The 72,089-nt window shown below is 40.8% G+C and overlaps 1 protein-coding gene across 1 annotated transcript; it reads left to right on the forward strand.

Annotated features, from left to right (window-relative positions):
* Nucleotides 1-16,895: 16,895 nt before the first annotated feature.
* TXLNB (taxilin beta) lies at nt 16,896-60,453 on the forward strand. The gene is made up of 10 exons (XM_037045622.1): nt 16,896-16,994; nt 21,029-21,481; nt 30,028-30,119; nt 35,738-35,908; nt 41,989-42,183; nt 43,935-44,054; nt 47,830-47,904; nt 53,915-54,007; nt 57,878-57,973; nt 59,192-60,453. The coding sequence occupies exons 2-10, from the start codon at nt 21,043-21,045 to the stop codon at nt 59,987-59,989; spliced, it is 2,079 nt and encodes a 692-aa protein (XP_036901517.1). The 5' UTR covers nt 16,896-16,994; nt 21,029-21,042; the 3' UTR covers nt 59,990-60,453.
* Nucleotides 60,454-72,089: the final 11,636 nt, after the last annotated feature.

The raw sequence follows: 72,089 nt of genomic DNA on the forward strand, positions 1-72,089 counted from the left end.
CTTCTCTTTTTTTTTTACAAAAATAATACACATTCAGTAAAGTTTTCTAACAATAGAGATTTTCTCTAAAGATAATTATAAGGAAACAGAAATCACAGGGCGTAGTATACTAAATCCTAAAAGTGCTGTAAATATTTGTGTTTGCGGTGATTCTTGCGCATATTCATGCGCCCCAATAGATCTTACTTCCTGGTATCCACCCTTGGGGACATCCTTTCCGCACTGACTTTAGGTGTGGCCATGTAACCTGTTTTGATCCTAGGATATCAGCACGCATGATGCAAACAGCGGCTCTCTTCAGTCTGCCGTATAGGGCTCTCTCCTACTGAAACATGGCCACTTCCAGGTGAAGAAGCCTGAACCGGCCTCCATGAAGATGACAGACCACACGAAGGGAGAAATGCAACCACTCGAGTCGCCCTAGCTGAGCCAAGCTCTCCGATGATCCATCAGCCGCGCGCCACCACTGGAGTGAGTCCACACGACTCCAGCAGGAGGCTAGTCTGCCCACAGAACTCTGACAAATGAACTGTCACTGTTTTAGATCCCACAGTGCTGGGTTGACCCCTTATGCTGCACTATGCATCTGATATAGTATGCTACAAATATCATGTTATTAATATTGAATCCTGTTGCACAAGAGTGAATGGGAGAGGAAAAGAAGGAATAGGAATAATAAGATTGTCTCAGAAACTTCTAGAAAAGAAAACTGTTCCTTGGAAAAGTATGTTTCACTCTTTTATGAGAATAATTGAAAGGACACAGTCTCTCCTGAAAGGGGTACTAGAGACAGTAACTACAACCTAGTTCCTTCCCCTCTGTGAAATTCATGATTTAACTCACAAATATTGGTTGAATGATAATGCTGTGCTATGTACTCTTCCCTCAATCTGTCTTACTCAATATTTTTATCAGTGACTTGGATGAAGATGTGGCAGTAAGTTTATCAATGGTACAAATGGCAAAACCTTGAAATTTAAAATATTTAATGGTGGGGTCGTCATTCCAAAATGTCTAAGTCAGCACTGGCTGGTGTGGCTCCATGGACTGAGTGTCAGTCTGCTAGCCAAAGGATCATCAGTTGATTCCCAGTCAGGTCACATGCCTGGGTTGAGGGCCAGGTCCCCAGTAGGGGGTGCTCAAGAGGCAACCACACATTGATGTTTCTCTCTTCTTTCTCCCTTTCCCTCTGCCTAAAAATACATAAACAAAATCTTTTTAAAATGTCCACATTGGAATAATGAGGCAAATCTATCAGTTTAATATAGATTCAAGTTAAATCCTTAGATTCAAAATAGCAATTTAGCTCAAAATATACAAGTACAGAATTGGAGAATCATACTTAAAACATATCACAATAAAAAAAAACACAGAACAAAACAGAGACCTGAGTCAGTGGCAAGTATGATGAGTCAAGAACACTATAAGGTTGCCAAGCACAGGTATCTTAGCTACAGGGGATGTGCAGTGCCCAGAAGAGGGGCGGGCAGTGGTCCCCTGCTCTCTTCTTCAGTCAAGCTACAACCTGCATATTGTGCTCATTTCTGCACTTCCAGACAATATGTAGGAGAAACGTGGAAAAACTAGAAGAGGGAAACCTGGCGGAGGAAAACAACTGAAGAAAGCAGGAATCATTAGGTAAAAGAAATATGGTTTTCAAACATTTGAAGGATTGTCATAAGGAAGTGTTCTGAAATGTATCATCTCTGTCCTGATAACAAATATTCAGTTGGGGTCTGAGAGGAAAACTGTCTCCCTGTCTCAGCCACGTGGTAGGCAGCCCTCTCGCATCTCTTCACAGAGAATGCAAGGGCTGGGTCCCTGGAGCAACCCTGAAGTTTGACCTTCATGTTTGTAAACATGCTCTGGACTAAACATCAGAAAACATCAGAGGGACCATTTCCCTTGTATCTACTGCATTTGGACGTGGCTGCAGGAGGGGGCCTTCGAAATGGCAGCTCAGTGTGACTGGGATGATACAGACCGTCCCTGATCTCTCCAGAAGAAGGTACTGCTGAGGACCGAATCACCTACAGCCTCGAGGACCTCATTTATGCAGTCGTGGAAGTTTAGCGGGTACTGACTCTGGGCCAGGTCCTGTGTTGGGAATGCTCAGATAAAAGACATCATCTTCCTCCCAAGGAACTCACTGTCTATTGGGTATATAGGCGAATAGCTAGTTGTAATAAAACTTGATGAAATGCTACAATCATGACTAATTTCCTTGGTAGATCTTATAGTTCCCTATTTGTCACTAGTACTAATAAATCATTTTTATTCTTTTAAAAATTTTTAGACTTAACTCTAAATCTTCTGAGGATTAAATGTTGCATACTTATTAGGAAAGACAGTTCCCTTCCTAATTAATTGAGGTTATTTACTATTATAGACAGATGGAGGACCTGGATACTTTCCAAGACCCGAGGATACATGCAAAACTCTACTTGTAGTTATTATGTTAATAATTCCACATCTCTGGTAGAAGTTATCATCCAGCCTGTTTTCCTGTATTTACATTATATACAAGATCTAATTCTTTCATCTACTTATAGAAATCTACACTTCCCATCCAGGAGAATGCACGTGATATTTTTTGGGATTTTTAAACTATGTAAATATATCTTTGATTCTAAAGACTTATAAACTGATAACACCATAAAATACATAGATACCTTTTTATTTAATTCTTTTCAAAACTGAACTTTTTGTTCCATGATCAGTCCACAGATGTTATGACATTTTGTAAACAATTCTTAATACAGATGCTAAAAATTTAAAAATTCATGAGGTATAATCCATAGCAACCTTTCCAGTGGCTTTCTATCATAAAATTTGTAGGCAAATTGTTCTTTAACAGAGGATCTCAAATACTAGTTTTAATAAATATTGATAAGCTGTCAGGCCTAATTTTCCTCCAATTTATAATTTAGAACATAACACCACATGCTCAACATTTTCCAGTGTTCATAACACATTAACCAAATAATAAGGAAAACTGGACAACTACCACTACCAAAAAGGTCACAGTTCTAATAGAAGAGCTAAGAACATGGAGCAGACATTTGCGGGAATAATTCTACTTAGAAAATAGGTTTTAAAAGGTTAGTCATTTAAGAGATTTGGCAGGTGGAATGCATGATTCTGACTTCGAATTGCTACTCAGTTACACATCAGACCACAGGCTGTTAAAACCACCCTTCAGTTTACAGAAGGTTCAGTTGACACAAAACACAGTATTCACTTTTTTCAAAGCATTTGTACTAAAAAAAAGAGGCAGTCACCTAAATATGGAAAAAACAGAATGGAGGGTGGAGTTACTGTCTTTCAAATATCCTCCTAGAGCTACTGACAATTTGCATTTATAAAAGAATCCACACAAATACCTCTGATTAGCTAGAAGAGACAGGCAAGGACCACTGGTGAGACTTGGTATGTGACACTAACTGGACTTGACTCTGTTTGGTTTTAGTTTCTCCGGCTTCTGCAGGGGAATCTCCTGTAGTTGCTTAGCTGGCTCCCTCGACCTTTCCTCTTTTGTTTGTGTCTATTTTTGTCTGAAGATGTGTTCTGTCCTGCTGTGTTTTGTGGTTTTGTGTCAACATGCACAAATAGGCTTGACTGACAGCCCAGCCGTCACCTCTTGAACTCTTGTTTTCCTGGATCTTCACTTGACTTGACCTCCTTTTGTGCCTCGTGATAGTGTTTGCCTTTTCCATTTACCTTTAAAGACATTTGTATGTGATGCATTTTTCCTCATCCTTGGCACATTGAAAAACTGATACAAATAAATTTGTACACTTCTCTTGACTTTTGTCTGACTTGTAGTTACATGTTATGGAGTCTTTCTACTGACATTCCCACCTTGTGTCAGAAAATGCCCTCTAACTGATATATGTCACATTAGCTAATTTCTGTATTTTTTATAAGCACAATAAATGAGCCAGTAATGCCAAATAAATAACAAGGCTCAGCAGTAATAAATTCTAGTCCCTTCATCTTCTTTTCAAAGACATCATCTAATTTTTTTCCTTTTGTTCATCTTTAGGAAATCATGGCATTTTTTAATTGAATTGGTAGGGGTGATATTGGTAACAGAATTCTACATTTCAGGGGTACAATTCTATAGCACACCATCTGCGCATCGTACTGTGTGTCCACCACCCTCAGTCAAGTCTCCTTCCATCAGCATCTATCCCCTCTATACCATCTTCTACCTCCTCCCACCCCCTTCCCTTCTGGCCATTGCCATGCTGTTGCCTGTAACTATGAAGGTTTTTTTCTTAATCTGTTCACCTTTTTTAATAGATTAAATGTGTTTCATTTGACTGGAGGATTCATTACAATTTTTTATGTCACAGCTTTGGCCAGTGGTAGCCTGCATTTCTTTAATGCAGGTTTCTACCACTTCTCTGTTAGGAATTTATTAATCCTTGAAAACTTTCTTGCTTTCAGGCACAAAATGATCCAAGCTATCTTATATACTAGGCCAAGCATAGACTGAGATGTTTCTCCAAGAATCCAATGTTCTTTTAGTGAAAAAAATATAGAGAACAAGACACATGGGGTAACATTGTTCCTAGGTTACTTCACTATCAAAGTTACAAAAGTTTTCTTTTAGCCCTGGCTGGTGTAGCTCAGTGGATTGAGCACGAGCCTGCGAACCAGAAGATCGCAGTTCAATTCCCAGCCAGGGCACATTCCTGGGCTGCAGGCCAGTTCCCAGCAGGGGACACATGAGAGGAAACTATACATTGATATCTCTCTCCCTCTCTCCTTCCCTTCCCCTCTAAAGATAAATAAATTTTAAAAATCTTTAAAATACTTTTCTTTTAAAGTTTACATTGAAATTTCTAATTCTGTGCTAATAAAATTACAATGTCCCTACTTAATCTGAGGAATTCTGTAGTGTAGTACCTTTCTTTTCTGAAAGCAAGAATAATTTCTTATTTTGTTTACTTGACTCAGAGTTCCCGGAAACCCACTCCAATACCACTATGTACAATAAAGTACGGTGCAGAATGAAGCTCCACGTTTTCTATGCAGTTACTTCTGTGTTGAGCAGTGATCCCAGAAAAGGGTGTGGATTCCAGCTCCTCGGCCCCGGGTTCATTCGCCAGCCCCCATTCTGTACGGCTATGTAAGTGCCTGCCAGACCGACCATCGGTTCCACTTGTGTCCATTGGCTTGGAGCCGGAGGTCCTGGTCACAGCTGCCAGTTCTGCATTTTTGGAAGTGGAAGCTTTGGGTCACTCGTCCTTTCTTGGTGCTAATATTCAGTTTTGGAAGAGAGGTCAAGAGCCCTCTTTTACAGAGAGGGGAAGGGAAGGAGAAAGAGTGGGAGAGAAACATCAATGTGTGGTTGCCTCTCATGTGCCCCCCCACTGGGAACTGGCCTGCAACCCAGGCATGTGCCCTGACTGGAAATGGAACCAGCAACCCTTTGCTTCACAGGCCCGTGCTCAATCCACTGAGCTACACCAGCCAGGGCAGGACAGATTTTAAATGGCCCATTTTTATCCCTCTCAGAACTTTACTCAGGGCCAAGCCTCCTATTTCTTCCTTGGCCTTACTTTTTTTCTTACTAATACAAAACTAAATTTCTCTTTTTGAACTAAAATCTTTGCTATAAAAAAAGTATTCATTTAAAACAGCTTAATTCGTATAATATTTAACTCTGTACATTGCCATACATTTGACTCTATATATTATCATCCTATTTTTTGAGCTAAATATACATCAATACATTCCAACAAAGTATACAAATACAAATTTTTCATATATGCTTTTAGCCAATAAAACTTCATTGTTTCAATTAAGTGTTTTTTGAAATTGTTTGCTTGTTGTTGCCTCCCCAAAAGGGCACTTACTCTTTAGATACTAACATCTCTGATTTTCAATACGTTAGTAGCCTATCATGGGTCCTTTCTTTTGTTTTGCTTTTTTGTTTTGTTTTAAGGGAGGAAACTTTTTTTTTTTGGTTAATGCATACAAAGCTTAGACTATTATAGACTTGTGCTTAAATATATGCTTGAGCGGAAAAAAGTTCATCATCCACTGATTTGAACCTAAGGTTCAGGCGTTGAAGCATAAATTCTGTGAATAGACTTGTCCTGGTGAGGGCCCTTGTCCCCAGTCAGTGTGGGACACCCAGCACTTCTTAAGTGAGGGCCCGAACCTATTCCTTCTAGGCTACATCTTCTAATCCATGGGGACGCAGTGATCATATGTCACAGCCTCAACCACATTTGCAGATAATCTTCTTGGCATCTCTAGAGAAGGAATATATGGTAGCTTATGGAGACCTTAGAGGAAGGTAGGTTTGGGGCTAAGAGCAAAAGTGTACTCAGGTACTCATGTCCCCAACAGCCAGGGTATCATTACTTTTTAGTAACGTACTTTTTCCCCACAGCAAAGTCCAGGAAGATGTCATCTTTTGCATTTGGTGGCACTATGCAGATGCCTGAGAGCATTTCCCTGTATTTTTCCTTCATGTTTTTAATGATTTTGCAACCTCTCTTGGCTATCTCTGAGGAAGGCAGTTACGAATTTGTCCTTCTCACGCACACCGTGACCCCACCTGGCCAGAGCACCAGGCTGAGGCTAGGACAGCCATGTTACTCGAAGCCAGAGGCCTCACATTTGCTTCATTAGCCTGGTGACCCTGGAATTAAGCAACAGGGCAGCCCTGTCAAAATCCAACTGCAATTTGGGGATCATTACTAATTAACAAGATTAAGTGAAAAACAAAATCAATTCCAAATTGCTACAAAATAGGGCCCATACGATGGTCTGAAGATGAATAGAAGTGAGGAGGTGCTTCTTTCCCAGTCCTTGAACTTAAACTACGGAGCACACATGGTAAATTACTCTAGTCAAGGGACAAACTAGTCACATAAGAGATATTTGGAGCAGGAAAGGCACTGAAAGCCTCAACAGCCAGACAGGCAAACTCAGTGAATGGTCTTCCTCCAAACAACACAGCCCAGGCACCTGCGCCCCACAGAAGAGAGGTAAAACGGGAACATAAGGAAGATTTAAAAATAAGGTATCAGATGTTGTGGCATTTATTCACTCAGTCCTCTTCTGCTGACCTATTCTCTGTCATTCTCAGGGTCTGTGTTATTTCAGAGCCTATCAAAACCACATCAAGTCATTGTGGAGAAAAAGACCTCACACTTAGAATTTAAAAATATCTTGGGTACAAACTGCATTGCAAGAAGACAGGACAAGAGTACGCATCAGATCGTAACTAGGCAAGCACCACACCCTGTTTTTCAACACATCCAAATGACAGGCTTTCCTCCAAACAAGTTCAACCTTGGCCCCTTCCGAGAACTACGTCGTGATCAACGGGGGAAGGAGGCCCCACGACACTCGGAGAGGGAAAGAACTCATGACCCTGAGGGAGGAGAACCAAAAGAACTTCTGATACCAATCAGAGAAGAGAAAGATGAGGCTTGTGGGCATTGCTGAGCAAACCTCAGAAAGTCTATTTGAAGAAAAACTGCCTTTGTCAAACCTTTGAAAGGACACACAAGCTTGTGTAGTAAAACACATGGATCTACCATGTCAGTAGAATTTTTTTTATTTAACTCTTGGCAAGAAGTGCTAGCTTATTAGGAAGGGCTTATATATTTTTTTCATCCAATGTCATCTATTTGAGATCAAGTGAGGGTGGCTCCAGATAGGACCCCTGGGAGTAGGAAGGTGAGGAGAGGATCTGGGAGGCCCCTCCCGCACCAAGATTCTCTGGATCCCACTGTACCCACCACACAAGGAGGACTGAGAAGAAGGAAGGGAGGGAAAATATACCTGATGGGGGGTCCCAGTCCAAAGCCCTGGGTGGCTTGACCATCTCAACGTGGGGACCACCAGCGATGGACACTTCAGTTGATCCATATCATCACCTTCTGGTTGTCATTAATTTTGGTATCTTGTTACCATAGCTTTGTTTGTTTGTTTGTTTGTTTTCTAAATGAGACATATTTCCCAAGTTTCCTGGAGGAAACATGAGACAGAGGAGGAGGTCACTTTGCGGTGTCTATGACACCGCAAAGTGACTATGGCCCTGGAATTCAGGAGCTTCTGCCCCTGAGGTTGTGTTACGATTATTCAAATGCCATCAGGATTTTCCTGCCATTCTGCAGCTACAAGCAGACCCTCCCCCAAAGGACATCCTAGAACTCCGCCGGGAAAACCACTGATGACACAAGATTCAGATAGGAACAAGGGGAGGAACCTCACCATGCTTCAGCCCTGTGGCCTTCAAGCCCACCTGCTGAAACTCGGAGGCTACGAGAATGAAGCTTGCTCCAGGGGGATGTCCTTGCTGAAGCCATGAAAACTCAGCTCTAGCCCTGACCGGTGTGGCTCAGTGGGTTGGGTGTCATCCCGAAGGGCGAGGGGTTGCTGGTTCAATTCCCGGTCAGGGCACATGCCTGGATTGTGGGTTTAGTCCCTGGTTGGGGGCCTGCCAGAGGCAAATGATTGATGTTTATCCCTCACATCGAAGTTTCTCTCCCTCTCTTTCTTCTTCCCTTTCCCCCTCTCTAACAATAAAAATAAAATAAAACCTTTAAAAAAATATCTAAAGAAAGTGTTTAAAAATGAACTAAGCTCTATCCTCAGTGGACACATTCTAAATAAACAAGGCAACACAGTCCCATGGTCCTGGGTCTCTACTACATTCAACAGGGTGGCAGGAATCATGAGGAGTCTGGTATAACTACGATACAATAGACCTTATTCTGACCTTTCTTGAAGATAATATTGACATGAACTATATCTCCCTTGTGGAATGCATGTGGCCAAATTCTGTGTACTCTAATGAAACAGAGAATCAGGGTAAAAGAGCTTACCCTAAAATCTGTCTGCATTATTTATAAGAAATTCATGATTCTACTGTTATCATGCAAAAAGTATTTATGTGTAATCAAATAAGGCCACTTAAGATGTGGAGCTCTTTTCAAGCACACGTGTACCACCAAATATTTATGCAAATTTCAAATGAGTTTATGCTGGAAAGCTAGTCCACATTGTCCTTTACTGAAGACCATCTTTGTTTGCCCAATTCTTGCTTAAAAGGAAGAAAACCAAATTCTTTGCATAGGATGTGAATCATACTTTTCACTTCTGGAGACCAACTGCACACAGCTGGCACAAATTAAAGAGGTGCCAGTTAGGAATCAAACAGTACAACTTGCCGCCCGGTTCTGTATTTAGACTAATTGAAAATAATCTCTGCTCAACCACAAGCCCACATTTTCCTTTATTCTACAAACACAGAGGTGATTGCTGAGTAGGAACAGAGTGTACAAAGATTTTTCCTCCTCACCCCAAGCCAGATCTAACCCAGATCAAGTGCATGTATACCACAACTAGGAGATGATAACAATAGATTCTCAGACTTGAACTTGGTTCTAGAGAGCAACAATTTGAAAACATTATTAGTGTAGAAAATATTAATTCCCATTTCACAGGCTTCACATAAACACATCATTATTGGAATTGGAACATATTATGTGTTTGTTATAGAGACCATGTTTCCTGTGTTAGTCCCCTAACAACCATGAGCAACAGATAGTTTCCATTTTGCAGGGTAGAAAATTGAAGGAATTAAAATATAGCCTAAGTAAGAGACAAATCTGGAATTCACATGGAAGCTGCCTGATTTTCAAGTATATAATCTTAATTATTATAGGATTTATGTTTCTCTTAAGCCCATAGTAGAAAAGTATAGAATTCAAGAGAATTCTCTTTCAAATTCTCTTGCATTTGAAAGAGATCTTAAGTGAGTCATTTAATCCGACTCTCCACTCCACTTCCCCTTGCAGAAAGTTCTTCTCCAGTGTCATCAAGAGAAAGAACAACCAGGCTCTGTTGAGTATTTCTGAAACTGCAGCTTCTTACTTGGGGGACAGTTCATTTCAACACTGAACTGCTGTAACAGTTAAATGGGTCTTTGTGACTCCAAGGCAGCACTGTAAAGATCTTCTAACTTCCTTCTCCACTAAAATGCACCAGCATCTTCTTTGGGACTCTCGGTGCTTCCCAGACTTGCACGTCTATTTCCTTTACCAAATTAGGGAAGTTTTTATTATTTTTTCAAACAGATTTCCAATTTTTTACTCTTTCTCTTATCCTTCAGGTACCCATATGATGCAGATATTGGAATACTTGAAGTTGTCCCAGAAGCTCCTTATACTATCCTCATATTTTTGGATCCTTTTCTTTTTTTGTTATTGTGATTGGTTGTTTTTTTCTTGTTTTTTTTTTTTAATGCTCCAAATCATTGATTTGATTCTTGACTTTATCCACTCACTCTATTGTTTCCCTATAAATTGGTCTTTATCTCAATTAGTATATCCTTCCTTTCTGACTGGATTCTTTTCATGCTGCTGAGGGCCTCACTTGGTCCTTGAACATCCTTATAACCAGTGCTTTGACTCTGTACCTGACAGATGGCTTACCTCCATTTTGTTTAGTTATTTTTCTAGAGGATTGATCTGTTTTTTGATTTGGGCCATGTTTCTATGTCTCCTCATTTTAGCAGCCTCTGTGTGTTTGTTTCTACGTATTAGGTAGTGCTGCTAGACTCCCTGTCTTGGTAGTGTGGCCTAATGTGGTAGGCATCCTGCAGGGCCCAGTGGAAAGCCTCCCCATCACCCAAACTGGGTACATAAAGTGCACTCTTTGTGTGGGCTGAGTATTCCCCCCTCTTGCAGTTGAGCCTTGGTTGCTGTTGGCCGATCAATAGGAGGGATTTACCCAGCCAATCAGCTGCAAGGACTGGCTGTGACCACTGACTACCAAACTCCGCCCTCCATGGAGGATCAGCTGTGCAGGGGCAGGGAAATAGTGCTCCATCATGGTCTATTGCTGTAGGTCTAATTTGCCTGGTAGATTCTGAAAAGATTGGCAGCATAGGCCCTGGGATTTCTGGGGTGGTAGAGGCCAAGGTCAGCCCTCAACCTGTATTTTTCCTTGGGCCACTGTGCCTGAACTATAAAGCAATCTGAGATAGCTGCTACTTGCTTGGGGCTTGGAGATTCTACGAGAAGCCAAACTGTGAACCAAAGTTGACTGCTGCTCGGGCTATGCCTGAGGCCACTTAGCAGAGGTATGGGAGTTGGGAGTTCATTGAGTCTGGCTGTTGCTTGTTTGAGAGGATTTAGAAAGCTGTGAAGCATGAGGGAAGACCAGCCGTTCATATGGAAAAGGTGGTTGAGTGGGCCCAGAAGTTGGGTAGGAGGGAGAGAGATGCAAAGAGGGCCCCTCCAACACGTATCATAATTAAAATTCCAAATGTTAAAGAGAAAGAGAGAATTTTAAAAGCAGCATGAAATAAGCAGTTAGTTACCAACAGGGGAATTTCCATAAGACTGTGAGCTGAAAGTTTGCAGGCTAGAAGGGATTGGCAAAAAATATTCAAAGTCGTGAAAAGCAAGGACCTACAGCCAAGATTGTTCTACCCAGCAAAGATATTATTTAGAATCAAAGGGCAGATAAAGAGCTTCTCAGACAAGAAAAAACTTAAGGAAGTTCGTCATCACCAAACCGTTATTATATGAAATGTTAAAGGGACTTATTTAAAAAATATATAAAAGATCAAAACTATGAACAATAAAGTGGCAATAAATATGTATCTATCAACAATTGAATCTAAAAAACAAACTAAACAAACAAGAAGAACAAAGATGGAATCATGGATACAGAGAGCGTTTTGAAGGTTGTCAGACAAGAGGGGGATGTAGGAGAATGGGTGAGGAGGTGAGGAGATTAAGAAGTACAAATAGGTAGTTACAGCATAGCCACGGGGATAGAAAGTACAGTGTAGGAAATGGAGTAGCCAAAGAACCTATACGCATGAGCCATGAACATGAACAATGGTGTGGGGATTGCCTGAGGGATTTGGGGGTGGAGGGGAGCAAAGGGAGAAAAATTGGGACAACTGTAATAGCATAATCAATAAGTATAATTAAAAAAATAAAATGCTGTAGCAAACCAAAGAATGAGAAACAGAAATAAAAACTCTAATATCAGGGAATCCAGAAAAAAACGAATCCATAAATTCTATGCCACAATGACTGAGGACAAGAACACAGTATGTAATGGTAAATGACCCAACGGAAGTGTGCTTGACAGAAATGGGGCTGGGTGGTGGCAGAAAAGGAACCAAGAAATTGAGAGGCTAGCTAATTTGCCTGCTAGATTCTGAAAAGACTAAGACATTTGAGATGAATACTCACCAAGTGAAGATAATATCAAAAGTAGTAGGAAGGCACGGAAAATATAGTAGTATCATTTGACAGCTGGTTTTTTGTTTTCTAATTAGGAGAGTGAACAGTGAGACCCAAAGTTCACAAATCCCACTCACAAAGTCAAATAACCTCTCTCCATCCTTCAGGAGATCTGAGGATTGCTCTGTGGAGAAGCTTAACCGAAAAGGCTCTGGACGCAGGGATGTGAGGTCCGGTGAGAGCAAAGGTGAGAAACAATGATAAGGAGAGAAAGAAGTAAGAGACATAAATTTCCAGATTAAAAACCATTAAGCATCCAATACAATAAATAGGAAAAAACACATCAAATTTTATCATTGTGAAACTTCATAATAATAGGGTTAAAAAGACTATCCTAAAAGGTTCCAGAAAGAAAAAACATAGATCACACAAAGGATCTGGAGTAAGAATAATCTTGTACTTTTGAATGAATAATGTGGTAACATTTCTGATGGAAATGTAAGAAAAGTTTACTCAAAAACATTCCTTTACATTTTGTAAAAGTTTACATTCAGCCAAACTACTAAACAAGTAAATAAAAGGATAGTAAAAAGGCATTTGAGACATACAAAGTCTCCCATACATGCTTTCTCAGAAAGCCAAAGGACAATATGTTTCACTAAATGAGGAAGGAAACCAAGAAAGAGGAAGCATGGGAGTCAGGAAATAGGAGAGGAATAAAGGGAATTCCCAGGATGATGGAGGGAGGGGGAGGGAAGTCCCAGGACCACAGCTGTGCAGGAGGCTGAGAAAGTTACCAAGTCAAACTGGAGCAGGAAGTCGGAGTTCTGAGGGTATTTGTATGTGGGTGATAGTGCCAAGAAAATACTATAATGTGTATCCTATTGTCTAATAGATTTGATCTCAGGGAAGATTGCGTAGAGAGGCATTTTACAGAGCTCTTATACAGTTAGGGAACACAGAGTAGTATTAATACTAAGCACATAGGAAAAAAAAGAAGGTGATCATTAACTCCAGGAAAAAACAAAAAATTTCAAAAGGATGGAACTATAGTCACAGTGTTCTACCTGATTAATCAGTATGTTTTATTTCAATATTGAAAAATAGAATATGAATTAAAAGTAAGATGTAATTTTACTGAGAAGTGAGGAGAAAAAAGGGGTGTTGATAATTTGTCTTCATCTATCATTACAGGAAGACAATAGGCAACATCAGAAATTGATGAGTTAAGAAACAGCAAGATAGGTGTATTCACAAATGAGAAAGTAAATCACAGAAGAAATACTTGCAATAGTTTAATATCATTTACTATTTCTGGGGAGCATGTCAAGGAGAGGGTAGAGATTATTGTTTCTTGTGATGAGCTGTTTAGCATCTTTTGACTTTTAAACTATTTTTTGTAATAGTTGCATAAAATTGAAAATGCTATTTTTTTTAAAAAAATTGCCCTTACAGGAAAACAAAGGTTATTTCACAATAAACACTGAGCTCTGTTCATTTGTCTTCTTAAATTCTCTACTCCAGATCTCTGGGCCTCTAGCAGCCACGGATGGATTCTTAGGAGCCACGGCTAGTGCAGTGCTATTAATTTCATTTATCATTAAAATGTAGGTGGGAATGTAGACTGGCACAGCCACTTTGGAAAACAGTCTGGCAGTTCCTCAAAAAATTAAGAATAGGGTTACCATATGACCCAGCAATCCCCCTCCTAGGTATCTACCAAAAAAACTCAAAAATATTTATTCGCAAACATACACTCACCTCTATGTTCATTGCATCATTATTCATGGTAGCCAAAACATGGAAAGAGCCAAAATGTCCTGTGATAGAGGACTGGACAAAGAAGGCATGGTCTATACGTACACAATGGAATACTACTCAGCCATAAGAAAAGATGAAATACTGCCATTTGTGACCACAATGGATAGACTATGAGAATAGTATGCTAAGTAAAATAAGTCAGTGAGAAAAAGCTAAGAACCATATGATTTCATTCATATGTGGGATATAAAACAGAAACTTGTGGACACAGCAATGTGGTGACTGCCAGAGGAAAAGGTGGTGGGGAAGTGGAGGAGGCCTAATACATGGTGACGGAAGATGGTTTGACTTTGGGTGGTGAACACACAGTGCAATGTGCAGGTCTAGTATCATTGAAATGTACACTTGAAACCTACACAATCTTATTAACCAATATCACCCAAATAAACTTAATAAAATAAAATTTAATTTAAAATGTATAAGCCCATTCTGGATCATCTGGGTAGCTGTCATTCTGGTGCCTTCTCTACCTTGTGTATGTCTAATCAAGTTAGCAAGCGCCAAGTAGCACGGCTGCAGAAAATATAATTATTTCCTCATAACTGCAGGAAAGTGAGAAAGCAGAAAATGAGGCATTTGTATCACAGAAAGTCCAATTGAAATGATGGCAGGTAGCCCCAGCCAGTGGGGCTCAGTGTACTGAGTGCCAGCCTACAAACCAAAAGGTCGCAGCTTCAATTCCCTGTCGGGGCACATGCCTGGGTTGCAGGCCAGCTCCCCATTTGGGGGTGAGCAAGACACAACCAATTGATGTTTCTCTCTCTCTCTTTCACCCTACTTTCTTCTATCTCTGAAAACAAAAACAAAAAAGAAAGAAAGAAATGATGGCAGGTGGTATGAATGAAACTTAGGTAAGAATCTGAGTGAACTGAGTCTTAAAGAAAATGAATCCTTTTATAAAGCACAGTGTAGAAGAGGTCCTTGAACTCAACAAACAGTCAGTACGATATTCATATTTTAAGTTGCAGTTTGGGTTCAGCAAAATGTTATCTGTCACAGAAAAGCAATGTTGTTCATTTAAATTGCATTCATTGATTTTTTAGAGTTTTAGGTAATATGTTTTTAAAGTTTATAATATATAACAATAATAAGCATGAGAAGTTTATACCTATTTTTATATTACTACATATATATATTATACATGGCAAGGTCTTTTAGTTAAACATGGCAATGTCTTATTGTCCCTCAAAATGAACTTCAACATTAAGTTATTCTGTTAATATATACATTACTTAAATTTGAGAATCACTCATTTATTGTTTATATTTACTGAAAGATCTCACTGGTTTGGTTTGCTGCAACTCAATTGAGAATATCACCCACCCGTGGCCACACCAAGTACTCATTGCTTAAAAAGAAGTACTTTTTCTCTCACCCCTTTTAATTCACCAACTTTATTATCAAATGACACAGTAAACAGTTTGATTGTCTTTATCACTGAAAGGTCTTTATCCTGACCTCTACTTGTTGGGTACACTCATCTGTGTATAATTGATTCCTCCCTTGAACTTGGAGAAAGGGGTGGGGAAAGTCAGAGGGTAGGATATATTTAATTTCCACTTGCTATGATAGCAACTTATCACAAATCTAATGGCTTGAAAACAACACAAATGTATTATTTTACAGTTTGGGGGGTTAGACATCCCAAATGAGTTTCACCATTAACATCAGGTATCGACAGAATTGTGGTCCTCCTGGGGATCTAGAGAATAATTTTTCTTGCCTTTCCAAGCTTCTAGAGACTCCCCGCACTCCTTGGTTTGCGGCCCCGTACCCTTCTGACCTCTGCTTGAGTCCCCAAATCTGCTTTTCTGACTCTGATCCTTGTACCTCCCCCTCTCTTTTATAAGGACACTTGAGATTCCATTGGGTCCATCCAGGCAATTCTGGAAATCTCCCCACCTCGGTATCACTAAATCACATCTGCAAAGTCCCTTTCACCATGTAAAATAAGTAACGTATTCACAGGTTCCTAGGATTAGGATCTGGACATTACTCAAGTGCCATTATTCTGCCTACCACAGGGGTGTCACAACGTCCAGCCCGTCCCAAGAGCAGAAACTCGATGGAGGAATCCACTTTGGAAAGGCGTGGAAACACACTCACCTGAAACAGACAACAAAGGGGCTAGACGCATGGTTAGGAGAAGCATCTTTTGATGAATGGGGAAGGAGGAAGTTCGTCTTCTGAGGAATTAAGGAGAAGGTTGAGGGTTTAGAAAGGGTGGGAAAGACCTGCAAACACTGAGATGTCAAGGCAGCCACCTGACGAAGATGTGGCATCTGAGGTCACACCAGTGACCACGCACATGAAGATGACACTAAACCCACTGCCAGGAGAGCTGTCTGAATCATATTTTTCAAACAAAGCAAACAGTGACATCAGAATTAAAGTAGCTGCATGCCCCCCTTCCTGTTTTGCCATTGTTTTTCTACTTCCATGATTCCTGTAAGAAACCTGACACTAATTCAGCCAGCATAAGAAGGGGAAAAAGGAGATGAATCATAGGCCACACTGGAAATAAACCAAGAAATAGGAAGACTGATCTTGGCCCCAAGGAACAGCAGTGGTGAAAAATTGCACTGGCAAAGGGGCTATATACTGAGAGTTTAAATTTCTCAAAGGGCAAAACATGGAGTTTGCTAAGATCTACCAGGTGCTTCTCCTCTGTCAGATTTTTGCCCTGGGGACAACTACTGAAGCTGGGGCACATTTCTCTCTTGCTGTGTCATACGGTGTTCCTCTCCCCTCCCCCTCCCGGCGCTCCTGCTGCCTGGTGTGTGTGTGTGTGTGTGTGTGTGTGTGTATTCAGTTTCTCTCTCCCTTGTAAGAACACAGCCGCCTGCCTTCGCCTGCTGCTGCTGCTGTTCTGACTAGCTTTTTGCTGCCTCTTTGCCTCTCCTTTACTCTCTCTGCTTAGCTTCTTGTCTTCTGGTAAGTGTGACAAACACTCCCCCAGGCAGTGTGAGAAGATGTGGGGTGCGGTTTGTAGTGTTCGAAACTTGCAGCATTGAGATTGCCAGTGAACTGTTGAAGAACTTTCCATTGTTTTATTTATAATTAAAATGTGTTGCTCAGAAAGGGATGTGTGTGAGTGATAATCTGCTGGGACTGCTAGTTCAAGGGAAGAATTGTCTCCCAGAGGAGGAAAAAGCAGGCAATAAAGTTTAAAGAGGATAAAATTCAGCAATAATTTTTGTTGTAAAATTAATCTAGAATGAGAGGATTTAAAAGTCACAGTTCTTTGACTTTTTTCTCCCTTTTGTTGATTTATCTTGAGGCTACTTTTAAGAATTGAGTCATCCTGTGCTTTACAATGACTCAGTAATTACATTTTAAAGTAAATGTGGGGCATGAAACTTAAAGGCTACCCATGGGATTAACATAAAAACATCAATGATTACTGTCTCTGATCAATGAAGAATAAAGCTTATACAAACAAAATGCTTGCATTTAGACTAGCCACACTAATACTCCTACGGAGAGTCAGTTCTAAATTCATTGCTTAGAAGTTTGGTTTACTCTAGATTTTATAACATTCTAAGAAGACTTCCTAACACTTTAAAACCCATATTTGCATTTAAGCCTATAAATGTTTACTGTTTTCAATTTGTATTAAAAAGTGCTCTTTTCCCTTGATTTTCAAGGATAAAGTGCTAAATGCCACGGCTCCTTTTAGAAAAGCTTAAAATAGCTCTGGCTGAACAGCAGGTGCTGTGTCTTTCTCCAAGTTCAGGGGAGGCATAGTTATATATAGATGCGTGTGCCCAACAAGTTGTGGTTGGGATAAAGACACTTCAGTGATGAAGACAAGGCAACTGCTCACTGTATCGTTAGATAATAGAGTTGGTGGCTAAAATGAATCAGTGTGGGCTGTGGGGCTGGGTGGAAAATGTGCAGGGATTAAGCAAAACAAAAAAGTTCATAGACACAGACAACAGTATGGTGATTACCAAAAGAGGGGGTGGGAGGAGGTAGAAGGTAAAGGGGGATAAATGGTGATGAAAGGAGACTTGACTTGAGGTGGTGAACACAGAATACAATGCACACATGGCATATTATAGAATCGTACACCTGAAACCTATATAATTTTCTTAGCCAAGGTCATCCCAATAAATTCAATTTAAAAAAGTGTGAGAGAAAAAGACTATGTACTTCTAAGTTAATGAGTACTTGCTAAGGGCCACAAGTGGGTAGTGATGTCTTTAAGTTGAATTTTCTTCTTTTTTCTTTTTTTAAATTTATTTAATTGTTGTTCAAGTACAGTTTTCTGTCTTTTACTCCCATCCCAGCCCATCCCCCCAGTGCTCCCCACCTCCCTCCCATTTCCACCCCCTTAGTTATTCTCCATGTGTCCTTTATATTTATTCCTGCAAATCCTTCCCCTTTTCCCCTGAAATTCCCTCCCCTCTTCCCTCTGGTCACTGTCAGCTGTTCTGTATTTGAGCGTCATTGGTCACATTTTGCTTGCTTGTTTGTTTTGCTAGCGTCCTGTTAAAGGTGAGATCATATGGTATTTGTCTTTCACCACCCGGCTTATTTCACTCAGCATAATGCTTTCCAGTTCCATCCATGCTACCACAAAGGGTAGGAGCTCCTTCTTTCTTTCTGCTGCATAGAATTCCATCGTGTATATGTACCACAGTTTTTGGATCCATTCATTTACTGATGGGCATCTAGGTTGCTTCCAACTCTTGGCTATTGTAAATTGTGCTGCTATAAACATTGGGGTGCATAGATTCTTTTGGATTGGTGTTTCAGAGTTCTTAGGATATAAATTAAAACCTTTTGCATGGCTAAAGACAACAGTATTAAAATAAAAAGAGAACCAACTGTATGGGAAAACATATTTGCCCATGATACCACAGACAAGGATTTAATCTCCAAAATATACAAAGAACTTACATGACTCCACTCTAAGAAGACAAACAACCCAATCAAAAACTGGGCAAAGGACTTGAATAGACACTTCTCCAAGGAGGACATACAAAGGATCCTGAGTCACATGAAAAGATGCTCAATATCGCTAGCTATCAGAGAGATGCAAATTAAAACCACAATGAGATACCACTCTTTTTGCTGGTCAGAATGGCCATCATAAACAATGGCCAACAAACAACAAGTGTTGGAGAGGTTGTGGAGAAAAGGGGACCCTAGTCCACTGTTGGTGGGATTGCAACCACTGTGGAAAACAGTATAGAATTTTCTCAGAAAACTGAAAATGGATCTGCCTTTTGACCCAGCAATTCCACTGCTAGGACTATATCCTAAAAACCCTGAAACACCAACCCAAAAGAACCTATATATGTTAAATTTTCTGATCTTGCTGGAGTTCAAGTATTTGACACCTGCTGCCCTGAGAATGGGGAGGAGGGGCCAGGCACAGAGCAGTGTGTCTCTGGTTTTGCCGTCGTGTCTCCACAGCAGCAAAACCTGTGCATGATGAGCACCTGTCATTTTTTATCCTGATACTCAGCCACTTCACTGTTAAATATCATTTACAAATAGAATGCACCAGTTCTAACCCTGGCTGGTGTAGCTCAGTGGATTGAGCGCGAGCCTGTGAACCAGAGGATCGTGGTTCGATTCCCAGTCAGGGCACATGCCTGGGTTGCAGGCCAGTTCCCTGCAGGCCAACTCCCAGCAGGGGACACAGGAAAGGCAACCATACATTGATGTTTCTCTCCCTCTCTCCTTCCCTTCCCCTCTAAAGATAAATAAATAAATAAATACCACTTTCTTTAAAAAAAAAAAAAAAGAATGCACCAGTTCTTAGGCCTTAGAACTTAAAGGCCTAAGCCAAACCTATTGCAGGCCTACCCATGGTGCTAGCCAGAAACCCTGGAATCTGTGACGTGGCTCATTCTTGTCCCCCTGTTTCCCAAATTATATCTGGATTATTTCTCTAGTTAATTTCCTCCTTGTTCATTAACCATTGATGTTTCTTAAAAATTATTAAGTTACCCTAGAGCTTCTGGAGTGAAAAGAGAAAGTTGTAACCTGTTCTTATTCTCTAAAAGAAAGCCAGTTTTTATAATACAACAAAAAAGCATTCGAGAAATTGAAAGAATTTCTTAATTTACACCTTCTCTCGTTCTCTTATTCCAAAAATGATGCTAGTTTGAAGTTCAAAAAAGCATTTTCATCTCCCGGGAAAAGAAAAATACCAGAAAAAAACAAAAAAGTATGTCCTATATTCACGCTTGGCTGGTGTAGCTCAGTGGATTGAGTGCGGGACTGAGAACCAGACAATCACAGTTCCATTCCCAGTCAGGGCACATGCCTGGGTTGCAGGCCAGTTCCCGGCAGGGGACCCATGAGAGGCAACCATACATTGATATTTCTCTCCCTCTCTCCTTCCCTTCCCCTCTAAAGATAAATAAATAAAATCTTAAAAACAAAAAGAAAGTATGTCCTATATTCAGTATAAGAATTCATTTATGTCAATATACTCTTATTAATCAAATCTTCATTTACAGATTAAAATAGTTAAGAAATATTGTTGCTATAAAAGATTTTAGTAAGTTCAGGGGCTCTAATATTAAATATTTTAACTGAAAAAATAATACCGTTTAAAATGTAAATATTTTAAATGTATACATCCATGTACTTCCAATAATTGTAAATCTACATAGAATTATTTAAGAGCATGGTTATACAAATTGACTATTCTAAACAAAATGATAAATGTGGCCATGAAAAACAACATCTTGAATTACTCTGTTAATATCAATAATAGGAGATACTAGTGGGATTTAAAGACCAAAACCAAAAATCTGCTCATAGCATGACCCGATTTGGAAAAGTGGCTTCCCACTATTTCTACCTATCCAACTGCAATATCGGTTTGTGAAAGTGCACTCACTCTGTGTTAGAAACTGTAATTAGCAGGTCCTCATTTGGGGATATCCTTATCATGGACATGTAACTGGGTTAACTACAGAAAATCCGGCTGTGCTTGCCACTAGGTACCGCTCCCGGGATGGAGGCTAACCACTCTGTACAGCTCTCCGGAGAACCACAGTCTGCACCTCCCGGGGACGGCTCATCATCACCCAGTCAAAACGGCCTGGAGAGCCAAGGGCATCGAGACTCCTCATCGCCAGTCCAAGCACCACTGAAGGAGGTAGAGGTGAAACCTGAATCAGGGGCTCATGACATCTCTGAAGAGCTGAATAGACAGCTGGAAGCCATCATTAACACGTACGGGTCTGCTGCCCACACTGCAGGCAGAGAGAGCTCCACCAAGGCCAAGGAGCAGCCTGAGAACACAGAACCCGCTGACCAGGAGGACGGGGACTGTGAGGAAGCCACTGAAGAGGCCGAGAGAGAACCCATCACTTCTGGAGAGCCACCCACAGCCAAAGAGCCTGTCAGCAATAAAGAGCAAAAATTGGAAAAGAAAATCCTAAAAGGATTAGGCAAGTAGTTGTATTCTATATTATGATTTTCCTTTGAATTAGTTTAAAACAAAGGGGCTCTTCCTCCAACCTTTACTAAAAGACACAGCTCATATTTGGATTACTGCAACAGCTTCCTTCAGGGTTTCCCTACACATTCTTGCTGGACTTGTCCCCAGGTGCTTTCCCTCAACAGAGCTTAAGTGAACTTTCCACAGGTTACCCACTTCCCCTCTGCCCTCAGTGGCTTCCCATTTTCTCAGAACAAAGATCAGAACCCTCAACAGTCTTTCAGGCACGAATGGTCTATCCCAAGCCATTCTTTCTAGCTTCACCTCACACCACTCTGCCCTACCACATCCCCCTCCTGAACTCTGTCCCTATCACTACCACCGCTACTGCTGCCTAATAACTAGTCATGTTGATCTCTCTCAGTTCTTTAAACCTGCCTCGGGGCCTGCATACATCCTATTTTCTCCACCTCGATGTTCCCACCCATTCCCCCAATACAGACATTTGATTGCTTACCTCATCATTTAGCTCACAACTCAACTGTCATTTCCTTAGCCCAACTATAGATGAAGTCTTCCTGTTTTCTGTTTCTGTTGGTACTATGTATCTTTCCTTCCTAGCATATACATCAGCATTTAAGAGTGTGCGTTTATTTTGTGATTATCTGGTTACTAGGGATCTTCCCCACTAGCTCTTTTTTCGAGGGCAGGGACTGTGTGCACATTGGACACCGTCAGAGGCCTGGTGTGCAGGACAGTAGATGGCACATGGTAGGTGCTCGGTAAATATTTGTTATAAAGACAAATGGCTGAATAAAAGGAAAATGAAAGCAAAGCTAGTGGAATTCGGGTGTAACCAAAATGTGAGTGTTGGGATTGTTTTGTACATGTGAAATGTCAGTTGGATCACTTAGTAGTATGTCCCACTACTATACCAACTATTTTTTATTTAACAAAGCTCTTCAGAAATGTGTCCATTTTAGAATGTCAGTAATTTGCAGGAAATACGCTTACTCTCATTATTCCATTGGTTTGGCAAATACTGATTAATATCTCATCTTTATGAGGCCCTGTGCTAAGGGCACAAAGATAAGTAAGTGGTCAAGGCCTTTTAGTCAAGGAGCTCTCAGTATAGAGAGGAAAACATGTAAACTAATTATTACATAAGCTAAGCGCTAGAACAGGCACAGGAAAATCATTGAGAGAGACATGAGGGACAGCAAAAATGGCTGTGAGAGAATTATTGTTCTAGCTACAAATGAGAGTGTGTTACTCTGCATATGAATGTCCCTCTGCCTGTGTTCCTTGGTGGATTCCACTGAAACACCCACTACCAACACCACCTCCTAGGTGGTTCATTCCCTGACCTGCCCAGGCAGAGTCTGCATCACCTTCCTTAGTGTTTTATTAAATTTCCTGAAGCAAACATTTGCTTACATATCTGCCTCCCATGCTGGTTGGAGAATCTATCAAGGGCAGTGCTCACATCTTACTCGTTTCTGAAGACAAGGAGGCAGAGTGAAAGACTGTGAGTGTTAGAATCAGAACTGGGTTCAGACTCTAGTAACAGGTTATCTGTAAATCCAAAAGTGTATCTGTGCTGACACAGGACATCACGATGATGCTTAAAATCCATTCATTGCTGGCAGTGCTTTCAAAAAGAACTAAAAGACATATTCAAATAGTCTATTTGACCCACCCAGCAAAAAGATTAACCCAGATAATATCTAGTTGCAGCATGCAAGATTGGAATTACTCTAGTGTTTTAGCACTTTGGGAAGGCAAATGAAGTTGATCTGTGTTACAGGAGCTATTTTGCCTTCCCATTCCAAGGCACCTCCAAAGAGTCCCTTAACACAAACTTCCCATAAGACAATACAGAATCATATACAGAGATGAATGATTTCACGTGTTTCCAACCAAGAAAGTTCTTTCCCTTCACCACTCTAAAACCACATCTGCACAGGAATTTGTAGGAGTTGTACTGAGAGGATGGACATGAAGAAAGTAGAAGTAAAGTTAAAGATGGCCAAGTTTGGTTTCTATTCTGTTCATGAATTATTTCAAGATCTGTATGAACCTCTTAATTTTTAAAATTCGAGAGAAAATTCCACAACTCTAATTCTGCCACTATCCATAAATTGCCAAATTTCGATGGAACGTGTTTAGCGTCAGAACCAATATCTATGAGTCCAACTGCACGGGTGGGTCCACTCTAATGATACGCACCCACAATACTGACCTTCCTGTGCCGTCCCTCTGAATACCATCCATGTTCTTCTAACCACTGTGCTATTCCAGCCACAACAGGAGTTAAAGCAACATTTAAGGCTAATACATCTAAATATCTAACCACCATTTTAAATATTATTTCAGTTGTCTGCAAGTAATTTTAATAGGCTTCTTGGCCATTTTTTCAATTAAATGGCCCTGTACTATTATCTAAATCAGTGGTTTTCTAACTTAGCATTGGAATCAAATACACGATTTGTCAAAAATGCTGCTTCTTAGCACAGAGATTCAGAATTGGTAGGTCTGGATTAGGGCCAAGGCAGCCTGGGTAATTTTGACACAGATTGTATAAGCAATGGTCCCAGTGCTTCTAAAAAGTGTTTCCTCGACCTTTAGCAGAAAATAGAAAGTGCCAGCTGTGGTCGTCTTTTAAAATCTATCTGGACCTTCTGTAGAATGGTATTAAGTCATTCTACCCATGCCCAAAGACATATCCTTAGATTCCACATATGTATTTGATCACAGATGAGTTTCTAGTTATTGCATATTTATCAGGAATTTTCACCTTATTGGTATGTTTAAGGTGCTGAAATGTTCTGACTCTCTAACCCAGAACTTTCCAACTTTGGGATATTCGAGATTTCGGACCGAGTTACAATGATCCTACCGCCAGAATTCTCTGACCTTGAATACACAACAACAAAGGACTCCAATGGTGATGGGCACGGTTTGAACATTTCCGAAACTTACTGGACCAAAATACCCTTCTTTCACAGAACACCTCTGCGTATTTAGAAAATGTTTCTGCAGCCCTGGCACCCAGGACTTATTTTTCCTGTAGGGGCTGCAACTCCTCCCACAGCCAACACACTGTCCCTTCGGTGGGCAGAGTCACTCTCTATCTCTTCAGTGTGCGCTTCCTCCCTGGCATCTGAAGTGAGAGGAACAAAAACAGATTCCCCGTTGGAGGGCACAGTGGTGTGTCCTGTTAACATTTCAACGGCCCCCTTGCTTCCCTCACTCTGTCTTCCAGGCTCACAAGTGATTTACTAATCATTCCTCTGCTAACATTGTCTGGGCTGTACAAGATCTACATTGAAATAAGCACAAAACTGACAAAATATAATATACTTTCTGATATTTAGGTTGATAACTGATTGAGTAGGAAATCAGTTTGAAGCAAAAGCCCAAGAGAAAACAGAGCTGATCCACAGGCCCATTCTACTCTCAGGATCCATTTAGTCAAACCAACTTACTATAGATAGGGAAATTGAAGCCTAAAGAGTTGGTTTTTTTTTTTCCTAATGATATGCACCCACAATACTGACCTTCCTGTGAAGGAAGGACATTGAGTAGGACATTGGGAATCTGGAATGTCTTTAGCCATTTACTCACTTTGCCTTAGAACGGTCACTTCTTTTATTGATTCTAGAGAGAGGGAAAGAGAGGGAGAGAAATATCAATGTGAGAAAGAAACACCGATTAGCTGCCTCTTGCATGTGTCCCAACTGGGCTTGTTCCATGACTGGGAATCAAACCTATGACCTTTTGGTTTACAGGAAGACGTTCCAACTGACTGAGCCACACTGGTCAGGGTGAAGCCTAGAGGGTTTTGAGTTTTAAAGACGGAAAAAAAATGTTATTCAGTTAGTGGATATGATTGTAAGATTAGTCATAATGAAAACAAGGGGAAAACCTGAAGTCATTAATGTTGCAGAACCAAATACATACAAAAATAAAAACAATCAGTATATTAGTTGAGAAGCATTTACTTAGCTCTCTTAATGTGTTTCGTTTTTCTACTTTAAGAGAGTTTCAGTTCTACCTTCTGAAGGGCACCTTGAGCAGCACATTGGGATTCTGGAATGTCTTTAGCCATTTACTCACTTTGCCTTAGAACGGTCACTTGCCTGGTGGTCTGTTTCATCCATTTTACTTTGATTTCTGGTTTCACTGTGAGAGGGAAATAAACTGCTGCTAAACAAGTGCTAGGTTTTCTGGAAAAGATGGTAGGAGACCAGATACATTCACGGAGAAGAAGAATCAGCCAAGACTAAAAGGTTCATGAATAGATTCATAGGGATGCTAAAACACCGGCCAGATTCTGAAAGGAGGAGAAGTAGGAGAAGTAGGTGGAAAGAGAGAGAAAAATACGTCTCGAGCAAAAGAATTTGTACTCCCTTCTGAGCTGAAGTGGGAAAGGATATATTCATTTCTTATTGCTTTTTTCTAATGTGTTTCTTTTTTAATATACACTTGGCTTTATTTTATTTTTCCTGGAATAATCTCCCCAATATGACTCTTAAAGGTTTTCTTTCTTTTTAAGAAATTTTTCTTTATAGTTACAGCCAAGAAATTACTAGTAGTTTAAACACATCATCAACCAACCTAATAAGAAGTCCAGGTCCACTGTCCAAATGAGTAAGAAGCCAAAGTTCCAGTTACATATAATAAGGCCACTAAAATACAAGAGAAATAAAATGTCAGCTGAATGGAAAACTATGTGACTAGAACATACAGGGAAGGTAGTATTTTCAAAACTGGTATAGTTAATAAAACCAATGAAAGCAAACAAAAACCATGACTACGAGAGGTGACAGGGAGGGGTGAGAGAATCTTTATAAATTTTAGAAGTGGACCAAAGCATTTGAGGTAAACATATACGCCAGCCAAGCAATGTTGTTTTTGTTGTTTTTCTCTAAATCAAGCTAAAAACAGTTAAAGCTATTTCAGGAATCAAAATCTTAGAGGCTGAACTCAGAATCCATTTAGCCAACCTGCTAATTCTATACACAGGAAAAATGAGATTCAGTGAGTTTAAGAATTGGTAAAAGAAGTCCCTCAACTGGATTAACTATGCAGTTGGTTCTAGAACACAGGCCCCCAACTGGAGCCCAGTGTTAATTTTGCTCTACTGTCCTTCCTGTCTACATACATACATATTTCCCTTAAAATATATCTATAGGCTCTCAGGAATTAGTTGTATTACTCTCGTTATCTTTAAATTATGTTAGAGGGAAAACAAAGTTAATATTGAAATATGGGTCTGGGTCGAACATTGGAAAAGAACATTCAAAGTCTTTTCCTGCTCTCAGCTTTTCCCACCACTCTTCAAAATCAGGAAGCTGGAAGACAGATGCGTGTGTACACCCAAGACCATATGTTAGCCCCCAAGTTCTAAAAAATCATTTTGAAAAAAAGGCATAGTTTCAAATACTCATTAAATCTACATAATTTGTCACCAAACCTTGCAAAAATAGTCATCACTACACTAAAAGTTCAAGAAAAATCCCAGTCAACACATCTGCAGCTAATTTCACTGTCTTACTTTAAAGTTTTCCATTTCTTTGAGGTAGAAATAATACTTGTGCATTACAATACTCCTTCAGTCTACAACAGTGCTAATAGCCACAGTCACATGTGACATGGTTGTTATCACTACATGGTGGGGGGGGGGTCTACTTTCTTGTAGACTTACAACCCAAATGAGCTTTATGCGGAGTGGTGACCGTATGCCACCGTGTACCTTGCCTAGCTTTAATGAAGACTTCAGGTCTGCCCCTTGCTTTCTTCACGACCAAACTCACTTCACATTGCTTTAGAATGACACGTTAGGAATAAGGCAGATCACCCCCTCTCCATAGATGTCCCTGAGTAGAGGAATTTTTCCTTTTGTGTCCAACACTGTCACCAAATGATTATATTTTTATGGGACTATAATTACAGCCTTTCTTAGAAGATGAGCAAATCTATTTCACTGCTCTATGACAATCCAACACACCACTCTAGCAAAATTAATGGAAGTTTAGAAACTAAGTTCTTTGGTGTCACAAATTTATGAATTCTGTACATGCCTGTTTCCAATTTCTTGGATTTTTTTTGTTGACGGGAAAGGTCATTTTTGAAGGATAGTTGATGTTTCTGAGTCTTAATCTTCTATACAAAATAACAGCATATGAGAAGAGTCCTCAGTGAGTGCAATGATAAAAAAAACACCCTTCTCACAGTTAAAGAAAAAAAGTAGAAAATATACTTTATGTAGGGGAAAAGGAGAGCCATTGGACTCACTCAAGGGTTTCTCTCTCACACAAATGAGACATGTAATGGTTTTACGTGTCAGTGTTTATCCGGGGAGGTATCCCACCATACACTAAATGTTACAGGTGACAGACCTATTTTTCCTCTAACCAATTACACAGTTGTCTTCAAGACTCTCCATTTGATTGACATGATGCTAGTGTGTACTGGTTGGCTCTGTTTTGTTCCATCATTACCATCAATATCTACTGAGCACTTATCACAGACCAAACACTGTACTGGATCCTAGACCTAATCTGATAGTCGTACAGCGTCTTACCTTTAACAGTTGACACTAACGCAGGACAGCAGTCTTCACGTGGGCACCTTCCACAGACTAAAGACAAGTGTGAAGGGATGGCCTGGCCGGCACCATGCAAATTCATCCCTATGCTAGAGAAATAACTCAAGCCCAGTGCGGTGGGGGTGGAGCAGCCCTGGTTGTCACTTTAAAAGTAGCCTGTCATGCCAGGCCGCGACTGGAGAGCTAGTGGGGCACCTCTCGTGCCCACCTTCCCCCATCTGAGGCCATGTCTCTAATGCAACCTGACTCGCGGGGCAAAGACAGACAAAACCAGCTGTTAGAGATGAGGTCATTTTTTTCCAAAAACAATTTCCTTTTATTTCTTTCGGTTTCCCTGGCATCAAAATTCCACATGGGAGTGAAGTGATTTAGAGCAAGTAGACAGACTTTGGATCCAAGCCTTGGCTCTGCCAGTACTAATCATGTAACTCTGGACTCTCTGGGCCTTAGGTTCTTATCTGTAAAACTACCCAGTTGTCTGTGCGCCTTTGAAGTTCTTTCTAGATCTAAAGTGTTTTGAAGCCATTGGAGTCACCAGATTTAGCAAATAAAAACAAAGGATACCGAGGAAAATTTTAATTTAAGGTAAACAATACATAAAATCTTTTATGACGACTATATCCCATGTCCTGTATTTTATCTAGCAATCCTAATTCCATGATTTATCTGCCTATCCAAGATGAAAGCAAAAATGTCAGCAAACAGGAAATGCCTGTTCTTGAAGGAAGGTTGTCAAAGTTATTAATATCCTTGTGCAGATTTATGCCAGGAAACTTGGGCTCTACTGCGCAGTTTGACCTCCCCACTTTCATTAGACAGAGTGGTTGTCCGTCTGATCCACTCTGATCGGACTTTTGAAAAGATAGGCTCAATGGTACAGGTAGGCCTCAGGGTCCCTACCCTCCCTCCCAGCACTCAGCCCAGTGGCCACAAGATTTCTGGGCACCACAGAAAGGCAAACTGAGCACTTTGAGCTAAAGAAGACAAAAAGAAGAACAATGAGGAGGAAAAAAGAAAGAATCTGAGGCTTACCATCAAATAATCACAAACAGATGAGTTCTTAAACATAGCATAAACTCCAACTGGGAACAGAAATGCAACTGCCAACAGAGATTAAGGCCTGGGCGGGAGAAGGGGAGGCCCAGGAAGGCCAAACTTGTAACCACAGAGACACACAAAGGCCTGGACAAGACCCTGCAGGCCATGGGTCCATTTTCTCTATTTATTGATTTTATTCTCTGCTTGGTAGGATATACGATCCGAGTTATTCCCACCTAAAACTCATGGAATGAGCTTATGCACAGAAACAAGAGAATTGGTTCCCCTCAACCTCCCCGCCAAAAAAAAAGAGGAAAGAGGTACTAAAAGAACAGCAACACCAAAAAAAATTTTTTTCTAAAATAAAAGGACAGACCAAACTGTCAAGTTTCTCTGCTTCGGGCTGGAATTACAGCAACTCCATGTATCAGTGGTGGCTGTTTCACAGAGGTCAGAAATGTTGATGGACTGCTTTGCGACTTAAAAAAATTAATTAACCTGGGGAAATGGTTGATTCATTCTTTCATAAAGTTAGTGTTATTGATTCCTTTGCATATTTTCAAAATATTTAAAATTGTTTTGAATATTTAGACTATGGGGAGGGGAGTAACAAGAATGGATTCTTGGGAACTACTGTTACATTGAGAATCTACCATGAGCCTGAGACTGTGCCACACACATTCACAAACTTCTCAACGAATCCCCACTTATTCTGTAAGGTAGGTACCACTCCTTCTTACAGGAAAAGAAAATTATATTTGAGGCTCAGATAGGTTAAGTGGCTTAGTCAGGGGTGGGTAGGAACTAGCCAATGGACAATCTAAGAGATTCCAGCCCATATCACCTGACTTCAAGTTCAACACTTTCTTTTAAAAATGTCTTCACCATTTTTGTTTTCTTTTAAGGCAAAGAAGCTAACCTGCTAATGCAAAATCTGAACAAGTTGCAAACACCTGAAGAAAAGCTTGACTTTTTATTCAAGAAGTATGCTGAATTGGTAAGACCTTTGATTCTCTCTTTTTGTCAGAAAGTTCTGGGCTCTGGTTAGAACTGAGAAAGGAGGCTCTTAGTTTTTTGGGCACATCATTATAGATCATGACTGGTTAGTTCAGACAAGCCAAAGCTAGAATTCATAAAAGCAGAATGTTTTAAAAGAAAAAGAAACAGAAAAACTGAATAACAGCAGAAGGCGGAAAGAGGGTAGTATTGGTGTGTTCTCCACCTTCAAGTATGAGTATAATTTGTCAGAGAGAATTATACATAATTGAAAACTCTGGATATTTTTGAGTTCTTTTTGTCTTTGCAATAGAACAGATATACATTCAACATGAACTTCCACTTCATTGTGTGCCCAAGTTTGGGAGGGGTCCCCTCAGGAAGGCAAAGGGTTGAGTTAATCTCACTCCCTCGGTTTGTGACGCATTCTCATTGGGACTTGATGACTTTTAGTTAGCTATTCATTCATTTATTCTCTTTAATCTACACCTCTTCCTCTCCCCGACATGGCAAAGTGTTCCATGTGCCCAGTTCTGGGTCTTCCCCAGTCAGTCTTCCCTTTCAATAAGTCAGGGCCGCTAGGAGGAAGGGAAGCCACTCCCAGGCATCAGAGAACGCATGATGGGCATTGTTTCCTCGTCAGTGGGCAAGCTGGCAGAAAGGGAGCATTCGGTGAAGCCAGCACGTCGGGTTTCAATGAACCCTCACAAACCCGTGCGGAAGGAGTTTGTGTACTACCACATCAGAAGTCTGTGTACTACCCTGGGGTGTGAGGAGCCCACAGCTGAGAAGCGGCATCCTCTCAAATGAAGCGAGGCCATGTGCTTCTCTCTGATTTCTGCTTATTTTTTTAAAAAAATTAATTTACTTCTTTTAGAGAAGCAGTGACAGAATGAAACTTATGTCCACACAGAGCTGACCAATTCCTACAGGCAGAAGGTTGGCCTGCATCCATGGACAAATTTACCTGGAAGCCAAAGAAAAGGAAGTAGAGTCAGGGCCTCTCACTGCCATGCCCCTCAGAAGCCCTGGATATACTTCTTTTTTCTTAATTCTGTTGCTTTTTTTTATTATTTTAAAAAGAAGGCCTCCCAAACTGAATAAGCTTCAGTCCCACCAACCCCTCAGGTCCCCAGTTACATTTTATCCCCCTTGATTCAGTACAATTTAATGAATGACTGGTTTTCCTTCCCTTTTACTATAACTACAGTCTTATAATCTGTTTCTTTTCTCTTTTCTGTTATGTATCTCGATGCATCCTGCTGTACTAAACCATCTATTCAGTAGACCCACAGAAGTTAGGAAAGCCCCAGTGACCACCTGATCTCCTCACTCTGGCAACAATACTTTTTCATTATTTTTTATTATATTAACCACATCACGATTATATAAGAAAAATGCTGAATACACAATGCAAGGAAAAATTTCTCTATTCCCATAATCTAAAATACAAACTTTAACTTGTACATCTTCCTTTCAAGTACTGCTATATATGCAATGATACCATTTATTATAATTCCCATCACAAGGTACCTATACAGCTGATCCTAGAGCGACACAGGTTTAGGGCCCGACCCCCTTCACAGTTAAAAATCTGAAAACAACTTACTTGCCAAAAGACAACTGCTTCCAGCCTCCTGTGGACCAGAAGCCTTACCAATAACCAACAGTCAATTAACACATATTTTAATATGAGATATATATATATATATGGGTGTGTGTGTGTGTATTACTGTATTCTTACACTAATATAAGCTGGAAAATGTTATTAAAAACTCATAAGGGTATAAGAAAATACATTTACAGAATTACATATATGTATTGAAAAAAAACCCATGTTTAAGTGGAACCATCCAATTCAAATCCATGTTCTTCAAGGGTCAACTGTAATTTGGACTCTGGTATTTTGGCTCACAGTGCAGATATTTTCCCACACAGTTTATAAGTCATCATAATATTTTGTAAAAGGGTGTTGTTTTCCATTAAGTGGACATATCTGCTTGTTGTCCTCTAATTTGGGGACACTTAAGATCCCTTCCTCTGTTTGCTGCAGTGAACATCATCAGGCAATTGATTTGTCCCTGCTCTCTCTTTTTTGTGGTATTAGGGGAAAGTTCCAGAATTGGGATTACTAGACCAAACATTATGAATGCCTATTTTTATGGCCATATTGCTTTCCAAAAGAATGGCAGAAATTTCTAAAGCAAGTATCTGTATATCGTATATTGCAACTCACTGAACTTTGGCTATTAACCCTCTATGAACAATTTCAACGCCATAAAATAAGTTACGTGTCAAAAATAATATTTTTCAAAAGTATATGGCTCCTTTTCTCATCTGTCCATCCTGCTCTTTTGAGTACTTTCCATATCATTTCTTCCTTGCCCCTTCAATGTACCTATTCATACTAAAGCCATTCATGTTTAGTTTCTAACACCAGGCGCCATGCTCAGCTGGACGGGGCATCACTCTAGACCCACTCAGGAAGCCATTTATGGGACTGCAGCCCCACAGCAGTACATGGGAAAAGCATCACGTCTCCACTCTGCTTACCCTGGTCTCAGGGAGCTCCCTGCACCTATTTACCCACCTACCTGAGCAGTCATCCCACAGAAGTCCTTTTTCCAAGGGTCCTACTGAGTTCAAGCCTTACTTACTACACTTTGACATGTATATCATGCTGAATAATAAACTTTAAAGCCCCAAAGATTATTCTATTTTTAAAAAATGAGAGAAAATTCACCAAAAAATATAATAAACCCATTTCATGTCCTTTTCAGAAAGAAAATGTTATGAGAAATTTCAGTCTTTTACTTGGAGACGAAAACCTATTTCCCTGCTCACTGATTTGAATATTAATACAGAAACTGTCTGGAATATGTGTTAGCACAGAATAAATCATTAAATTCAAAGCTGTGAATCAGACTGCCTCTCCAGCTTACTCGTCCTTACATATTCAGAGTTATGCAATATTACCTACTATAGTATTCATTAATAAATAAGGATAAGTTCATCAATAAATAAGAATACTTCATGACTAAGGTAAGGAATGAGCTAGGAGATATATTTTTTGCAAATGTTCTCAATTTTAATGTAGTTACGACAATATCACTAATACTATTCTAATTTAGTTCTTGGGACTAATGTTGCTTCTTCAACTTCATAGTACAAAAGAGAGAACAAGAGAACTTGTAGATAAAAACCCTATATGCCTTTTACAATGGTACAGAGCTGTGTCTAAGTGCATTATTAAATCACAAAGCCAGCATCTGTCTGAAGTTGACTCAAATGCAATATGTTTGTTTTCATTCATTAAGAAACCCCATATGCATTCACAGAAGTCTGAAGTAATTATACAAAATTAGCCACACTCTAAAATAAGAAATTATCAGAGAGTTGGGGGGTTTTATTTAGAGCACAGCAAGACAGACCTAGCTACATTTCAGATGTGTGTGATCTTGTGTAAACTGCAACATTAAATGGTTGACAAGCAAGCACAGATTATTGCTCTTCCAACTGATGAAATGCATGTACCGTCTCCTCCTCCTGATGCTCAGATACATCAGATGGGCACTGTTCCTCCAAAGGGGGTGGTTTTGCCTGCCACGGGACAACAAGCAGAGATATTTTGGATGTCACAATTGGGAGATGGGGAGGTGCCACCAGAGTCTAGCGGGTAGGGGTCGGGACTGCTGCTAAACAGCCCCCAGTGCACAGGACAGCCCCACAACAAAGAATCATGTGTCCTCAAAGTCAATAGTGCTAAGGCTGAGAAACCCTGACATATGGCTTAATCTTCAAAAAGCAAAGTCTAAACTGTAAAGGCAGTAACCATAATAACAACATAGGAGTTTCAAGAAAGGACAACAGGTCTGTCAAGTCTAAACAAAAGCATGAGATGTTCCAGCCCTATCCAATAAACGTGGTGAAAAATGGAAGGCCCTCGTGTATCCTAGGAACAGAAAGTGAGCATGAAAAGTATATAATAAAATATCACTGGCCTTCCAACCGAACATCAAGAAGGCTATCAACTTTAATCAATATTTATAGTAATACGGACGTAGTTTTTCCCAATACCAATTCTCACTAATAATTAAAAATTGCCCCCAATTATGAAGACAGGGTATCAGGTATGAATATCCCCAACTGGATGTGGCAAGGGTTTACCACAGACATTTCAGCGCAACAGGAGTAAAATAATTTGTGAGCTGAAGAAAGTGTGGCAGTCCTGTTCATAGAAGGAACACATGCTTCTTCAGGATGGGGTCACGGAGACACACACCAGGACTCATGTCCTGTGTGTCCATTTGCCTCAGACTCTGTGAGACGCCAGGAATAACTACGGCCTAAAGCACAGAGGGGCTTCCCAGGGCTTTCCTCTTCATTAGCCAACAAGGTCATTGTTATGACAAGTACGTACCTGGCTTCCCTACCAGTCAGGCAATAGGACCGAGCCCAGAAGAGGAAATGGCTCTGCACAAAGGGCTGCCCCTTCCATAGGCCACACTGTCAGACCGTGAGCCACACCCCTGGTGTGCTGGTCTCTGGTGGCTGCTGAAGGTTCATCCCCAAGCTGCCCCAACCCAACTAAAATGTCACTAAAACGTTGCCAAATTTTGCAAATATGAACTGCCCGGTTAACCTTCCATTTCAGGTAAACAACCAACAAATTTATTTAGTAAAAGTATGTCTCATACAATACTCTGAGTATACCTTTACTGAAAAACTATTCCTTATTTATTTGAAATTTAAATTTAACTGGTTCCACGTTCTTTCTGGCAACCCTACCCCAGAACTCTAGCACCCTGACATGGGAAGTCCGGGGGACGCTGGTTCCACATCCCATGCCGTCCCTGACACAACTCAGTTATGGCTGCTGGAAGAGAGTGAGAAGTCCCACTGTGCGCAGCAGAAACAACCGTCAGGACTTATTCAGCACAGCCAAAGGGAATGCCCGTGGGCAGAGAGCAGGGCGTGTTACAGATACTAGACATGCGCTGTTATGTTCTGCAGTGGCTGTTTCAGAAACTTTGGTGACGAATAGTCAATGCTTAGGTAGCTGAGGGGCACTTTCTCTTCTCCCCCTTTTTCACAACCCACCAACTTCATCTTCTATTTACCAGGAGGCTGCTTTTCTCTTTCCAACTTTCAAAAATAGTTGTGATAAGCTTATTTTGAGAAAGAATATTGAAAACTAAAGGTAAACCAAGCAGACACACTTTTAACCCTTCCCCGGCACAAGGCATTAATAATACGGCTTCTGGAAGTTTACAAGGCATGAGTCATGCCTTTCTAATGCTGACTGGCACCATTAGAGAGACTCAAGGAAGCTAAAGCTACATTCTAGACCATGAAAAGGAAGATAAAAGTACGAAGAGAGCAATAACAATGATGACGGTAAGGAGAAACCTGCAAACATTGCGCTGTGAAAACCGTGTCTGCCAGTACCACAAAGGTAGCACTGGTGAGGTTCATTGGATCCCAGAGGGACACTGTCAATAGCAAAGAACGCACTTCCAAACCAGAGTCATCCTCAGGCATTTCCCCCATTTGCTCCTTTCTTATTGACTCAGAAGAGATTTCTGCCATTTTCTTTCACATGTGCATGCTCCTGTCTAGCTGGATGAACATCGCAGTGAGCAAAAGACCTTAAAGCTCCTGCAAAAGAAGCAGGGCCAGATCCAAAAAGAAAAGGACCAGTTACAAAGCGAACACAGCAGGGCTATCCTCGCTCGAAGCAAACTGGAGAGTCTGTGTCGGGAGCTGCAGAGACACAACAAGACCCTGAAGGTATGTATTCCCACGGCCGGCACAACACATCTTCTTGCACGCAGCACAGACACAGACCTCTGGCACTTGTGGGAAGGGCATGAGTTTCAGAATCAGAGAGCCTCGGGTTCCAATACTAGCCCCGCCACTTGCTTATCTGTGACCTTCAATAAATTATTTTACCTCCCCAAGCCGGCTTCCTCATCCATAAAGTGGGGTTTATGCTAATTTCACTGTGTGGTTGGAGAAAACTTAAATGAAGGCACATACATACAAGGCCTGTGTTGTATCTGACACAGAACAGGCCCTTAGTGAAATGCGCGCCATTCCCCTTCTCTTCCGCTTACGTGGAACTTGTTTAGTTTTGTTTTTTAAGGTAGGCCTTCATTCTACTCTTTAAAATGCACATTTGTAAAAAGGCAGCATTTTTATATGATAATGAAATATGCAGGGCATGAAATAAATGGACACAAAGCTAGTTGACACAGGAAAGCAAAATGAAGAGCCAAAATGTCAATAGTCATCTGAAAACAGCAGCTGCTTGAGAAAACACTGAAGTTCTTCAGACTTACTTATTCAATCTAAAAATAATAGACTGACCACTTCATTCAGTCTGCATGGGTTTCATTAATTACAGTGTGAGCCTCTAGTTGTGTGGTGTATTTGATTACACACGGACGCTAGCTCCATTCAATGAAGCAAGATGCAGGGCTCTCCAAGATAATACTGCTTGCGTTCACAATCCCCTTTCCAGCTGAAGATCCTGAAGCTTTTGGCAAACAGGAATTAATTAGACACCAATATTCCTGGGAGAGAGTTATTATTACATGTGTTTAAAAGGAAATACTTAAAAAACAGAGATTAAGATCATTGCTGGGTTTGTACAATTAGGAAAAAATAGAAGAGGATAATATCTCTTTGTATTCAAAAATTGCCTTTAGGGAAATGGGAGTCCAGTGTGATGAACTTGAACTCTAACTCTCAACTTGTGAGTTGTAGGAGATGGGCCTCTGGCACCTCTTCGATCATCGCTCTCAGGACAATCAGAACCCAGGTTAGATGGGGGCCTGGGAAGGGAAGCATCATTCCCAACTCCAGATATGTGTTGGAGTAACAGCACTCTGCACTGACATAAATCTCCTGGCTCTCACAGCTCCATAATAAGGAGGTAAATTAAATCTGATATAGTGGGAAGATTTATCCACAAAGAGATGGAAAGAGTGGAATAATGTGCTGTGGTCTGTTTGGGTGGCACTCAAAGACCGAATGATGGGAATGGCTGGGGCCGTGGGTGTACACACACCCACAGGAATGGCTTCCGGTTGCGGACAGTGAAATCCAATGCCGCTGTTACACCAGGACTTGTGCTAGCTTTACTCCATGTGTTATTTTATTTAATCTTCACAACGACCTTATGAAGGTTAACATCTCCATTTTATTGAGGAAACTGAGACTCAGCAATCCAAATCAGTTGTCCAAGGTCATGCATATTCTAAGTGACAACATCAGGATTAAAATTTAAAAAGTATTTCTCAACTTCTGATTTTTTGTCTGGTCCATGGATTTTTTAGAAGTCTTCATTTTTATCACCCATCATGATGAACATACCATACGCACTTGGAAAAAATGTCAGTTCAGCTATTCGGTGTATGTGGCATAAGTAACGTAACCATTAGCTCTAGGTGATTTCTATGCTTACTGAAGTTTGTCTAGTTGTTCTATCAGTTTTTGAGGGATGGACATTTAAAAATCTCCTAATATAATTGTGGAATTATCTGCTTCTTTTAATTATGTCCATTTCTGCTTTATGTATTCTGAAGTACTAATATAATGTATATACATAGTTATGATTATGCCTCCTTGATAACCTGACTGTTTTATCCCTATGAAATGGCCTTCAGAAATAACCTTTATCCTAATGTTTACACTATATGATATCGATATAGCCACTCAAGTTTCCTGACTCTCATTGTCTGCATGGTATATCTCTTTCTATCCACTTATTCTCAGCCTGGATCTTTATATTTAAAGTACATCTATTATAGACAGTAGATAGTTGGACCTTGTTTTTTTAAATTCTTATAATACCTGCCATTTAATTAGCATATTAATCCATTAACATGTAATGTAGTTATTGGAACAGTTGGATATACATCTGCCATTTTATTATTTATTCACTATTTGTCACCTCTGTTTTCTATTCTGCTTTTTTGCCTGCTTTCCTTAGGATTAGTTGACTATTTTTAATTCCTTTGTAATTTATCTCTTGGATTTTTAATTATACTTCCTTGTATTTTTAGTTGTTTCTCTATGATTACAATACACATTCTTAACTTTTCACAGTCTCCCTAGAGTTAATACTCTATTTCATAAAACATGTAGCACAACAAATAAATAAATAAATAAATAAACATGTAGAAACAGTGCAACTAAATAGGTCCACTAACTACCCCTAACTTTAAGCTATAATTCTTGTGTTACATTTACATACACTCATGAAGCCCATGAGGCAACTTTATAATTTTTCCTCTGAGCATATATACATGCATATATATAATACATATCTATACACACATATATTTCTTTAAAAACTAAAGCCAAACTGTCTTTTTATTGACCTGGATAATTATCTCTCTGGTGCTTTTTATTCCTTTTGAAGCTTTACATTTCTGCCCAGCGTCATTTCCTTTAGCCTAAAAAATTTCCTTTAGGTTTTTTGTATTTTTTCCATTATCATTTATCCCATTAGTATTTCTTATAGTACGGGTCTGCTGGTAATTAGTTCTCTTGTTTTTCTATCCTTAAAATGTCTTTATTCTGCTTTTATTTTTGAAAGCTCTCCTCATTAGATACAGAATTCTGGCCTAACAAGGTTGTTTTCCTTTTCTTTCTTTATCTCAGCCTTTTATAGATTCTGTATTCTGGCCTCCATAATTTAATAATGGAAATCAACAATAATTGGAATTGTTGTTCTCTTGTATGTAATATGTCATTTACCTCTGGACACTTTTAAGGTTTTTCTATTGATCTTTGGTTTTTAAGACATTGAATGCTTTCTGCCCAGGTATAGTTTTCTTCATATTTATTTTACTTAGAATTTGCTGAGCTTCTTGAATCTTTAATCTATCTCATTGACCAAATTTGAGGGAGTTTCAGCCATTATTTCTTCAAATTGTTCTTGCCCCATTGTCTGTCCTTTCCTTCTCAGTTCCTAATTCCACGTGTGTCAGACCTTTTGATGGTGCCCCACGAGTCCTCGGATCTCTCTTCATGTTGTTCAGCAATCCTTTTTTCTCTTTCATTTTCAGATTAGATCATTTATATCGATCTATCTTCATATCCATGCTTTCCTCTCTAATGTCTCTTCTGCTCTAAGTCCACCCAGTGATGTTTAAATTTCATATTTTATAAAATTTGACTTTAGACTTTCCATTTGCTTCTTTCTTATAATTTTTCTCTCCTGAGAGAAATTATAATTTTTCTTTCCTATGTTTTTTCATTCATTGAGATAATATTTTTCCTTACATCAAGAGCATAGTTATAATACCTGTTTTAAAATTCAAGTCTGAAGATTCCACATCTGGGATGTAAAGGAACAGGCCTCCTATGATTATTTTTTCTTTTTAGAATAGGTCACATTTATTGGTTCTTCTAAGTCATTGCAGATTACATCCCGGATACTGTAGCTATTATGTTGTGGAGAATATGGTTTCTGGTACACTCCTTGAAAACTGTTGGATATTTTTTTAAGCAGGCAATTAACTCAGTTGAGTCAAACTACAAATTCTGTCTCGGGCAGCAACCCAAATCTCGGTTTATTTCTTTTTTCCTTAATAGGCTGCTTTGAGTTTACCACATGCACTTAGGATTTAGGGCTAAAGATTTGGGCGGAGTTTATTCAAAGACTTTATGGTGCTCCCGCTCTGACTCTCTCCTCCTGGGAATCCCCCCACCTTCCAGTGGCTGTGGTGGCCCAGAACTCCGTAGTCTTAACGTTCAGACCACAAAAACAGCAGGTTTTGTATCAGAGTTTTACCTATTCCATGCAGCTGCCAACTGCAGTCTTCCCTCCAGCTAAAGCTGTAAAAATGGGAAATTTATAATGTATACTTTCCTTTTTACAGGTGTAACTTCCCTCCAGAATCTGCCTGATTTTGTTTGCTCTACAGTGTCATTAGGTGACACTGTAGACTGGTCTTGTCCACACTGTGGACAAGGACAACAATGTGGTGATTGGGGGGGGCGGGGGGGTGTCAGCGAATAATGGTAATGGGAAAAATACAATAAAAAAACGAAGAAAAAAAGAAAAACAATTCAATGTAAAATACAAGATGCCCTTTTGTGGGCCAGCAATGGATGCTATGATGGTTTGGCGTACGTTCAATGCCCTCAGAACATTTATACCTTATTTCTGTGTCCAGTAGCCAGTAAAAAACTCGAGTTACTGAATAGCACACGATGCTTCTTCCATTGACTTATTCATCAACAGAATTGTTATAAATGCCAGTGTCATTCAGATCATGGTCTGTAATGCTATGACTAGGAACTTGTTGGCTTCTAAGTTAATCAGGAGTAATGACAAAACAATCACTACCATATGTATATTTAATTGTTCTTAACAAATAGCCATGAGCATTTTTAGTGAAGTACATATAATACATATTAGCATACAAAGTTCAGGGAAATATGATCTCAGATAGTGAATTTCTTCAGATTAGGAAGTACAACTATCGTCTATAATATCCCTAAGATATTGTCACTCAGGAAATGTGTTACCATGAATAAATTATAATTCTGATATCGGGAGTCATATTAGAGTTAAAAACTATGTTAATACAGTAGAGGAAAGAGAACACCTACTAATAAATTAAAATATTTTCAGAGCTTATATTTTCAGCATCAGCTTTATTTTGATCATATTATTCTACTATTATAATAAAGATTTATACAATTACTTCTGTTTAAATCATCATTTCTTTTTCTTAAATTCCGCTCCATAATTTGATAGCAGTAGGGAACTAAATGCAGTATAATTCGACTTGCCAACAATGAAGGAAGCTTTCATAATAACAATTAATCAGAACTGAAAGGAATCCTAAAATGTCTGTATCGCTTGTCGGCAGTGTCTCCGTCTTTGGTAGGATGGAACAAGATTAAACCCTTTTATTCTAAAAGAATGAGAGGAATAATCACAAAGCAAACAATTCTCAATATAGATATGGGAGAAATGTGGGTGCATTGTTACTAGTTAGCAATGAAGGGAAAGTTTTGATTTAGGAGAAAAGAGAACAGAAATCACATAAAAGCTAATTTCCACTTCTTAAATGTTAACAAAGTGGAAGAGGGGAAATTAGATGTTTCATTTTAGAGTTAGAGAAGATTTGAAATTTAATATTGCTTTCAAATTCAAATTTTACATTGAATGTTTCAATTACCCTACATGACACATGGGATGATTATTCTTCAGAAATAAAATATCCAGCATGTTTTCCAAGGTTTGCTCTTACATTTTTGATTGCTATAATTGATCTCTAGCTATCTTGGTCTCCTTTTCAAGCTTTTTGATGAATGTTTTTTCTTACCAAGGAAAAGTTTATATTATAACCACTTATATTTCCAAAACTCGGGTAATACAATTATATGTTTCACATCCCATAATTTATATAGAGGAATATAAGAGCTCTCCTTTCTGTACCAACCAAAGGAACTCATGATCTGTCTCATCCGTCAGTAAAACCGAGTGGCCTTTTCCCCCAGGCCACAGCTAAGGGACCAAAACCGGGTGACTGCATGTTTGTCAGAAATCGCTGCAGCTGATTCACTCCGCAGGAGACCCTCCATCCTTCAAACAAGCCTATTCATCACCAGCTATCAAAGTCCAGACTCTCACGGCACCTGCTCTGAGTGACTGTGTATTCCCAACTGAAACCTTGGCTCACACCTCCGTCTGGGGGCTGAGCACCACAGCTCCAGAGAACTGAGAAAAAATCACTCTGCTTTCCCCCTCCACATGAGTCTCCTTTTGTGGACCTAACCCTGAATTCTGTGAACCCAGGGTGCCTGTAAACCTGTATAACAAAGAGGTTACGTTTTATTCTCAGGAGGAAACCCTTCAGCGGGCCCGGGAGGAAGAAGAGAAAAGAAAGGAGATCACAAATCATTTCCAGAGTACCCTGACGGATATCCAGGCCCAGATTGAGCAGCAGAGTGAGCGAAACATGAAGCTGTGTCAGGAGAACACAGAGCTTGCGGAGAAACTGAAAAGTATCATTGACCAGTACGAGCTCAGAGAGGAGGTAAGAACCACATCAAAGAACTCAGAAGTACTGGGTATGGATCCTGATCCAGGTTGTGAAGGTGGGGAACGTGGTTAATGCGAAAGTTATGGCCAGCCTTCTCAACTGATTAATATTTAGGATTGGATTTCTTCTACTAGCCAAAAAAAAAAGAAAAAAAACAGATGGTATTGCAAAATACCTGGCGGAAAGTCATGTGGAACGTCTTCAAAACTGGAATCACTGCAAAGCAAAGGCAATAAATAGAAAGTGGTAGGCTGTGAGTACAGTTATCCTCAGCCTTTCTTAAATGCTCTCTACAGAGCCAAGAAATATCATACACACCCTCTTAAGAATCAATATGTCCCTAAGATTCTGTATTCTATACACCCCCATGAGCCAATACTAGTACTAATAATGTAATAATTATAATTATCATGGTATTATTCAGAGTTTAGTTTGGGCCATGTGCTAAAAACTATACGTATGTCATTTCATTGTCTCAGCAATCTTATGCACTAGATAACGTATCATCCGTATTTTATAGATGGAAAGTTGAGACTATGAGATTAAGTAACCCGTGGTTCAAAACTCAAAAGAGTTTTGCTTTCAGTCATTTACATTAAGGGGACTATCAGGATTCTTTCATTATTCCAAAATTATATTTTAATATTTGATATGTTTTTAAGACTCCAGAAGTCCCTTCAAGATTTTGATATATCATATTTCTTTCCTCATCGCACCCAAATTTTAAATCTGTTTTAAAATGTAAAATAACTTAGTCAAAATGGTTCTGTCAGCAACATGCTAAGAAAACTGAGCCAGTGGCCCATGGTACTACCACTTAGGCACATCAAGAAACGCTTCACAATAAGCCAAAATGCCATGTGAACATTTTATCTAGTTACAGTTATGAATATTTGACCGGGAAGATCCACCTGCTCCAGAGAGAAAGTCCAGAACAAAGTAAAAGGGAAGGGACAAAAAAGCCATACTCTTCAGAGAGATCTCAGATGGGAATGGTCTGGTAGACCGGCTGCATATTTTGGGGGCTGGTGCTAAGTAAGGCCCAAGGGTAGAATTCCACATGTCTTCTTGCCGATGGGACCTCCTAATGACCAAGAAACTCTCCACACTGGGATAGGGTTGGAAGCTTCTCTTCACCAAGCTGGCAGAGAGGTCAAGGTGTGGAGTCACGCAACATCACGTTGCATATCAACTCATCCGTGACCCTGGCCTTGTCTTACCCACTAGGTTGGACTCAGGGGGTTCCTGCCTTAGTCCCTGATTTGGGGCCACATGCTGGTACCCCAGAACTTCTTATGCCCTTGAAGCGAGGATGTGGAGGAGAATTCACCGTGATATATTGTGTTAATGTTGTGCTTACAGGTGGTTTTATATCCACAGAAAGAACCCAAATGCAGAGTGATGGTGCTGTCACAATATACCTCACTGCACTGGCTGTGCTGGATACGATCATTGTGTTGGATAGCACAATGACTAGATCGTATCCAGTAGTCCCCGAATTTAGAAAACCAATGTAGGGGCCTTTGGAGGAATGATTGCTATATTCTGGCAAAATTCAGGGGACTTCACCAATTTATGGCTTTTCTACAAAGCCATAAGTGATACCAATGCATTTATCCCCCCCCCATTTTTTAAATCTTAAAACCTGGAGAATATGTGTTTGTATGAATATTACTTTTTTATTTTACATTTTTTCAGCACCAATGACTAATCATGCTTGATGTGTGCACTTTTTTTTCCCTTAGCACCTGGACAAAATATTTAAACACAGAGAACTGCAGCAGAAGCTGGTGGATGCGAAACTTGAGCAGGCGCAAGAAATGATGAAGGAGGCAGAGGAGCGACACAAACGCGAAAAGGAATATGTACTTATTGCCTGAGTCGGTGTGCTTGTCTGGTCTGCCTTGGGCTCAGAGAGCCCAAGGAAGGTGTTTTCGGGAATGGTCTTGAGCCCTAGGCTGATGGAAAAAGAGCCTGAGCTCCCTGGAGACTAAATTGGTCAGTCCAGTAGGAGGCACTGTACCTAAACTATTTTCCATATAAAATAGTCATGTGTCCATCCAACAGATCTTTTCCCAGTGCCAGTCATATGCTAAGTTCCATCCTGGGTGATGGGGTATAGTGGTAAACAAGACAGAGAAAGTCATGACCCATCATGGAAATTAGAATCTAAATGGAAAGAGACAAGCAATGGATTCACAAGCAAACAAACAAGGCAGCGTAATTTCAGATAATAGTAAGTGCTATGAGGGAAATAAGCAAAACCTGAGAAGGGCAGAAGGAAGGGACCTACTTTAGACTGGGTGACCAGAGGAGATGGCTTGGGCTGAGCCCTGCTGGATGAGAAGGATGTCTGCAGCAGCAATGTCTGTAGCAGCAACAAAGGCCCTGATACTGGAACCAGCTTGACGTCCTTTAGAAATAAAAGGTTAAGGTAGCAAGAGCATGCTGACCCAGTGGGAGAAAGTTTCAAAATGATGTTGGAGAGGAAAGTAGAGACCAAGTTGTGCAGCTTTGTAGGCTTGGAAAGTAGTGTGGATTTTATTCTAAAAATAATAGAAGAGGACTGGGTAGTTTTTGCAAAGAAAGTGACATGATCTGCTTGGCATCTACAAAAGATAAATTTGGCTCCTGGGCGGAAAATGAGCCAAGGAGGAACAAGAACACAAGGGGACAGTTAGGAGACTACTGCAGCAGTGTGGACAAGCTATGATGACGGCGTGGATCGGGGAGGTGGCGGTGGTGACAGAGAGCTGGACATGGATAAAAGTCGCGTTTTCAATGTAAATCCACAGCCAGTGCAGTGAACTGAAGATGGTCACAGGGAGAAAAGAGAGGAGCCGAGGAGGACTCCTGAGCTTCTGGTTTAAGGAACTGAGTAGTGGTTTTTACTAGCATTTCATTACCCCAAATACTCATGGACCACGATGGGCCATCCACAGACGAGAGGTTCAATGAGGAGATGCAACTTGTTTAATTAAGGTCACACGCTGCTAATTGACCAAGATGTGTAGTGCACCCAAGTGTGTCCACCCCCAAGCCCAAGCTCTGTGACAGGACATCACACTCCCAGGCATGTTTCAGAGGTGAAGCTCAAGTCTGTCCATTGCTGGGGAGAAGGAAAGATTTAAGATTCAGTCAAAGGGCCAATCATTGGAATTTGAGCATTTAACAACTGATCTCAAGGCTCACCTTTACTGGAAATCGGATCAGAATCACTTCAATTTGTCAAAATAGTAATGTAGATATGACTTTGATTTACAAATGTAGCAACAAAAGAATGAATTTTGGAGAACAAAACCTACTGGAAACTGAATAATTTCAAATCAGAAGTCCATATGCTGTTAATAAGAAGGTGAATTTATTAATCCATCTACAACCTAGCTCTCAAAGTAAAAACTAAAACATTTAATTATTATTCATATAAGAAAACAGATATTCCACTGTTGGCATAACTACCCTATTGGCTAAAATTACTTCCTATAAGATCAGGACCTCTGATCTATAACATATGAGATATGACAGAGGAGCATCTGGGCGAAGGTTCAAGTGAGTGGGACAAAGGGGCAGACACGGGGTGACCCAGCCTTAGCAAGAACCCACCATGTGACCGGTTTTCCTACCCTGGTTTAGTAAAACATAGTGGGTTGTGAGTCAAGGAACAGTAGTCCCCTCAGTTCTTCGAAGCTGGCCGGCCTCCTATCCCATTTCTAGCTCTGATGCTTCTTTCTGAGAGTGATGAAATGATGTTGGCGCTAGGAAGTGCCTTCCCTCCACATAGAACAGGCAGCCGCCTGCCTCCTCTCTGTCGGGGACCACCCAGCACAACAGGGCTCCTCAGCCCACATAGGGACTCAGGGCCATATACACAACCACCACGCCACTCAAATGGCCAGAGGGGGCACTACAGGTTCCCTACCTCATGGCTGCCCCTGACCAGTCAAATTATTTCACTTGTGCAATAATTCACCTTCACGGCGAAGGTTCACGGCGTGCTGGCAGACATAGGGGAACATATAGAACCCATCTTACAAATGGAGAGGTCGAACCATAGGAAAAAAGATAAACTTGGATAGGAAAAAAATGTCTTCAGGTTTTTTAAATAATTATTTTGTCGGGTTTTCTGTTGGTGTTCTGATTACAAAAGTAATACATGAACCTCACAGACACTTTTCCACAGTAGAGACAAAGAAAAAACTTAAGTCAGCCTATCTTCAAATACATTAGAAACTTCTTAACTGATGGCCACTTGACTGACTGGCAGATTAGCTCATGGTGCTCACTATTCTCTCTGTACGCATTGCCGACGTGCCCGGAGCTTGTTGAATCCCGCGACAGGCGAGTGAGCGGCCCTGGACGGCCTGCACATGGTTTTCCCGTTAAGTAAGATGGGGCTGCCCAAGAATCAGCCCTCTGCTCCCAAACCTTTATTTCCAGCCATCCTTGTGTTTGTAGTGTGTAAATCAACAGGATCATACATTTACTAAAGAAAAAGAAGTATGAAAAGAAAGTGGTTTCTGGGAAAATTATGCTCAATGGTTTGAAAGACTGGAGTAAGCAAAGAGCAAGAAACAATCGTCCAACTAGATGTTAGCAGCTATAAAAGACTGGGAGAAAGTTGTAAAACTCCAGAGAAGTAAAGAACTCAAGCCATTTCACAAGTGTCTGTTGGCCTCAGGTTCTAGCACTTTTGTTTAAAAAAGAAAAAAGTGTAAATCTTATATGGCACATTATAAATACAATTTTTGTAAAAACAGGACAAATTCTGCTGAAGTATATTATGAAGGTCCACAGCCAAAACAAACCTCAGAGCCCTCCATCAAAATGGATAACTAAGTGAGCATACATCCAAGGTTTAAATAACATTTATGTCATTTTTTATGCCCGAAATAACCTTTTCAACTTAACCCCTCAGCTCTGAGTCCTGATCCTGTTTCTTATGAGGGCCTTGATTGTATTTGAAAGGCTACCTAATGGGAGAGGGACCTTATTCTACAAAATTGCACGGGACTTCTTTTGTAAACCTCATGCAGAATTTGGGACAAGAGGTCCAATTTCTAACCCAGTGTTTCTCAGAATGTAATCCATGGACCCCTAGTAGCCAAACCACCTTGGGTGTTTGTTGTAAGTATGGATTGCAATCACGCACCCAAACCTCCTAACTGACGTTCTCTGACAGGGATCAGCATTTCTCCATTCTCCCTGAGAGATTCTGATGCAAGCTATGGCGGAGAACACTGCTTAGGGGACTAATTTGGGGTTTAATATAAAGGGACAGTTGCTCACAACAGTGCCCCAGGTGGGGATGTTCTGAAGATGGTCAAGTAGAGGCCGAATGATGGCTGGGTAGGATTGCTAGAGAAGGTTCTAGAATTTGGTGGGAGTTTGAATTTTGTGTGATTCATGCTTGCCTTGAAAATGATTTCCCTTTCTTCCCCAATAAAGCCACTAATTTTTAGTTGAGAATCCAACTATTGAGACTAGTTGTTTTCTTAGATTTCTTAGAGTCTTTACAAAGTTACGCAGAAATTACTTGAGTGGGCTAATTAGCAAGTTTCTATGTTTTATACACAAATTACAGTCAAACAGTTGTCTAAAAGACAACTTGACAAGCCTTCCTTGCATTCTCTCCTCTTACAGTTGCTGAACCAGGCAGCCGAGTGGAAACTGCAGGCCAAAATGCTGAAGGAACAAGAGACAGTCCTGCAGGCTCAGGTGACGTGGGGAAATAATGCATGGGGTGTGCGCTCCTTCTGTCCCCACGTGAAGTGGCTGTGATGTAAAGGTGGTCTGCAGAAGGCCTGCTTGTAGCAGGGGAAGGGGACAGAAACTGCAAATGAAGGATAACTCATGTTTGTTATTAAGTAAAAATAAAATCACAATGTTGTAGCTAAGAAAATAAATGTTCTGCACCAACAACATCCACTCAAAAGGTTTGTGGACATGCACCTAAGGGCACCAGAGTGGCCAATGAGAATAAGCTGGTAACCAGGTTCCCACCTATCTGTTCGTTTGTCCCCTCTCTCTCTTCTGCCAGTACCCTATCAAGGCAACAATAAAGCGTAACCTGTTCAGATGCACCATCTATAACTGTCAATGCTGAAAATGTCCTTGCCTGTTTGGTACTAATTATAATAAAAGGAAATCAGAAAAATAGAGTCAGCACCCAAGTGTTTGTGCTCTCGGAGGCTGGCTAAGTCAGTGGCGAATGACTAAACGGCAGACAAGTCAGGAACCATTTTTATTTGGCTCTGTGATGTCCTGGGTGTGTTTTGACTGGATTATGAGAATTCATCTTTCAGACTCAAAACGAAAGCCTCACGCAACATCTGACTCTGGGGGGAATGCCACACTTATTCATCTTCCCTGGGCCCTGGGAGACCCGCCCCTCCAGGCAAATTCTCCCAGTTAAATTCCAGGGGAGGTGCCCTGGCCTGGGCCACGAAGGGGCGGAGGCTCCCTTGCTGGGGGAGGCTCGGGCCCTACAGGCACTGTCTAGTCACTTAACACAAATCCACAGAAGGTGGGGAAAGTGGAGGCCTTCTGAGCTGGGCAGCATTAATTTAAGAGTTGAGTAATTCATTTGTAAATGTCTATGTGCTGACTGCTGAATACTTGTTTACTATAAAAGAAAAAGAAAATAAGAAAATCAAGAAAGGTAAAATCACAAATGATACCACTGCATAGACAAAAACACAGACAGTGGTTTGGAGTCTAAGCTTTCTAAAGCATACTTTTCCGATGTCTGTACTGAATGCAACAATGAATTGTTTTCCCTGGTAATATATCAAAATACTTCTAAAATACTAATTACACAGACATTGAAGCCATAAAGTTTTTGACTATTAATAGAATTGAGGGAGACAGGGTTCAAAGACTAAACTCAAAATCATCCATTAGGCAGTCATAGAGCTCATCCCAGCATTGTGTGGGGTTGGTGGCAGAGGGGTGACAGAGACTGGCAGGGACAGAGATGTGACCTCACAGACTTGGGGCGGGTCTGCAGAATCAAGCCAGGGCTTCTGGCTCTATGTCTGCCCCACTCACAACACAGAGCCTAGAGGGGTACAATAGACAATACTTGAAGTTATGCATTATTTACATTGTATTACAAGCAATTTCTACTCCTCTTTGCTAAATAAAGACAATGAACTTGAGAAGAGTATATTAATATCATCAGACTCCAGGCTAGAGAGTGATTCATTCAGTTGGCATGAGAATCTAGGCCTTTAATGACCTATAAAATCAAAACATAAGGTGGTCTCTAATTTTCCACCTATAGCTCCTCAAACTCAAAACTGCATCTACCAGAGGCTCTAGACTTGCTGATGTTTCTCACTCTTCCCTCAATGCTGGACTGAGTTTGGGACTGGGGTCAGAGTCCTGGCTCTTCTGCAGAAAAGCTGTGCGACCCTGTGTGGTGCACCTAAGCCTCCCTGAACTAAATCTCCTTGTCTAAGGATGATGCAGTGGGTTAATGATCCCAAGCTGGAGCCCTCTGATGGCTGGGAAGCCCATTACTTTTCACTATCTTCAAAACATAGCACATAAAGCAGCAGCTACTATGCAAAAAATGTAGTTTTTTTGACATTATCTCAGCTCTCTGTCAGCAACTATGGATGGCAACTATTCATATGTTTGATTAAGGTTTTAAGAGAAAAATGAGTTCATGAACATGTAATATGTATAGTTTTTTGAAAATTAGGCATGCACTTAGCTCAGTGCCTAGATTGTAACAGACCTAATTAATTCAACTTAGGTTTATTGAGTACCTACTAAGTGCAAGGCATGCTTCCAGGTGTTGCAGATATAGTAGTCAATAAGAGACAAAAAACTTCTGCCTAATTAAACTTACGATCTAGTCATCAGTAATGTTACCAAAAATGCTAACAAGCAGTATATGTGCTAATATTAGGACTATTTCATAGATGAGGACCCACATCGGAATAAATGAGTCCAAGGGAGTCTCTGTTTGCAAAAAAGTTTAAGAACCACTTAAAAAGATGATCCCAAGAACCCGTTCACCTCTAGTTCATGAAAGTAACGAACACCACCTTCTCCTCTGTTGCCCTGTTTTTCACGGCACATGGCTCTCTCTACAGGGACTCGCCTTTGTCTGTCTCTCACCTTGGAGGGACCTTCAGAACTCCAACAATTACTTTATCATCAAGAGGACTATAGAGGTCCCGAGTCCCTATGTATAATAATGCTCAGATACGTTCCTCTAAAAAAGTATTGACATCATATTTTTTACATGTTTAAACCTGGAAAACTGAAGTCTGTCCCAGATTCTCTTGAAGAGCCCTCAAACACTCCCTTTGGGGCAGGAGGTGAGAAGGGGAAGCCTTAGTCCCATTTCTACCATATGATCAAGGAAAACACCAAGAGTGGGTTGTGTTTTCCTTGATGGAAGTCACTTTTCAGTCAAACAGCTTGCCAGTTTGGGGAAGCTGATTATCACTTCGGGAAGGGATGTCTAGCCTTCAATTATACAAACCAGGGCAATAGAGTAAATGTCAGAGATGATCAATGGGATGCAATCATCACTACAAATAGAGTTTGCACTGGATCGATAAGGAGGAAGGCGGTAGGAGATGTGGACAATCAGCAATCCCTGACAATGCAGACACAAAATACTGCCCGAGGGGAAAGAGCAGTGAGTAAATTGTTAAAGATGGGTAATCATCATCTTTCAGGCCAAAAGTCCTCACCTTATCGATACAAGATGAGAGGAGAATCCTCTGAAAACACTATTATAATTGGACGAAATCTCAGAAGTTTGCTGAGAAAATTCTGGAGCACAGTTTTGTTCCCTACACTATGAATGTTTGTAATTAAATTTGGGGCTGAGTTAAAAGAATGTGTGTGTCATTCAGCCCATTTCCAAGTGAAATGTTGGGGTGGTTATTGCTATTACTAATGCTAGCACAGTTTGTTTCTAATATTTCTGCCTCTGGCAGGAGAGGTACTGGGGTGACCCCTGGATATTGCTTCCATGCTTCTCTGAAATACCAGAGTGAGAGCAGGAATCCATCAGAGCAAACATGTATCACATTTGACAGTGAGAGGAAAAACACTAGCAAACAAAAATTCATATGGGAAACAGGAAGTGTACCTCTTCAGTTAGTGTAAGCAGAGTGTTGGAGCTGGTTACCCGAGAGAGGTATAATCCATGTGGATTTTGCTGTGTATGGCAATGAGGTCAAATAGGAAGAAAAGCAGAGGATTAAAAGCAGTCACCACAAGGGGAAAATGGGAAATTGTTGTTTAAGGGGTATAGAGTTTCAGTTTTGCAAGAGGAAAAAGTTCTGGAGATTGGTTGCACAACAATTAACACTACTTAACTAAACACTTAAAATGGGTAAGATGGTTTTTGTGTTATGTGTATTTTAGAAAAATTTAAAATTTTTTAAAGAAAGAAGTTAGAAAAAGGACAGAAGAGGTGATAATAAAGCAAAACATTACTTCCTGGTACTCTGGATGTATCTATCATCTCAATCTTCCCAACCGATACAATAAAAAGAACATTTTGCTCAAATAAAGGTGAGGGCTGCCTGGGGTAGAAGTGTTACGTCCGCTAGAGGCTGCTCTGTGAGATGGATCACATGTAGGCTCACTCCTGCCCTCTCCTGTCTGCAACCTGCAACTACAGGGCTACAAGAATGGGCTTGGAAGGAAGGGCTCCGGAGACCGAAGTGTCTGAGACTGCCATGCAACTCTTCTGAAGTCGCTGTAAAATGGGGTGTGGGGTGTGGGGCGCGGGCAGACAGAAAGTAAGAAAAAATTCATAGGAGTGCATAGCCAAGAATGTAAAAGAACTGATTTTGTAATAGAAGGTGAAGAGGAAGTAGTTACTTCCACCCTAGGCTGCAGGATCAGGTGCAGTATTAGTAACCAGGAATTTACAATAGGGTAGAGCCTCTTAAGTAGAGGGGCTTGATCTATTCACTGGGCTCTGGAATCAATTCATTGGATCTCAATCACATCTTTGAAAAAAATGAAACAGCATTAAATCTGCTTTGAGAATGCATTGCATTTAATAAAAGTATTGTTGGAGAGAGAGAGAAAAAGAGAGAGAGAGAGAGAGAGAGAGTGTGTGTGTGTGTGTGTGTGTGTGTGTGAGTGAGTGAAACCTTCCTGGCCATGACTTCCCTGATGCTCCTCTCCTCAGTCTTCTCTACTTTGAATGCCACAGAATCAAATTTTGGAGCATTAGAGTTGCCCCGAACTCGATCACCTACTCACAGTGCTGATGAATGATTTTAGAATGATAGTCAGCTGTTGTTTGACTTTTCTTTGGAAAATTGTATTCAGTGAAAAGGGTTTATGTTATCATTTTGCTGTTCTTTACTGCAATAAACCCTCTGCTATTCTGAATCATTTATGAATGAGCCATTCTAGATAAGCAAAACTTTCTGAATTCTTGGGGTTGATTCCCACATACTCCCTCTAACTCCCACTTCCAAGGCTAAAAGTTCTATATTCTACTGGCTTTCATATGGTGCATTCTTCTCTGCTTTCAGAAGGACAGTCTCACAGGTACAACTGGCTGGTCAGTGGGTGCCTTCCATCCGGCCAATAACCCAACCATCCCAGTCTACAAGGGCAGCCTCAGGTCCTTGTTTGCTGCTGGATGTTGCAAACTTATTTTTCCATACAAAAGACATTTCTGTACGGAACTTGGGGCTATTCTGGGCACTGAAGGGCACTGAATACTCCTTTGAAAATGCAGGCTTTACTCACTTGAGTCATCCATGTTAAAACACTCATTAAAACACGCTCTCCTAAAATTATTTTTAAAAGCAGAATTTCACTATTGTACGATATCACCATCACTAACAACCGAGTCCTCACACACTTGCCTTTCCCGTCCTGCCTCATTTCCACCCCAAAGGCCTTGGGGCGGTGGGTATGGAGGCACAGAGGCACTTCCCCGCACCCCACGGTGAGCCACTTGCCAGTGCTAGCCCGTACAACGTGGTTTCGTGTAAACTAGAAAGGCATTTCTTCCTCCACACTCATTATTTCCATCTGTAGAAAAGTCATTAAAAAACCTAATTTTGAGGAAAAGAGACATTTAACAGCTATTGGTGTGTTTATAAACATGTTAGCATGCTGTGTTTATAAACACAAAACCACCTGTCTCAAATGGAGACGGCAATTGTTTCGAGTGGGACAAACTGCCTTATGGCAGCGGCCCTAGTCTACGTCTGGTCCACATTTCCTTTATCGCTTCTTTTCATTTGTCTATATTCTCACATCCTCCAAGGCCAAGTTCAAGGGTCACCCCCTTCCCATAAACATGGCTCCTTCTCTGCGTTGGCACTTTATGTTACCTGAATAAAAGTCAACTTGTCTCCAGGACTGTCTTCCCTTCAAGAATGTAGGTCCTCAAAAGCAGGAGTCGCATGTCAAATACTTTTGTACATATAGCCCATGCATATGCTGAGAGCTCAGAAAATCTCCGTTAGGATAAGTTATAACATAATGAAGTGATAATGACATATTTTTATTATTTCACTTTTCTTTAAAGAACGACTTCAATCATGGTCATTGACCTACGTTGATCTCGTAGTACATAAAAGAACTGAACATATTACTAACACTGTGTTGAGAACTCCCTTAAATCATTTTTCTTAACAAATAATAAACAGTGACACACTGTTTTGCTCTGGAAATGTCCCGAAAGCAGCCCTAAAACAGACCCACTCTTTCCCATTTACAGCTCACACTCTACTCCGGAAGGTTTGAAGAGTTCCAGAGCACACTGACGAAAAGCAATGAGGTGTTTGCCACTTTCAAACAGGAAATGGATAAAGTGAGTACTGCTTATCCCATACAAAATATTGACATTCTCTGTTTTGACAGGTGATTCTCCTTTGGGTTCATTTTTCTCTCGCTAAGATATTCCAGTGCACTTCACAAAATAATTAAACATTTACAGGTGCTGATGAGATTTGGGTTGTATTTTTTTACTGGTAAGTATCCAGTAAATTAATCTGAAGGAGGCTCCCAAAACACTGGGACACATTTTCACTCTGAGAAAGATGTTTTCTCTAGTCCATGGATAGTTTAAAAAAAACAAACAAGAGCTAGCAACTTTAACACTATGTTGTTTATACTGAAATAAAAGAATATAGCCCTGGCTGGTGTAGCTCAGTGGATTGAGTGCAGGCCTGTGAACCACATGATCACGGTTTGATTCTCAGTCAGGGCACATGCCTGGGTTGCAGGCCAGTTCCCAGCAGAGGACTCATGAGAGGCAACCATACATTGATATTTCTCTCCTTCTCTCCTTCCCTTCCCCTCTAAAGATAAATAAAATATTTTTAAAAAAGAATATCTAATCTTCTAAAGTCAAAAAAGGTTTCATAGATAAGAGTAAAATTTTAAGGTAGAAAATGCCATTTCATAGGAGCCTTCCTAGAAGATATGTAGATGTAACTAACAGAGTCTTTGAACAGGATGGAAGTCTAAATTGGATAGTTTACTCAATATCCCTCAATTTTATCTATAATTCAAGGCACTATTTCCCTTGCTTGCTTCGTAAGAGTGTGGAGTTAAAATTAAATTAATATATCTTTAAAAAGCTTTTCAACTTTTAAAAGTTTGGGGTTTGTTTGGTTTTTTACAAATATAAGGTACTCCTATTATTGTGGAATAAAATGTTTATATCTTATTCAATTCCATGTTTTTCCAAAACAAAATGAGCATCAAAATTGTGTTTTGAGAGCATTGGCATTAACCCTTTTTAAGGATAGAGAGCAACCTTTTCAAAACATTTTCATAAAATAGTAAGATAAATTTCACAGTTCAGCGAGGAAATGAAGTAGATTAACATTTATTAATGGTTACAGCTTTCCCACTCCTGAAGGGATCTATCCATTTTTAAAAAACTTAATTATAGGGTTTTAAGATTGAAACAAATATTAAAACCAGAAAAAAAATTTTAATTTAAAATTACATAGTTTTAAGATTGGACTGAATCTTAAAGAGCATTCTTACCCTAGAGTTCATTTATTGACATTTTAGTAGTAAACCTAAGAATTAGTCAGAAAATTTGATATGCATATTCACATTTCTCTGAGTGGTCCCATAGACCTCATCAAATTCTTAAAGGTGTCAATAACCTTTAAAAGTTCATACACTTGGGGACTTCCGCCAAGATGGAGGTATAGGTGGAAACACTGTGCCTTCTCCCACAACCAAGTTTGAATACAACAAAGGTTTGGAGAACAAAGACACAGCCAAAGACCAGAAAATTGAATTATACGGAAGTCCGACAACTACGAACCATTCAATGGGGATGGTAAGAGGGGCGGAGCCAGCAGCGGAGCTGGGTCGGGCAGGACAGATCCCCGACCTAGGGGCGCAGGCAGCCTGGAACCAGTCAGGGTGCGGGGCAGACTGACCACGGTCGCACATTCGCGCACAGTGAGATGGACCTCGCAGGCCCCAGGGGGCGAACCCAGTGGTGGAGGGCTGACGGCGGTGACATACTCGCGTGTAGTGGAACGAAACGCGTGGGCCTGGTGACAGTGGCGGCTGCGGCGCTGGTGCCCCCCTCCCCCCCCCTCCCCCCGCAGCAGGCAGCAGATGGGACACAATTGTTCCTCTTTGACCCCGCCCCCACATACAACATCACAACCCAGCGACTTAGTTGTCCTGCTCTAGTGAACACTTTAGGGCTCCGATCCTGCTACAGAACAGGCACGAACAGCCCAAAAGATGGCGCAAGAAGAACTCAAAGTCCCAGAGCCGATAACTCTCAGCAACTGAGAAATTGCCAGCCTCTCAGAAGCACAATTCAAGACACTGTTTATCAGGATGCTCACAGAACTGGTTGATTATACTCACAAATTAGAGGAACATATGAAGGCTAAACTAATTGAAATGAAGGGAGATGTCCAGGAAACCAATAGCGATGGAAAGGAAACTGGGACTCAAGTCAATGGAATGGACCAGAAGGAAGAACGAAACATCTGACCAGAAAGAAATGATGAAATGAGAATTCAAAAAAATAAGGAGAGGCTTAGGAACCTCCAGGACATCTTTAAACGTTCCAACATGCGGATTATAGGGGTACCAGAAGGGGGAAAGAAACAGCCACAAGTGGAAAACTTATTTGAACAAATAATAAAGGAGAACTTCCCCAGTCTGGCAAAGGAAATAGACTTCCAGGAAATCCAGGAAGCTCAGAGAGTCCCAAAGAAGTTGGACCCAAGAAGGAACACACCAAGGCACATCATAATTACATTAGCCAAGACTAAAATGAAGGAGAGAATCCTAGAAGCAGCAAGGGATAAGGGGACAGTCACCTACAAAGGAGTACCCATCAGACTNACGGATACCTCGCCCACATTCTAATACATTTATTCGTTTAATCAATATATTATTTTTTATTTACTTACACGATTTACTGGAGAAGGGGGGAGAAGGCACAGAAAATAGCATAGATGGTAGGTAGAAAATAGATAGGGGGAGGGCGAGAATAGTGGGGGAAATATAGAATCTAAAGAACTTGAGACACGTGGTTATAAACTAAGGGGGGGAGAATGGTGGGGGAGGGAGTTATGCGGGTGGAAGGGAATGAAGGGGAGGAATAGAACAACTGTAATGATATAATCAATAAAATATATTTTTAAAAAAGTTCATACACTTGGTTAAGAAATGGTCAAAGTGAAAAAACCACTGGAGGCTCACCCTGCTTCTCTGCTCAGCCTGGAGGCCCACAGCTGGGCCCAGCCTCTGGCCTCCAAGGTTACCCAGCCTCCGGCAGGTTGGCACAAAGTAGCAAGTGGCAGCTGTGGTAAATCCACTATGCCTGGGTTACGTGCCTTGTCTTCTACTTCATTCAAGCAGAGAGGAGATCCTACAACCAGGAGCATAAGAAGGTTCAAGTTCAGAAAAGATAGGCTGTATTTCAGTCACTTGGGTATCCGCCCCCCAAACACACACACACACACACACACACACACACACACACTCGCACGCACACAGCCCCAGCCTGGTGACCAGCAGACACCTGCACTCCCTGCATTAATTGGGGTGAAATAACTCCAGCCACCTCTGGCTAACTCACCTAAATATTACTCCACCTCTCTTGAGCTTCGGTTCCCCCATTTCTAAAGGAGAGGCAAAAACAGAACCTTCCTTGTTGGGACTGTTTCGAGGATGACATAGATAATGTGTGTGATCACATCCTGTGAGCCTTACTGCACTCTACAATGGCACAGGCGGGGAGAGCCGCCTTTATGTGGCCACTCGTCTGGTGTGCCTAGGTGTCGTCAGTATTGTAATGGTTAAAGAGTCTGGCCAACTTTCTCACTGACAGTCTCTAGTCAAGAAAGTAAATAATCTAAAGTGCACGCTTATCTCAGGGACTCAATGAAGGTTTTCTTCTTATTTCAAAAGAGAGAAAAACGACTGGCAAAACAGTGCGGCCTTCGGTAGTTTCCTTTTTCCTGAATTGGCTCCAGCACAAATACGCTGTTCACTACTGACCTAGACAATTTGGAAATAAATTGTGACTTTGCCCACTTGCTTTTCATTCCTTCACCTAGAACTTGTGTTTGCCTCAGCAACCTGTAAAACAGAAGGGCTTCTCTTGACATCACATATGGAACTAACAGCTTCTTTGATAGATGAACTCTTCAGGATTGATATTAAAATGCTCTAATTTCTGTAGACGACTAAGAAAATGAAGAAGCTGGAAAAGGACACGGCCACGTGGAAAGCCAGGTTTGAGAGCTGCAACAAAGCTCTGTTGGACATGATTGAAGAGGTGAGGAAGCTTTTCCCTTTGCTTATTTTCCCCCTGCCTAGTCAAAACATTCATACTTAGAAAATTATCTCCTAATAGCATAAATCATTACCTTTGGAAAAGGGCTGAATTTTTCTGGGATGTGATATATGACATCATCATAAAAGTCATTAGAGCCAAGTAATTTAAAATCAGGTCTGGACTCATGAAGAGCTTGGTGTCCCTTAAGTCACCTGCCTACTCGTAAATTCCAAAGCTGTCCCCCAAGTGGCAGCAGGCCTGCTGGACTGTGAATTCCTTAAAGCCCTGACCAGTGTCTTACTTGGCTTTGAATTTCCCCAGAGCCTGGCATATAACAGGTACAGAATGAATTAATTCATTGATTTGAACATACTGAGAGAAGACACCAGTCCACACACCCAGGGTGTATGTTAGTTTATAGACAGATACAGAAATATGTAGTTTAATGCCTCCAACAGGCACTCAAACATTGATACTATGTTAGGCTCTGAGTAGGTGTTGAGACTATACAGGCAAAGATACATGGCCTTTGACCTGAGAGACAGGACTTACAGGTGACAGTCTCTCCATGTAAACAAGTGAAAATCAAAAGTCTTAAAAGGAACAGAGTAGCACAAAGATGGGGTAAAGGAGTAAGATGATTAGAAATTATTTTAATGCACAAACACTGGCATTTCTAGAGAAAAGGAAAAATGAACAGTTTGAGCGGCCAGCATTATGAATTAGCCTGTGGTGAGTTTCTGTGGTTATAATTACTGTTCTAACAATTCATCCCAAATTGCAACCAATTCCAAAGACATGAGCTTATTATTCATCGACATAAATCAGTTGCTGGATTAGCACAGAGCAGTGTATCCATAAAGCAGATGAAGCATTGCTCATGGTCAGGCCCCAGCATATCTCATTCATTCTGCCACCCTCTAAGTCTTAAAAGTAGAAAATTCATCCACAATTTTAGAGGCTCTGGACTGAAGCTGAGAGAGGTTTTGCCATTTTTCTTTTTAAATACTACCAAAGTGACTAAAATTCTACCAGAGTCTAGCATATAATGCAAAAAATAAATAAATAAAAGATTCTCTGACCAAGTATCTGTCCAGCCCCTACTGTGTAGTCAAACCTCAGACAAATTCCTGGACAAATGGTTTTGCTTCTTTCCAGAGAACATCCTAGCAATTTGATTTTTGACATTTTATGTGAATGTTTATTTTCAAATCACAGAAAGCATTGAGAGCCAAAGAATATGAGTGCTTCGTGATGAAAATTGGGAGGCTAGAGAATCTCTGTCGGGCTTTACAAGAAGAGAGAAATGAACTCTACAAAAAAATCAGAGAATCGAAAATGCCTGAGAAGGATGACCAAGGCCAGCACACCTCGGACGAAGAACCAGAGTCAACGGTTTCTGTGGGTGAAGAGGCTGACACAGAGAACGCCAACAGTATTCACAATACTGTGAAAAACCTGGCCACAGCCTTCATGGTTCTTCATCACTCAGAGCCGACCCTTGAACAGCCCAAAGAACTCCAACCAGAATTCAGCAGTCCTCAAGGGGGCGCTGACATAGCCCTCAAGGAGCCAGAACAACTCTCTCCGGGCCGTTCATGCCATTCAGAGAGTTCTCCACCTCCCCCAGCTTCTCAGGCTGAGGCTGAAGGAGGCCAGGAGGCAGAACCCCCTCCCAGTGCCAGCAATCTCCCTGCCGGGTCCGGAGCAGAGCCCCAAGACCAGGGTTTCCCCACTGGAGTACTGGCTGATCGGCAGCCCCTTCCAGAGGCAGAAGCTGCCGGTCAGGCCTCACAGTCCTCACTAGAGGCCTTCCCACCAGGGACAGAGGCACATGGTCCTGCTCTATCACCCCCAGCAGATGAGCAAGTGCCAGCTGGGGTGCCTGGAGAGGAGCCCACTAGGCAGCTTCCAGCAGCAGCAGCTGCAGCAGCAGCAGAGGGCCTTCCAGAAGGGGACTCCGCTGGAGCCCAGCTGCCCAAGGTGGCTAACGCCAACCTGGAGGGAGTAGACTAAGCCTCATGGTGCCTCCAGAGGCTGTTCTTCCTGACTTCACATCTTCATCACGAAAGACTGTCTTCTGAAAGAGGCATTAAGGGCCAGGAATGTCTAATGGAAGAGACTTCATAAGAATCAAAACATTTTTAAATGTTATGCAGAGCACATTCAGCCTTTGCTATTTGTTCTCAATTTATAACTGATTTGGAGCTTTTGTATTTAACACTGGTTAACAGTATAATTTTCCCAAATGGCAACAAAGCATGCTAAAAGAAAATTTATATTAATCTGATATTAAGATGTTACTTAATTCGATTTGTTAATCAATAGTAAGATTTAGTATTTAAAGACTTCCACTATAATAGTGATGTTCTATCTTTATTTCCATATATAGTTTAATAGGTTCCATAGGAAGTAATGGATGTCCAGGTTCCAATTATATATTAAATAAATAATATATACATAAGTACAGGTACACATGATTAAATGTGCGTATTCACGTGTGGGTGTATACACGCACACGCTCGTGCACATATATACACATGTGTGTATCATATATGTATATATTTACATACATTTCTTTAATCCTTTAAAAATTTCTCTCATGCAAAATATTTAGATGCTAATAAAAAATCTTTTACTTGCTCTTAGGACTACAGTAGACTAATGCTCTAGGAATCAGAAGTAGCTTCAGAACACAAGTATTTAGGACATGTAATGTCAGGCAAAAATAAGTAAACCAATGACAGGTCAATAAATTCAACCAATTGATCCAATGACAGAACAGCAGTTGGGCCAGACTGCAAGTCCGTGTGAAGTGCACAGGTGTGAAGATGAGCACAATCAACCCTAAACTGAAAGGGGAGCAACGACAGGTGTGGACTGCTCACTTCTTCCAGCGTCTTCTCCTCACCTCAGGCCACTGCCTTGCAACCGGCTTACTTGTGGCTTCCTGCACAGAAGGGGTTGGAGTGGGAAAGGGAGCCAGGGCACTGAGGGACTGAGGGTCCTCAGACTAAGAAGAAGCTGTGCTCATTCATCCCCTGCCTCTTGTGCTACCGAGGTCATGAGACAGTGTACGCACCTGGCCCTGCCAACTGCTCAGCTCCCGCCTTGTCCCCAACCACTGGCTCCAGAGGGTTTCCCACCTCCTCCTCCTGTCACCATCTCTGTCTATATTCTCAAAACACCCGCTCCTTCTTTCCACCAGGAAATTTCAATTTCCTGCCCTCGTTTCAATTATTGCTAAGTAAAAGCTATTATCTTCCCAAAACAGGGTCTCAATAAGAGTGATGAGGCTTACAAACCAGCACATTTTCCACTTTGAGGAGTTCTCTACTGCCACAAAGCACAGGACAAATGGCTCCCTACTCAACATGACTGGAAAAATAAGTGAGGATGCAGGACCAGGCCAAAGCCTGAAACACCGGGGGTTGCCTACCTGAGTACCACACCACCCTTGCTCAACAGGAGCCTCCGACACTAGTGACAGCATAAGTTACTCTACCCAGGGTAGAAGGAGACCGCACCAAAGACACGGGAAGGAAGAGAGGGAGGGAGGAGGGGAAGAAGTTCTAGAAGGAGGGAAAAAGGAAGGAGGAAAGAAAAAAGGGATCTAACCCAGCCCCACCTTGGAAGTTGAACTCAAGTGGACAAAATGGGTAAAAGCAAGATTCTCTACTACTCAGGCAGGAAATCGTTCCTCAGTGTCCCACACACTGTCTGCCGAGACACACGGAGTGCTCCCAGGCAGCAACCGCATGCTACAAGAACTAACTGCATTAAATGCGCCTGAAGTAGACAGTGAGGGTAATAACAGAATGCTAATCCATGGGAGGAAAAGCATACTGTTATTTGAGGACCCATGTATGTTTTAGAGACCTAAGATATTGTAACCACAGGGTATCCAGCCCAATTCAACATCACTTGAAGTCGAGATCTAAACACTCCTTTAATTCAGAGCCACACATTCGCCGTCGCAATCCAGGAGGATCCCCTTTTCCACTAGTTACCAGGGCTAAACCTCCAAGAATGGAGTGAGATTAGAGAATCATAGTAAAGTCTCAGTCTGAATGTTTAGCAAAGAGAAACAGGCAAGAGAGGAGCCAAAATCTGGGAAATCAAATATTCTAATACTCAAAGTTGTTGTTTTTTTTTACATCCAAAAAGCTTTCATAGCAACACATTACTAACTATATATCTTGGGCAGAGTTTTGGATACAATAACTTGCCTGAAACTTGCAAAACTTAATATAGGCTTTGGGAGAATTGTTTTAATATTCAAAGAATGTTTTATTAGAATCCTTTGTGTTAGAAATCTGGCCTTATTAATTATAACAATAACTCATAAGATCTGAAAGAATGAGGTCTTTATCAAGTTCATGTAACTATTTCTACAGATGCCGAGTCTGCTTTCACACTAGAGTTGTTTGGTGTTTTTCAAATGAAATTACTATGATTTATGTGTCTATTAAAATGGTACTTTGTTTCCCACATGCTCTGGCAGTGATTTTTATTTTTTATTTTTTATTCCTATTTATGTTTACTTTTGTTCCTTCTATGTTTCAACAATACCTAGCAAAGATTATGGGTTTATTCTACTGTTGGTTGATAGTTTGGTCCCTGAGTAGAGGGTAACAGACTAAATGTTGAAAACCTTGGGTATGCGTGTGTGTGAAGAAGAAGGGAAGGGAGATAAAGAGAGCATGACTGCCAGGGCTAAGAAGGGGGACAGCCCAGCTGGAGGACTGATACCGCGTGGCTAAAGCTTCTTTCCAGTTGCCGTCTCCCAGAGACTATGTTTCTGCATGTGTCCTTCGAAAAGGCTCTGCCCTGTGTCTGTCCTTCAGAAACACTATGAGGAGTAAGGGAGTGAGTGTAGAAGGTGTCAGTTCATTTTGCCTCTATCTATTTCTTCTACCTGCTCTGAGAATTTTCTCTAGTAAGACCCCAAAAGGCCCAGCTCTTCTACCCTTTGCTTTATCTCTCACCCCAGACCATACTGACCCAGGAAGGGTTTCTTGAACATGGCATTTCCTAGCATAGTTGGGGAAGAGGATTGCTTAGCTAGAATGGAAAAAAAGATTCACCCTTGTCCTTAAGGTAGTTTTTCCTCCTTTTTTTTTTTTGGCCTTATGTAGTCATACGTTTTTAAATAGCTCTCTTTTTTTGAGATAATAAAAGTATTATGCCTTTATTATAAAACTGATGTTGCTTTTCAATAACTTCTCATTACAAGAGAAATCATTTCAGGAGAATTTCCTCAGCCCCTCCAACTCTAACCAGTAGTGAAAACCAATATTTAGGAAAAATAAAAGTAATTTAAAATGTAAAGAATTCACTAAAAGAAGATATGAAATAAAACGATGACTTTGGTCTCTAAAATTTGTTTCCATCATAAACTGGCAAGTAGGATTTAGGAAGCAAATTAGGTATATGTGCTAAATTTACACATAATTTAAATAATTTCCTTTTCTAGACTTTAGAATCTGAAAGTTAAAGTTATTAAATTGACCATGAGGACACTCCATTAGAATAGAAGCATTCCTAAATGATAGTAATAAAGGTTTTTCCCACCCTGGCAAATTATATCCTCAATATCTGAAGTTGAGTCTCATTGGTGGTGTCTCCTGATAGAAGTTGGTTTGACAAGTGCTAGTTGCAGCTGCATGTGTGTGTGAATGTACAAGCATGCACACACATGCACATCAACACACATGTATGAAGTCTGACCTAGATTTAATTCTGCTGCTGTAGATGAGTCTTTACACTCGTATTTTCCAAGGATGCTAAGTATAATCTTTCCTGACAAGAACAAACTTTAAAAAGAAATTGTTTCCAAATAAAGATATTTGATAGAAACATTTCACTAGCAAAATAAACCTACAAATTCATTGATCCATTGAACCAAATAACTTACAGAAGCTGTTGAACTCTACCAGGAGATGAGAAATGAAGTACGTCAATTCAACAGCATAATCAAATTGGCTAAACCCAGGGGCAAGTCCTTCTGCTTGCGGGATTTCAGAGCCTCAGCTTTCTATTAACACCAATGTCCACCCCATTTTAACTTTGAATTTATTTAAAAGTGATATATTATAATGTAAAATTACCACACATCATAATTAAAACGTACGTAGGTATAAAACTCATCCTTTCAGAACTGACAGTTGATGTGATGACATTTTATGTCAAAAAACACAAAACCAGCATAGAAGCCAAGCAAGAAGAGGTTATCTTCAGAGAGAGAGAGAGATGGGAGAGAAAAAAAAGACTTTCACTCTGATAGCTTTCCTATGAAGGAAGAAAAGGAAAAATAGAACTTTAAGATGAGTAAGAACAATGAAAGGAGGAGGCACGTAAATTGGTGGATGCTGTTTATGAGAACAGGGTGGTGATGGGAGGCCAGAGACACAGTGACAGGAACACTCTCCCTGCACAGCAGGACTGCAGCCTGGGGAGTTTTTGTAAGTGTGTTTCTCCCCATTGGTGCATTACTGTACTTCCGTTTGTTTTCTGTTAAAATAATAAATGCACTTGTTCAGCATAAAATTAATAAGACTATATCATAAAACATCTACAAAATAGAGAAAAAAGAAAAATTACCCATAATTCCATTACTCTAACGTAACCACTGCCAGCATTCACTATGTCCTAGTTTATTTTAAGTGATCTATCTGTTTTATTTAACATGATGTTAACTTGTCTTTTGGGGAGGGCACATTGGTTCAAGTGAGAGTAATAGCTATTAATAGCTGCCAGATTTCAGTGAAAGTTTCATACACTTTACCATGCAATATGAAAGCATATTATATGCTTCATATAATGAATGAGCGTGACTATACAAATACAAATGCACAGCATTCTTCCATGTTGTTCGGAAAAGTTATGCTTGCGTTGCCCTTACATGTCCCACCCCACATATGTAAGTTTCCAAGTAAACCAACTGACATGGCTAGAGAGATGCTTAACTCCAACGCTGCTCAAAAAAATAAAAACTAAAAAACCTACTCTAGAGAAATACTCATGCAGTAACTAACAAAAAAAGAGGAAAAGCTGAACCCCAGTTGATAAAGTGACAAAAACCATATGGTACTGTATGTTTAATATTATAAATCATAGCACTGGCTAAGTGAATGTCAATGTTCTAAAACAAATCCAAACTCTTCAAAATTAGTGAGACAGTTAGCGGTTTTCTTGTTCGGATGAAATGGTGGTCAGCAGCATTAGCTGTATCATATCTCTGAGGTAAGGCAAGGCTAAAAACCACTGTGAACCTGCAATTGCTCTAAAACCCACCAGGCAGAGGCAACCAGCCACAGAGAGTAGTCAGAGATCCCACACACTGTACAAAAAAATTTCAAAGTCAAGTTCAAATTTACAGAAATACTACAACAGAGATGTCTTTCATCATGCCCCACTGTGAGGGTAAACTTATGTCCTATCTGAACCAGTACAATCATTCCTCACAGATGACTATAATGCTCTGGGTAAAGAAATTCAAGTTCAATTCACTTGTTTTCTTATCATTCTTATCAAGGAATTATTCCCTGGAATGAAACCAGCTAAGTCTAATCAGGGTAAGAAGTGTAGGATAGCACTAGCCTAGGAAACAGGCCATTGCAGCCCTAGTTCCTGTTCTGCTACCAAATGGCTAAGTAAATTTGGAGAAATGACCATCTCTGGGCCTCAGTTCACTCACCTACAAGAGCCTTGGACTAGATGTCTGAGGATTTTGGAGTCTCTGACTACTTGAGATTTGAAATCTTTAAGAGACTTATGAAGTCGTAGGGGAAAAGGGGATGGACTCACATGAACAAGTATAAAGGACACATGGACAATAACTAAGGGTGGGGGGCGGAAATGGGAGGGAGGTGGGAAGCACTGGGCAGGGGGGCGGGCAGGGCTGGGAATATAAGACAGAAAACTGTACTTGAACAAGAATTAAATAAAAATTTTTAAAAAGAGACTTATGAAGTCGTATAGGGCTTTCTACACGTCAGGGAAAGTTTTATTCTAAGACATCTACACATTACCTTGGGCACTTTTACCAAAGTCAGACAAGGAAAAGGAGACAAGAAATTACTCAGTAGTTTTTTAATTTAATTTTTTAAATTAGATGAACTAAGCATTAAGGGGGGAATCACAAATTCTTGGATTTATTCAGCAAAAACAGAAGTGCTTCTACGTGTGAGCCTCTGTGCTAGCCTGCGGGTAGCAGCGGTTACAGAGTTAAACAAAGGGTGTCAGGACCCGGCACATCCTGGGCCCCACCTGCTCAGAAACAGAGCACCTAGTCATGTGACTGGGCCTGAGGGTCCCTCCTACTGCACGCACCAGGGACTCGTCACCAAGGGCAGGGGATGCTGAGGGCTCCCGCCAAACCACAACACTCAGCTAACCGAAAAGCAGAAAGGAAACCTCTACGAGTACTTTTATTACAAATGATACTCCGATTTCTAAGTGAAAAAGTTTGGGTTCCTGGTAGAGAAGGAGGTTTTATGGAACGTGTGTGGTTATCTGTCTGTGGCTGTAATGTGTGTAACAGCACACGTGTGTATGAGTAATTGTGTGTAATATGTGCCAGTAGAAGCATGTAGTTTTACAAGAGTGGGTTGTATATATATATATAGTTCTATGTGAATGTTTATAGTTGTGTGTGACTGTGTTCATGCATAACAAATCAGCGTAAGCCTATGTAAATGTGCGTAGTTGTGTGAGAGTTTATGGCATGTGTGTGATGGGGCTGGGAACTGAAAAACCGGAACACTGCAGATGTGGTGTAAGTCCTGTGACTAGCTTGTTGTTTACGGGATCCTGTCTTGTCACAGACTTCTGTTTGCACAACAAACCCTCTCTCTCATACAGTGCTAAGGGGCTCATTATTTTTTGGCTGACCATCTGCCTTCTGAACACACAGGCAGGTGGATAAGGCTACAAGTGTAGTGGCAGCTATTCACAAAATAATTGCACCTGTCACCGGCCCAAAGTGACAGCCACCACTGACTCATAGCCACCATCCCCAGACAAGGAGATGGGCATGTCTTGATAAACGCTCAGTGCTATTCATCATATAGACCAGCCCTGGCTTGAGTGGGAATACAAGAAGTGGTAGTGAACAGAGTAACTGGATTCCGGGTTTTCTAAATGAGAGAAGAGCTTCTCCCACGGCCACTGTTTCTAACAAAGTCGGCGTTCCTGGAGGCAGAGTTCTAGTCTGCTTTGTCTCTGCTGAAGCCGAACCCCTGAATATTAAGAACATTTCCATGAACTAAAAGCCAAAGAGAAAATGTCCAATCCATTTACACTTTAATCAGTGAGTCAGAAGATGGCAAACCAGAGTTGACTGCAGATGTTACCAGCCAACCAGTCAGGCTCATGTCTCACTCTTTGTGCACAGAGATTCTTTGCTGTGATACAATTCATTTCCCAAAAATATCTACTATTGACTAGCTGTGCTGCCATAGCTGGACCATCTGGCTGCTCCCTTGCCTGTTATTAGGAAACTGATCCAGAAGTCTTCTGATTCAGACTGGGAGTGATTTAAGACAATAACCAAAGGAAGGAAAGTGAGAGCTTTTTATAACAAATTAATTGCCTGCCATAGAAGTAAACTGATGATCTTCAAAAGCTAAAGGGAAGAAAACAACGAAACATAAATGAAATTTAAAAGACAAGAACAGACCCTGGCTGGTGTAGCTCACTGGATTAAGCGCAGGCCTGGGAACCAGATGATCGCAGTTCAATTCCCAGTCAGGGCACATGCCTGGGTTGCAGGCCAGTTCCCGGCAGGGGACACACCAGAGGCAACCGTACATTGATATTTCTCTCTCTCTCTCCTTCCCTTCCTCTCTATAAGTAAATAAAATCTTTTTAAAAAAATAAATAAAAAATAAAAGACAAGAACAGAGAAGATAATCACAATAATACAATAATGCATGAATGTCCAGAATACAAACAGAAATCATGCGAAGCAGTAAGAAAAGACAAACATTTCAAAAGAACATAGGGAGAGGCTGGGGGAGTGCCCCCCCCACCTAGGTGCATATGAAGAGGGTTGTGGACTTCATCATTTTAAGATTCTAGAAATTCATCATATTTCCCTTGAGCTCTAAAATTAAATGATTCACTATGACTTTATGTCCTTCAAGTTTCTGTTTCTTTTCAGAATCAACTATGAGGGATCTGTTTGGCTGTTTCAGCTAATTTTTTGACCTTTATTATTATCTAAGATAATAAAAAATATTAAAGGTCAACCATGCTTAAAATCAGACAAATAAGTTTTGTCCCTGGGGGCCAAAAGTCTGATGGGCCAGCAGGAGAATGTGCCAGGCCAAACCAGTGGCCCCGCCCAGGAAACAGCGTTGGCAGCAGCGTGCATCTTGGGCCCTTAGGAGATGGCCCGCATGTGAATTCATCTCTCTGAGGAGTTCCTTTCTATCTTCCATTTTAAAGAGACCACAGCTATTGTCTCTCTCTTGAGGGTAGATGACAACTGCTGACATGGCAGATATTCGTCCCATAAACTAAAACACGAACAACCACCAAATCCCAATGGCTCAAAATTTCCCATTCTTTGGGATGAGTTTTAATTAGATGGAGAGAAGAGGCACATTGTTGGTTGTCTTTGTCCACTTGGGCTGATATACAAATATCATAGACAAGATGGCTTATAAACAATAGAAATTTATGTTTCATGGTTCTGGAGGCCGGGAGGTCCAAGATCAAGGTGCCTACAGTTTCAGTGTTTGATGAGACCCTGTTCTCTGGTTCATATATGGCCATCTTCCCCCTTGTACCCTCAGGGGTGGGGGGCCTCTTTTATAAGGGCAATAATCCCATTTGTGGGAGCTCTACCTTCATGACCTCATCACCTCCCTGAGGCCCCATCTCCTAATACCATCCAACGCACTGGAGGTTTGGATTCCAACACATGCATTTTGGGAAGACACAGACATTCAAGCCATAACACTGGTCCAGACCCAGCTGTCAAGAGATACAGGGAAACTGTGGTGCCCATATTTTCTAAGCCCCAAGTGAAGGCTCTATCTGACAAGGGCTGGTGCTCTCATACCAGCAACAAGACCGAATGTTAGAAATCAAGACTGACCAGGGAAAGCCAGCATTCAGGTATAAAAAATACAATTCTGTCACCAGTGTAAGAAATTTTAGACTTTCACTAACTTGGTTCCAAGATTGGGACTTTAAAGAGCTGCCTTTTTTGATAAGCTTGCCCCAAAATAGAGCCACAGAAGAGAAGGGCCTGTGTGCAGTCTGGTCACAGCCTCTAAGCTACTCCCAGACTTGTCTGCAGAGAACCAGATAACTGACTCCCAGCCTGCTTAGTTCAGTCGGGTGGCCTCACTTCTTCACGTCTCCACTCTCCCGATCAGAGTCCCAAAGCCCTTACTCTGAAACTGCCTGCAAGCAGGGACAGACAGCAGCAGCTGCCAACACACTGATAATGGGTTTGTGCTGCTGCTTGCCCCAAAAAGCTGTCGGGAGTTGACGGTTTGCTTTCCTGCCCGCCCAAACCCACAGCCTCTGCGCCGCTACCAGCTCCAGCACAGAGAGAACAGGAGTGCCACCTACTGAAGCAGTAGAGATGTAGCCGGCATCTCGGCCAGCCCAGGCCTGCTTGTCACCGGGCAACAGCACCGACAATCACCTGAGTACAGTGTGATTAGGTAGGCTTCATCTTCTGCCAAAATTAGCAATGTTTACCACAGTTAGGCTGAAAGAGTCTCCGGGACGTTAACTCTGCTCTGAACAAAGGAAACCAAATTGCAGTTGGGATCTAGGCTGTATTCCACTACAGGGAGAAGTGCACAAGCAGCAAGTGGCAGAGTGTAACACAGAGCACGGTTATTAAATACAATATTTATCCTGTACAAGATACCAAGTAGGCCAGAGATAGAAGTATGAATGATCAACACTGGAGAAACAAGAGAAAAATGATAAATCCGTATCTGTTCCATAATTGACAAAATACACTCAAGAAACCCGGCCAAATTTATTGCACAGGAAGCACATCTTAGAATTTGGGGATCTGGATCTTCCACTTTTCCCTGGATTCTATCACCACTGTCCCTAAGCTCAGATTAAGAAGTCATGATGAGTTTTGTTAATTTTTTTGAGTCACCAATTAACAAATAATATATTTGGAATTTTGTGCTCAAAATAGCTGCTTTGCAGAAGCCCCAAGCATCCTCTTGGCCTGCCTCTCAGAAAACGTTGCCATGACAACTCTCCAAGTGCTAAATCCTTCCCTTAGATTCACAAACTCCTCTACATGTGCTAATATCACATTCCTGACCATGACCAAAAACATACCTTTCTAAATATTTTCAGTGTCTAATGACATCAGAATATCTTACAATACATAGGTACATACTTACATGAGTTAGTAAGTAAACACCCTATCAAGTCAAGGGCCCAACACACAGTGATTTGGTCACACATTTGCAGCTGGGGTAGCAGCTAAACACCCCGAGGGGGACCTTCCCTACTGAGACACCTGGTGCTTTAGCCACTGTGCACGGCCACTGTCCAAACATGTTCTAATGAGCTGTACAGGTGTGCCTCCCCCTCTTGGAGGAGACCAGGAAAATACAAGTGAGAGGGAATGAGCAAAGAAGTGTTGTGTTGGGTGCAAAATTTATAAATTGAAGGCAGAATGTAATACTCACAAACTAAACTAAAATGTATTCACCTAATATTATGAGAATTATATTTGAGGCTCTGCTAAAGTCTCTGGTATTTTACTATCATTTTACTCTTGAATACAGCCCAGGTGGGCAATAACTTAAGGATTATGTATTAAGTGTTTATGTTAGCTCATATTTTCACAGATAAACATACAATCATTATAGTTCCCATCCATCCTTGCCCCTTCTTTTTTCAAGAAGTAGTTTTTTGTGTGTGGTCTTTTATTCTATTTTTACTGCTCTTCATGTACAGTTGTCTCTATTTCCCCACCACCATTTCCACCCCCATCCCCACCCCACACGGCAGCATCCTCCACCACCCACCTTCAATCCTTCCCCCCTTGGCTTTGTCTGTGGATCCTTTATACACGTTCCTCGATGATCCTTTCCCTTCTTTCCCCCATTAACCCTCTCCCTCCTCCCTTCTGGTCACTGTCAGTCTGTTCATCATTTCGATGTCTCTAGTTATACTTTGCTTGCTTGCTTGTTTTGTTGATTAGGTTCCACTTATGGGTGAGATCATACGGTATTTGTCTTTCACAACCTGGCTTACTTTGCTTAGCATAATGCTCTCCAGTTCCATTTGTGCTGTAGTGAATGGTAGGAGCTCCTTCCTTCTTTCTGCTGAGTGCTATTCCATTGTGTAAATGTACCACAGTTTTTTGATCCACTCATTAACTGATGGGCACTTAGGTTGTTTCCAGCACTTGGCTATTGTAAATTGTGCTGCTGTGAACATTGGGGTGCAGAGGATCTTTTGAATTAGTGTTTCAGGATTCTTAGGGTATACTCCCAGTGGTAGAATTGTTGGGTCAAAAGGCAGTTTCGTTTTTAGTTTTTTGAGGAAATTCCATACTGTTTTCCACAGTGGCTGCACCAGCCTGCATTCCCACCAACAGTGCACTAGGGTTCCCTTTTCTCCTCAACATCACCAGCACTTACTGTTTATTGATTTGTTTATGATGATCACTTTGATCAGCATGAAGTTGTATCTCATTATGGTTTTAATTTGCTTCTCTCTGATGGCTAGTGATGCTGAGCACCCTTTCTTATGTCTCACAGCTCTCTGTATGTCCACCTTGGAGAAATGTCTATTCAGGTCCTTTGCCCATTTTTTAATTGGATTGTCTGTCTTCCTTGAGTGGAGTCATGTTAGCTCGTTATATATTTTGGAGATCAAGCCCTCATCTGAGATATTATTGGCAAATATATTTTCCCACATGGTTGGTTCCCTTTTCATTTTGCTAATGCTTACTTTAGCCTTGCAGAAGCTTTTTATTTTGATGAAATCCCATTTGTTTATTCTTTCCTTCATGTCCCTTACTCTAAGGAACATATAGGTGAAAATATTGCTGCATAGAATATCTGAGATTTTCCTGCCTATATTCTCCTCTAGGATTTTCCTGCCTATG

Source organism: Sturnira hondurensis, unplaced genomic scaffold (genome assembly GCF_014824575.4).
Source record: "Sturnira hondurensis isolate 20B ecotype Veracruz unplaced genomic scaffold, ASM1482457v3 Scaffold0004474, whole genome shotgun sequence".
NCBI classification, from domain to species: domain Eukaryota; kingdom Metazoa; phylum Chordata; class Mammalia; order Chiroptera; family Phyllostomidae; genus Sturnira; species Sturnira hondurensis.

Coding starts and splice junctions, on each gene's coding strand:
- TXLNB (XM_037045622.1), top strand. CDS start 21,043: ATGGAGGCTAACCACTCTGTACAGCTCTCCGGAGAACCACAGTCTGCA. Junction 42,184..43,934: donor AGTACGAGCTCAGAGAGGAG/GTAAGAACCACA, acceptor TTTTTCCCTTAG/CACCTGGACAAAATATTTAA. Junction 54,008..57,877: donor TCAAACAGGAAATGGATAAA/GTGAGTACTGCT, acceptor TAATTTCTGTAG/ACGACTAAGAAAATGAAGAA.